Source organism: Aythya marila (assembly GCF_965140915.1).
Source record: "Aythya marila genome assembly, chromosome: 12".
Lineage (NCBI taxonomy): Eukaryota > Metazoa > Chordata > Aves > Anseriformes > Anatidae > Aythya > Aythya marila.
The window spans coordinates 18,834,677-18,903,010 of NC_139053.1; the positions used below are offsets into that span (position 1 = coordinate 18,834,677).

General features: G+C 50.6%; 4 protein-coding genes and 1 long non-coding RNA gene across 10 annotated transcripts in view; 2 read left to right on the top strand and 3 right to left on the bottom strand.

The window, feature by feature from the left end:
* Positions 1-6,978: 6,978 nt before the first annotated feature.
* On the bottom strand, positions 6,979-8,285 carry FOXL1 (forkhead box L1). The gene has a single exon (XM_082769661.1). It carries the CDS (start codon positions 8,125-8,127, stop codon positions 7,189-7,191), a length of 939 nt encoding a protein of 312 aa, XP_082625787.1. The 5' UTR covers positions 8,128-8,285; the 3' UTR covers positions 6,979-7,188.
* A 5,503-nt stretch (positions 8,286-13,788) lies between these two features.
* On the bottom strand, positions 13,789-16,930 carry FOXC2 (forkhead box C2). Its single transcript, XM_082770338.1, has one exon. It carries the CDS (start codon positions 16,387-16,389, stop codon positions 14,929-14,931), a length of 1,461 nt encoding a protein of 486 aa, XP_082626464.1. The 5' UTR covers positions 16,390-16,930; the 3' UTR covers positions 13,789-14,928.
* A 6,046-nt stretch (positions 16,931-22,976) lies between these two features.
* Positions 22,977-44,148, top strand: MTHFSD (methenyltetrahydrofolate synthetase domain containing). 6 transcript variants are annotated; one of them, XM_082769922.1, is made up of 10 exons: positions 22,977-23,013; positions 23,193-23,296; positions 24,351-24,464; positions 25,056-25,169; positions 27,238-27,328; positions 28,094-28,206; positions 28,369-28,494; positions 36,540-36,739; positions 39,228-39,267; positions 43,187-43,263. In XM_082769922.1, the coding sequence occupies exons 1-9, from the start codon at positions 22,986-22,988 to the stop codon at positions 39,241-39,243; spliced, it is 906 nt and encodes a 301-aa protein (XP_082626048.1). In that variant the 5' UTR covers positions 22,977-22,985; the 3' UTR covers positions 39,244-39,267; positions 43,187-43,263. The 6 variants fall into 6 exon arrangements, with proteins under 6 accessions (XP_082626048.1, XP_082626049.1, XP_082626046.1 ...); XM_082769923.1 differs by lacking the exon at positions 43,187-43,263 and adding an exon at positions 40,592-40,607; XM_082769920.1 differs by lacking the exon at positions 39,228-39,267 and having other exon boundaries at positions 43,187-44,148.
* Positions 44,149-48,068: 3,920 nt separating this feature from the next.
* On the bottom strand, positions 48,069-52,554 carry FOXF1 (forkhead box F1). Its single transcript, XM_082770269.1, has 2 exons — positions 51,441-52,554; positions 48,069-49,581 (listed from the first exon to the last, which is right to left on the bottom strand). The coding sequence occupies exons 1-2, from the start codon at positions 52,501-52,503 to the stop codon at positions 49,421-49,423; spliced, it is 1,224 nt and encodes a 407-aa protein (XP_082626395.1). The 5' UTR covers positions 52,504-52,554; the 3' UTR covers positions 48,069-49,420.
* Positions 52,555-53,180: 626 nt separating this feature from the next.
* The window catches only part of LOC309882586, a 19,841-nt gene continuing 4,687 nt past the window's right edge, over positions 53,181-68,334 (top strand). The window contains exon 1 of the long non-coding RNA XR_014318317.1: positions 53,181-54,037. This is a non-coding gene — a long non-coding RNA (uncharacterized lncRNA). The remainder of the gene's footprint in view (positions 54,038-68,334) is intronic.

Below are 68,334 nucleotides of genomic sequence, written 5' to 3' on the forward strand. Positions count from 1 at the left end.
AACCAAGGGGTGATTTCACCTCCCTAAAGCTTGGGCTTATGGTCATTGGAAGATCTGCTCTCTGAAGGTGTTTTGCTTTCCTGGAAAATTAGGGAGGTGGCCTGGATGGCCAGCTTAGATCAGGTGTTGAGCTGTCAGACAACTAGTGCTGATTGAGATGAAATCCACACAAACTGCCCTGCTTAGGTTTGCATGAGTAATGACAGAGGTAAAAAGATCTCTGGGAAATAGTATCCCCACCTCTGGGCTTTGATATTTGAGGATGTGACCACAACATTTTTATACAACTTGTGCCTGAGCCCCGTATTGCCTTTGGGGCTCAGATTGCTGTAGTGGGAACAAGCAAATCTCTGGCTGCTGAGCTCAGAAAGCACTGTTTGGGGATGCTCTTACCATGATGGGATCTGGCAGACCGCTGAGCTGGTGTTCCTACAAAAAAAGTGTAAGGAGTAAAACCTCACTCATGTGAAGCTCTTGGTGAGACAGGAGCAAAAAGGAGAAGAATATTGCTTCCCCAATGATGGGCAATTGCTATGATATAAATGACAAGCGTTGAGATTTGATGTGGCCCCAAACAGTCCTGAGAGAGATGTGAGCAGGGCTGGTACAGGCAGTGAAGCATGGCGCGAGACCCCTCATGCACCCAAGGACAAGCTCTGCCAGTGTTGTAGAACCGAATGCTGCACAGCTCACATGCACAGGAGATAAAGTAAGAATAAGGATGATGAAATCTACCTTTCCCTGTTCTGTGTATCCACCTCTAGGGAGGTAGGAGCTCTCCATTGCCAACCCAGCATCTCACTCATTAGCTCTCTGTGGTGCTGACAGACGGGTGGAAAAGCAGCTGAGACAAGTGGGAAGACAGCACCAGCTTTCGCAATAGGTGAAGAGCTCCTTACGCACTGCGAGATCACAAATCCATCACATGAAGCCTAATGAGGGGGCCGAGCCAGGACAAATACAACTGTTTAACAGTTTATTTTAACCGTCCAATGAAAATGAAGTAACTTAAAAGGATTCATGTTGCCAACAATCTTTTTTTTTTTTTTTTCTTCCTTGCATGGTATTTGTTAGAAATCAGGATTTTCCTTAACTAAATGTCTTGTGGTCTCCTTAGCTTTGTTTCTTAACGGGGTTGTCTTTATGTTAGTTTTCTTTGGCTTCCCAATAGAAGAGTAACAGATTTCTTTTGAAGTTTTTATTGATGAATGAGCTCCTATAAATAACTCTCTGTGGCAGCAGCTTGATCTCAGAGTTTACTCTGGAATAATAGTAGCAACGGGAATGGAGGAAATTTATGGCAGCATGACATGAAATAGTTTAATGGGCTTCATACTGTTTAACTTAATCTTTACAGATGTAAAAACAGAAATACAATTATTTTAACAACTATTATTACATATTGCTTTTGTAATGAAAACAGCGACTTAGTAAGCAGTTGAAGATAGGTAGTGAAGAATTAAGGGGTCCATCTCACTGCAGATCCAGGAATTAGTGCATAGGGCCCATGTGTTCCCAAGCCTTCACCTGCAGGGCTGAGGGAGCTCAACCAACCCTGTGACAGTTTCTTCAGGGAAATATGGAGGGAAAGGATGGAGATGCTGCTCCAGCCCCCGGATACTGACCTGGAAAAGGAGAATTTAATTCCTTACCATCACAAGTCTGCTCATCTTCCCTGCAACTGTTTGCCTCATTTCTCTAAGGCAAACTCCCATACCTTAAAGGTGGCCCAGATGTGCCTCTTGTCCCCAGGTGAACTCAGGAAGGTGATGCTGGAAGAAAGGAAAGGAAAAGCTTAAAATCATCTGTCTGCTGTCTAAATGGGCAGAAGGCTGTAATTTCCAGTAAGGCTGCCTTTTCTCCTGCTTCAATCACCGTCCAGCTGAATTAGCTCATGGTAATGTAAATGAGGCCATCGTAGAGCTCCGTGTCCTCTATTTTGCTGTGCAGGGAGTGTAAAAAAGGGCTCGTATAAATGAGCACACATCCAATCTGCTGCCTGAATCCAGTTCAGGTGAGTCCCATGCCCGCACAGCAGCTCTGGCATGGCTCAGCACCATCTGTGGGCAGGCTGGCATCAAAACCAGCAAGGACTTGGGCAAGGGGCAGGGGTCAGATCCAGTGTCCTAAGGACTGGGAGGAGCACAGGACCCAATTCCAACACAAGATTTCCTTTGCAAGGGTTTGGATCTGGCTTGAGGCCAACCGCAGCTCCACTGAGCTTTTCAGTGCTTTGCAAAGAGCTTGAGTAAATATTGAAACATGTTAATGCCCTGTGTAATTTTTATAACAATAGCTGACTGCTATTAGCGTTGTTTCCTCCTTGAGGGAGTGTTCCTTGAAATGAAATTACAATGAGAATTATTAGCATTGTGTTTTAAACTGTCTGCTTAGTGGGAAATTTGCATTATTCATAAGGCTTTCCAATCCACGGAAATTGCCCGTGCAAGAAATAACTTGCAAATTCTTACTCGATTTCCAAAAATGTGGGAAAGTTTATTTATTTCTCCATGCATTCCTGATTTGCAATGTGCTCTCTAAAAATGTCGCTAAGATTTAGGCTAACCAAGCTCATGCTAAATTTAGCAACTATATTTTAAATAAACATTCTTTACGCTTTACTGAACTGGCTTTGAAGCTGGCTTAAAACAAATTGCGTTCACATGAACATTAACAATGTTTTACTTTGGACTAAGGGAACATCTGAATAAGTAATAATGTATTATTCAGTATAATCTGAAAATGAGATTTAAGGGGTCTAATTCAGCCAATTTAGGAAAGATTCCTATAAGGAATACTGAATCAGATCAGTATTTATTTTTGGAAGGGCCAGTTCAGCTCTCCTTGACCACACAAAACTTTCTTCTGGTGTCTTATTAGACACTGCGAGCTACGAGCCTCTGTGAAATCAGCTGTGATTTAGCACGCATTGCATTTGAGGAATCTGGCCCATTTTAAAGCACTTAATGATTTGTCTGGATAAAGCACTAAAAATATACTGTAGGGAGCAATTATGCAATGTCCAGACTGATGAATTGCATAACCTCATAGACCTTTTCCATCTGTAACTTCTCTCATCCTGTGATCTTGTCTTCTTGGTCTTTCACTGAAAATCAAGTATGCGATCTGTTTAATATCCAAAATGCCGTCTCCCAGGAGACCTGTTTTCTGGGTGTGTGGGGCTATGAATCAAGCAACGGAGCAGATCCTCCTGCCCTCTTGTTTCTGGAATTGACAGCTCTTTACAACCGTCTGAAGAGCAATTAGCAGGAGGCCAGTGGGTTTTGGTGTGAAAAGGGATGTCCTCTCCAGTACGTGTCCTCCTTGGGAAAGGACGAAGGGAGAAGGAATTATTAAAAGGGACCAAAATGAAACAGAAGCAGCTACAAAGTCCCTTTGGGTTATGTCACCCTGAAATCAAGCATGTGCTTGAGTGACAAGTCCTGAAAGTGGCTTCTGCACATATGTAAATACTTGATGTTTTTTATATATATAAATACACGTGTATATATGCTATGGGACCAACTTTAAGAGGACATGCACAGTGTGAATATCAAGATTAGAAGCCCCACTTATGAGAAATAAAACTCCTGAACTGTTTTAATAGGCTGCTATGCAGTGTTTTCAGTTCCCCTCGTTGGAAACCTCTGTTCAGAGTAAGGCTGCTCCATGACCCAAAGAGGTCCGCCACAAACTTCTTCCAGCTCTTCTGTGCTCCAACGAGTTAAAATTGGCTGCAGAGCTCGGCGACGTGAAACCTTGCTCAGCTGGGAGAGGTCATTCCTCCCCGGAGGAACGGAAAGGCATATATATCGCCCACACAAGGAGTATGCTGTTTATACTGCATCATAGGCTATTTTCTCCTTTTTCTTCGCAGTATTGCAGACTTGTGTTTATAGCCAAGCCCAAGAGGTTGGGAAAGCAAAGTGGGGGGAGATTCCAGGGATGAGTTAAATACTGGGTGGCAGTTTTGTGTTTGGCAGCTGCTTTTTTTTTTTTTTTTGGTTATGGAACAGGTGTGAAACCATTGACATTGAATATTTGCAGCTTGTCAAGCCCTTTGTATTTGTAGGACACGGTGTCTGTTTTGTACGGCACAGCACCAAGGTTTGGGTGATGTGCAGAGGAATCGAGGACATTCAGCCCCACGCAGATGCCAGGTACTGGCATATTGATAGGCACACTTCTTTCTCAGCACCGAACTGCAGTTGTTTTTATTGTACCATTAGTTCTGCTCTTCTATATATAAACATATGACGTGCAAAAGCCTTGTGTAGTTAGTCATTCTGCGAGTTGGCAACAAGACCCTTTTTCTCAGTGTTCCTCTCCTGCAAGTTACACCGATGGCCTGATCCCAATTAATTCTGAGTTGCCACTCAGAGCTATTTACTTGGTTCTGAGTTCACGCAAGTTAGAGTCACCCTTGTGCAGAACACACCAAGCCTGTTAATTTTTCTCTCCCAAGTGAAACCAAACTCAGGCCTGGTGTAGCATTTAAATACTGCAGCTGGGCTCGGTCCCACTCCACTCTAACAAAACAGACATAAAAATAAATGTCACTGTGAGGAAAGCTTCAAGGAAACAAACTCCTATCACACAGAAAAGGTTAAATCTCCCCAAAACATGCCTGTGACAAAAACATACAAGTCAAGCTGCAGTCCAACTTCAGTCTTATTCCTTCAGATGTTTTTTATTTGTTTATTTATTTTGAGCAGGGTCTGCCATTGTACATAAAGAGCCTCAAGGTGGAGGCCATCAGTGAAGGAAATGGTCACAGTGGCTGCTGGTGGTTCCCCCGTGCACCTAGATACACCTATGTGAGCAGGGAAAGGGTAAAAACCCAGGCAGCAGGACCAAAAAGGTATTTTAGGAGCTGGAACAGGATCTGAGAGGTCCCAGGACTGGGGCACCACAGGTTGGGGGCCAAGTTAGGAGAAAGAGATCCAGCCAAGGCTGGAGACACAGGTAAAAACATGTGATGGGACTTCCTGGGGGGCTTTAGTGGATTTTTCTTTGCATGTGGCTGTCCCCACACTCTGTGCTCACAGAAGCAAATGGCCACCTGCCAGCATACCCTGGAGGTGTGCAGATTCCTCCGTGCATCAGGAGGGGCTTCACTCACAAAAAAAAAAAAAAAAAAAAAAAAAAAAAAAAAAAAAGATTTTCTGTCTGTAAACTGCCTTGTGACTGAGAGCACCAATAGCCACTTTCTGGGGACTAAACCCTTCTCCATATTAGGCTGAATGGAGATGAAAGATCCAGCATCTCTCCTGTGGGACCAAGGGAATTGATGAACCCTCCCAAGAAATGCCCAGCTCTGTAGGTGATGGTGGGGGCACAAGTGGCTTTGAGCGGGCAGTGACACCTTCACTATCACAAGATTTTCCTGATTTGGTGCCATAGCTTTAAAAAAATTGACTCAACGGTTATTTAAATAGAAATTGTCAGAAACAGGAAGCATATAGTGGATGTTATTTTGTCTATCTTGCAAATCTGTATAAATATTCCCCCTGTCCTTTTTTTTTTCTCCTTTTTTTTTTCATTGAGGTTGTTGGCACACTCCTGGGAAAAGCTGTAGCTGTGTCTGCCCAGGGATCCACCTGTGAGCATCTTCCTTTTGGGAAACTCCGCACCATTCCCACCTTTCAGAGATTTTCTGTACTTTCCCATGTGAGAGCTCTTTCCTTCGTGTTGATCTGAGCCCTGTTAAGCTCCTGGTCCAAACGTCAAGGCAGGCAGGCGAGGTGTTAGGTGCCTGCCATCCTCTGGAAAAGCTGACCCACAGCTCACCTGAGAAACCAGACTTCCATAGCCCAGGTAAGGCCATGAGAAGGGGTGGGATGGAGGGAGGAGAGAGGCAGAATCACTTCAGGAAACATGATCACAATCACGAGGAATGGGTCACTCCCCAAGCCCCTGTATTTCTCCTCCATCCCCTTTTACCTCCTCCTGGCAGCATCACCCCACCAGGCTGCACAAGGCAAGGGGAGTTTGACAACGCATCAGCCACAGTCCTGGACCAAATGCTTTTATTGGATATAGGTTGGTTTCATAATGAAAATTGAGAATATAGACTTTTTTTTTTTCCAAAAGGGCATTTATCCATTAATATACAGAAAGCCTCTATCATGGCAAAAAAAAAAAAAAAAAAAAAAAAAAAAAAGAAATATTCCTGATTGCTCCTAAAGAGTCTTGATTTTTCCTTCTTTAAGAAAAGAAGAAAACTTTGAGAAACGTAGTTGATGGCTTCTGTTGGTTTGTAGGTTTTTTTTCCTGGTAGTTGTCCGGGTTGTTAACACAGCTCCTCTGAAATGCCAAGACCAGCCTCCACAACCCGGTTTCAGTCTTTTTTGGTCAGAAGCAACCGATCCCAGCCACCCAGGGAAACGGGCTGCTTCTCCACGTTCAAAACGTGTTTGCTCATCCGTGCCCCCTCTCCAAGGCCAAATGAGCGAGACAGAAGTGAGACATCACTATCGCGATACTCGAGAAGCACAAGTGCTGGGCAGGAAAACATCTTGCATTAACGCCATGAGTTATATACAGTGCTGAGTCAAAGCAAGCAGGACTGCGCAGAATGAGCCTGGATTATTTTGTCTGCCCTTGTTTCAGCTCCGGTTACTCTTGGCTACCTGCCTTTTACCCACTCGGAGGGCTGAGCTGAGCTCAGGAGCGATGGTGTGCAGCAGGCACCCGTGGGTATGCATGGCAATGCAAATCTCAGCCCCCTTCCATCCTTCCATGAGAATAAAAGGGGTGGTTTGGGTTTTCAAAAGGAAAAAAAATAAAAAGAAAAAAGAAAAAAAAATAAAGAAGACTGGAGACCAGAGGGGGGTGGCAGAAAGCAGGTCTAAGAAACGTGATGGATGCAAAGGTGAAAGCCGCAGAGCAAAGCCGGTGGGGCGTGGAGGCCAGCGTGGGACCCCCCCAGTGCCCCCTCTCTGTGCCTCCGCCACCGAGGTGAAAAGAAAACCGCTTTACCTTGCGCAGTCGATCTGGTGGGGGGGGCTGGGGGGTGGGGAGAAGCAATCCCTAAGGAGCTCTCCGCAGCGAGACGTGCCTTGAAAATGCCCTGAAATCCTGAGTCACCTCTAAGAGCGTTTTTTGGTCTTTTACCCGCGTGGCGAGGTCCGAGTCCGGGCTCTCCCCCCCAGCGAGCAACGAGGGGGCTGAGGGGGTGGGGGGCACCTACTGGAAATTCAGTACGGCCTCGGAGAAGTGGAGAGGGAAGCAGGAGAGGAAGGGGATGCCGATGTGGTAGAGCCTGCCGTGCACTTGGGAGTCGAGCATGAGGGAGGCGTTGAGGGCCGGCCCGAAGCCCCCGCTGGCGACCAGGGAGCCGCCGAGGCAACCGACGGGGCTCTCCCGGGCCTTGGGGGCGGCCCCAGGGGGGGGCTGCCGCAACCCCTGGGCGAGGATGCTCTCGATGCTGAAGCTGCGACCCCGAGGACCGCTCTTGAGAGCCGGGGGAGCGGCGGGCGGCCCCCCGGAGGCGGCGGGAGCCCGGGGGGCGGCGGCGGAGGAGCAGCGGGGGGGTCCCCCGGGGGCAACCCCTTCTCCCCCACCACCACCAGCAGCCGGTCCCGGAGCCCCTTCGTCGCCCGAGTCCGCCGCCGGGCTGTGCCCCGCTCCGCTCCCCTTGGCCCGCTTGGGCTCGTCGGGGCGGCCGCCGTCGGGGGGCACGGCACCGCTCCGAGCCTCCGGGGGTCCCGCGGCTTTGGGCTTCCTCTTCCTCCGTCGGTAGTTGCCGTTCTCGAACATGTCCAAGCAGCGAGGGTCCAGGGTCCAGTAGCTGCCCTTGCCCGGCCTCCCCTTCTCCCTGGGCACCTTGACGAAGCAGTCGTTGAGGGAGAGGTTGTGGCGGATGCTGTTTTGCCAGCCCTGCTTGTTGTCGTGGTAGAAGGGGAAGCGGTCCATGATGAACTGGTAGATGCCGCTCAGGGTCACCTTCTGCTCCGGAGCCTCCTTGATGGCCATGGCGATGAGGGCGATGTAGCTGTAGGGGGGTTTCTGCGGGGGGTCCTGTCTGGAGAGAGCGCCGCTGGGGGCGAAGCCCAGCGCGGCCGGGAGGTAGAGCATGGACGGGCTGCCCATGGGGGAGAGGTGGCTGCCGTAGAGGTGGCTCATGGCCGGCGGGCGTGGAGCTCCGGCTCTTCCCCCTCGGAGCCCAGCGAAGGGCCAGGGCAGGGCAGGAACCTGGGGCGAGTCCGCCGGGGAGCTATTTGTGCGAGCTCAGATCCCAGCCCTGCCTCAACGAGCTCGCTCTGCCTCTGTCCCTGCTTCATAGCTCTTAAAAAAAAAAAAAAAAAAAAAAAAAGGAAAAAAAAAAAAAAAAGGAGGGGGGGGGAGAAGTTAAATAATTGTTGTAAGTTTGCTATTATATGTTGACTTAGCACTGGAAAATAAATTGTCTCTGATAAACAGTCGTTTGTGTTCTCAGCCCACCCACATTAATTAAAATTTCATTGCTACAAAACTCCAAGCTCTCTCCACGTGTCTTGCTGGTACCAGCCAATGGTCTCCGGGTTATTCCTTCATTTGTTTATAGAATTAGTCTGTTGATAAGTCTGCCCACCCAAGTCGAATCAAGCTGTGTTTATTTGGAAAAATTTCCGGGCACCCAATATATAAACGCACTGATCTGATGTTTGAAATATCACGTCCACCCTTTGACGCTGTAAGCACACACAGCAGAGCAGGATGTGCACTGCTGGAGCTCGGGGAGGAGCGGGCGAGGATCCCCGCAGGAAAACGGGGGCATTAAGCAAAAAAATAAAAATATATTTAAAAAAAAAAATGGAGAGAAAAGGAAGAAAACCGCATCGAGGAGAGGAGAAAGCAGAGCTGCGGAGGGGAGGAAGGAGCAGGGGACTCCCTGCCGGAGGAAGGGCTGTGTGCGGGGGCCAGGTGCGGAGCGGCTCCGGGCCGGAGGCCGCAGCCTCCCCGTCGAGGACCGGCTGGGGGCGGAGGTCGGGCCCGGCCCTGGCCCCCCCCGTGGCCGGCGAGCGCCGTGCGGGCAGGGGCTGAGCCGGGAGAGACGCCCGGGGGCTGCAGCGAGCTTCAGACAAGGGGAATTTGGCAGGCGCGGGGAGGAGGGTCAGTATTTGTGAATGCGGGCCTGTTGCTTTATATTATGTACTTTCCTGTTTATAACAAGGAGGGGGATTATAACAACTTTACAAGTGCACACAGCTGGCCGGTGCTTACATTAGGAATTTGTGATGCTCTTTTTCTGTATAAACGTCCAGGTTTGGGTCTGTGTTTTCTGTTGTTGGATTTTTATTTTTTTTTTTTAATTTACTGATGTAACAGCTTTAATCCGAAGCCCTGAGGTATTCCGATGCGGTTGGAGGTGTCGGCTCTTTCCCCAGGCCACCGTGGCTCAGACCTGCGTTGTAGCCGGCGGTGGAGCATCATTTCTCCGCGGGGGAGAAGAGGAGGCAGGGGATGGGGGGTGTACGGGTGTGTGTGTCCCCGTTATAGGGCCGCGGAAATAAAGGGAGGGTTTCAGGAGAGGGAACGTGTGCTCGGAAGATGTTCCCTCCCCGGTTATTTAAGGAGGGGAGCAAGATCTGACCCAGGGGATATCCCTTCCTTGGAGCCTCGTCCAGAGAGGAAAAAACCCGCTTGTAGCGACCTGGCAGGGGAGGAAGTGAAGGTCGGGCTCCGGGGTGCCCCCTGCACAGCCCGGCCCTGGCCGTGCCCCCCCTCTCCTCCCGTCGGGTTTCTCGCCCACCTCTGCCGTTTCCCCGAGCAATGCAGCGGGCGAGGGGCTTTCACGCCCGGGCAGAAAACTAACGGGATTTTTATGGGGCCGCAAATGATCCCAAAATCCATAAAGCACCATCAACATCCCGGGACGCGCAGCCCGACTGCCCAGGGAGGTGGCTTCTGACGGGGAGCGGGGCTGGGGGCTCTCCCCGCTCACTGGCTCGTCCCAGGCAGGTGGGGAAGGGGAAAAGGAGAAGGGGGAGATTAAACCCACCCCACTAACACCGCCCTTGCGGGAACGCCGCATCCCTCCCCCGCGCTGAGCACACCCGCCGGTCCCCGGCGCGCCATCCGGCGTGCCATAAATGCAATAAAAGCCCAAATAAATCAAAGCAGAAGGAGGGCTCGGAGGGAGGAGCGCCTCGACAGTGGGGACCAGCATTGCCGGGCAGTCTCCCCCCACCCCCTCTACCCCCCCAGTAGCATCCTCAGCGGGGAGGGATGGAGCAGAGCCCGACTGCTCTCACCTGCTCGCCTGGGCCGAGGGTCGTCGCCCCCCTGCTCCGCACTGCCCCACCTCCGGGAGTCGCCCCGCTCCTAAGCCACTCCAAACAAGGGTTATTAAAACAATAAATACTCGCGTGGACGGCAGGAGACGGGCACGCGGGCTCTCCCGAGCTCCCTCCCCCAGGAAAATTGTTGCTTCCTCCTTTTTTTTCGCCCCCCTCCTCTCCCCCTCTTTGCGGTAGGAAATCCTTGGAGGCGGAGATGCGGCTTTTCTGTCTGCTCCTTCTTCCCAGCCCATGTGCTGCCTGGTGTCTCTCCTGCCAGCGGCATCTCCGCGTTATCTGCCCGGGAGCAGCCCTCGGACGTGCCTGCAGCCGAGGCGGCTCTGACGGCTGCGGGTTGGCCGGGGAAGCGAGCGGACGAGAGCGAGCAACGCTGCGGAGAGGGATTTTTGTTGTTTTGTTGTTGTTGTTCTTCCCCCGAACGGAAGAAATGCGGAGCCGGCGACGGAGGCGCTCCTGGACGTGTTTCCCCTCCTCTCCAGCTGACAGGCCCCTTTTAAAGCAGCAGCGAGGAGCGCTCCCGCCCGGGGATCCCGGGGGAGTGGGGGATAAATCAGTGCTCCCCGCTCCCGCCTCAGCCCATAATAGCGGGGAACGGGGGATAAATAAATCAGTGCTCCCCACTCCCTCCACGGCCCATAACTGTGGGGAACGGGGATAAATCAGTGCTTTCCACTCCCTCCATGGCCCATACCGGTGGGGAACGGGGGATAAATCAGTGTTCCCCATACCCTCCGCGGCCCATAGAGGTGAGGAACAGGGATAAATCAGTGCTCCCTACTCCCTTCGCAGCCCGTACTGGTGGGGAACGGGGTATAAATAAACCAATGCTCCCCACTGCCTGCCTCGCAGCAGGGTCCGGGCCCGTCCAGCCCTTGGCAAAGAGGTTTCAGAAGGGGTTAAGCCCCGCAGATTTACCAGAGGCAGTGGCTTTCGGCTTGCCCCAGCCCCTTCCCCCTTCTGACAGATGCGAGCAGCCCCGAGCCGCAGCCAAGCGCCCACCCCTCACCCCGGGTGCTTGGCGCTGTACAGTTGCAAGGTCGCTTGAAATGGGCACAGTTTGGGGGTACGTTTCTTTATCTCCTGGCCTCTCACTGCCTGGTATGGACAGTCCGCAAAGTCCCCTGCGAAGTGACAAAAGACCTAGCGGCCTTGCCCCAAAAGCTCCTGTCCGACGCCTTCCCACGGCTCCCTGCCGAGCTCTAGGGGATTTAGGATGGCGTGGAGGGAAGGCAGACAGCTCCGTGCCCGGGCCTGTGCAGAGGTCGGGAACTTTCCTAAAGGCAGTGTGTTTTAACTGGGTCCTGCAGCTCTTGGGAAAGGCGCCCTCGGCCGGGACTCGGTGACCGCCGGCGTGGGGATATTCCCGGCAGAGCCGCGGGGACGAGCTGGGAAACCGCCGGCTCTTCCCCTCCCGAGCCCCGCAGCCGTCTGGGCTCTCAGACAGGTTTGCAAAAATGTAGGCTGATGGCAAAGCAGCAAGAAAAAACTATCCACCATCCTCATCCGCTGCCCGGAACCGCGCTGGGCCCCATCCCGGGGCATCCTTCAGCTTCAGGCGGTCCCGCTGGGGCTGAGCTTGGCCCCCAGACCTGCTTGGAGGGGTGCTCTGGGGGTGCTTCAGCTGCAAACGTTGTCCTAAGGACGTGGTGGGGGATTATTTGGGGTAGGAAAACACGCATCGGTGCCGTCACAAGGCCGTAGGCACTGCCCTGTGCCTTCCTCCCTCTTTCCTTCCTCCCTCTCTCTGAAGTCACCTGTCGCGACAAATTCCTATCGTGGCATTGAACCCCGTAGCTCAGCTTCTAAATGCAGCCACGGAAAGATCCCTGAGCCCCGCACTCCTCGCCTCGCCTGCAAAATGAGCCCCAAAAGCGTTTCCCTCGGAAAGGCGAAGGGCTCGGAGAAAGGGGCAGAGGAGGTCTGACCACCCCCCCTCCCAGGACACAAGGGGGGCACAGCAAAGGGTCCTGAGCCCCCAGCCTCCTCCGAGGGGGGAGCCAGGAGGCCGCCCTTCCCCGGATGCTCTTCCCGGCTGGGGGAAGGCCTGATCCTGAAGGAAGCAAGCTCCCGGGCTCCTTGCTCTCAGCACCTCCGAGAGGGCTTTTATTTTAACGCCAAGCTGCTAAAATCCTGCCACCCCAGGATGGCAGCACAGCGGGGAGGGGGAGAGGGCTTGGGAACACCGCACACCCCACCGGGCAGAGCCTTCTCTCCCTCTTTACATCCCTCCAGAGTTATTGCCGACATCGGCTGTTAGTGGAGGTGTAAAGACAGCTCGCCCTGAAAAACTCAGCCAGCCCCGGGGGGCACCGGGGACAGCTACGGGCTGGGCTGGGGGGGCTGCCCCTCTCTCTGCTGCTGCCGTCGGGGCTGCCCCTCGCCGGGACGGGACAGAGGCAGCAAAACCAAACCTGTCGGGGGTAAAAGGGGACCCCCAAACCCTGCTGCAGCCCCGCCGTGCCCCCCAGGAACTGTCCAGCAGCAGCACGGAAGGGAGGCACAGAGCAGGACAGGCCCCCGCCCCCCCCCCGCTGCTCCCCAGCCTGCGGGGAAAGACGGTTGAATCAGGGGAAGAAATCTTCCCCTCTTTATATTTTTTTATTATTTTTTTTTACCTTCTTCCTCTTTAAAATAGCTCTTTGGATTTTGTTGCACGAAAAAAAAAAAAAAAAAAAAAAAAAGAAAAAAGAAAAACTACCCTCTGAGAGCCAGGAAAAAGGGCAAGAGTTTTACAAGAATGTTCCTTAAAATACAGATCAAGTGAGTGTCGGACATTTTTTCTCATTTCGAACCGAGAGTTTCTGTGCCTTTTGCCAGTTTTCCAGCGCATGCGAAATGTACCCGATCAAACCCAATTTGTGTCATCGATTTTAACAGCCTTCCGCGAGCAGAAGGGCTCCGCGACCCGGCCACGGCGACACGGGACAGGGGGGTGGCGGGGGGGAAAGGGAAAAGGGGAGGCGGCCCCGGCAGCAGGGCAAAGAACCGGGCTTACAAACCCTGGGGAGGGAGTTTTTCCCCCCTCCGATGCCAGCAGCATGCCGTTAGCATCGCTGCCCCCGGCTGAAGTTGCTTTAACAGGTTGGGGGGGGCGGGGGAAATAATAATAATTAAAAAAAAGCCGGCCCTAAAAGCGGCTTAGGTAGATAAAGAGAAGGTCAAACCCATGCAAACCTTCAGACGGGAGGGGATTTAAAAACTGTAAAACGATTCCTAAGTGAACTTCCCGCATTATTTCTAGACTCCGCGGCGAGCTCGGGTTTAAGCGATAGCTCTTCCCACCCGCCCTTGCTCGCAGCCCTTGGGGTTTCCTTAAAATAGGGGAATTGGGGTTTTTCTTTATTTTTTTTCCCCCCCTCCCCCCGCGTGGAAGCAGCTGCAAAGCGGAGCCCGGGCCTAGGTTGCGGGGACAGGGCAAGAGGAAAGGCAGCGGCAGCAATCCGAAACTCCTGGGGGCCTGGGAGATGCCCCGCTGCAGGGGCTGGGGCGGGGGGAAAGCGGCCCCACAGCACCCAACAGCCCCCAGAATACTCGGAACGAACCCTCGTGCTGCAGGAAAAGGACTTGGTTTGGAAAAAAAAAAAAAGAAAAAAAAAAAGAAAAACACAACGAGTGCCACGTTTTTCCGCGTGAAGGAAAGGTGGAGGGAGAAAACTTGCAAAAAACACGTATATACACACACAAGCGCCAGACTTGGAGCAGAAAAAACAGCATGGATTTATTTTAAGGTAAGTACAACAATTAAGACCACATAAGACAAACGAACTTTGAAGCAGGTTAAAGCAAATAGTCCTTAGGAATGGTCAAGGTGAAATCTATTATACAAAACATCACACGTCGTAAATAATAATAAAAAAGTATCAGATACTTTGTCTTTTTCTTTCAAAAAATCCACCAGCAAAAAATAAATTATTTCCTCGTCTTGCGCAAAGAAGAGCTCTAAAACGAAAGAAACTCTATTGCATAATTGTACAGAGAAGAAGAAGAAATCACTTGTCATTAATTTGGAAGTTAGGAATCGTTGGGCGCGACAAAAATAATCCAGTGAACTCAACTTTAAATATTATATTAATGGCTCTGAAAATTAGCCTGATTAGAAATCCACACATTTTTTACAGCACAACAGAGAACTTAAAAAATACCCAGGACATATATTTATATATATATATTTATATACCTTTTTTCTTTAAAATCGTATAAATGGTCGTTGCGATATTGGTCCATAACTTATTTTCTGAGACCCCCTATACTTTAGCATATAAAATTTGCCACTTTGTTTAGATAGACATATATATATATAATTTGTTTTATTATTTTTTTTTTTTTAATTTTATGTTTTAGGAGAGATCCCCTTTTCAAGTAAAATTTACTTGCATTTCAGGAGGCCCGAAGAGGGGGGGGGAAGGAGCGGGGCTTGGGATCTCCCAACGCCGTGGCTCGCAGGTCCACAGAGAGGCTGTGAGGTCTGTCCTCAGTCTGAAGGGTTTGGTGTGTTTTTATTTCACCTGATTTTTGATTTTTTGGGGGGAAGCGTTATTATCGATTTTTTCCTTTTTTTTTTTTTTTTTTTTGTTTTCCTTTCTCTCATTTTTTGGGGTTTTGTTTTGAGGATTGCCCTAGAGGGGAGGGGGGGGTTGGTGGCTACTCAGTACTTAGTGCAGTCGTAGGAGTAGGGGGCGGCGTGGCGATATAGGGACGGCGCGGACCTGTAGGGGAGCTGACAGGCGGAGTTGCTGCTCACCTGGTGCTCGCTGAGCGAGGCGCTCTCCATGCCGAGCCGGTGCGACGTGAACATTTCCCGGACGTTGGGGAAAGTCTGCTGCTGGGTGCCGAAAGTGTGCCCGGGCAGGTGGCTCAGCTCGGCTCCGTGATTGAGGTACCACGAGGCTGCGGGCTGCGCCGCCCCCCCGCCGTGAGGATGCCCGGCTCCCAGCGCTCCCTCCTGCCCCGACGGCAGGCTCAGGGCGCCCAGGGGCGACGGGGCGCCCGTGGGGTGCTCGGCCAGGCCTTCCTCCAGCGGCGCTGGGGGCACGCACATGTGGCCCGGCCTCTCGCCGCTGTACAGGCTCATGGCCCTCATGCTGCAGTGGTAGCTCCCACTAGCGTCCAGCGCCTGGCTGCACGCCGCGCTGTAACCCGACGGCTGCCCCGACGGCGGGTAGCCCAGCGGCATTGCGGCCCCCGTCCGGCCCGAGGCGGCACTCACCGGGCTCAGATCCCCCGGGGGGGAAGTCCGCAGGGTCATGATGTTCTCCACGCTGAACCCCCCCGGCAGCCCGTTGCCGGCGGGGTGATGCTCGGGCAGGGAGCCCTCGGGGGAGGCGGCGGGAGGCGAGGCGGCGCTGCGGGGGCTGTCCCGCAGGGCCCCGCCGCTGGCCGGGCTCAGCGTCTCCACTTTGGTGATCACCGGCAGCTCCGGAGATGCCGTCTCGCTCTTGATCACCACCTTCTTCTCGGAGGCCGGAGCCGAGGCGGAGGAAGAGGAGGAGGAGGAGGCTTCCTTGGAGAGCTCGGAGCCGGGCAGCCCGGGGGGTTTGGGCTGCTCCTTCAGCAGCCTCTCGCGGGCCTCCTCCTTCTCCTTGGACACGTCCTTCTTCTTGAAGCGGCGCCGGCGGCGCAGGAAGCTGCCGTTCTCGAACATGTTGTAGGAGTCGGGGTCCAGGGTCCAGTAGCTGCCCTTGCCCGGCTTCTTGTCGTCGCGGGGCACCTTGACGAAGCACTCGTTGAGCGAGAGGTTGTGGCGGATGCTGTTCTGCCAGCCCTGCTTGTTCTCGCGGTAGAAGGGGAAGCGGTCCATGATGAACTGGTAAATCCCATTGAGCGTGATCTTCTTGTCGGGGGCGTTCTGGATGGCCATGGTGATGAGGGCGATGTAGCTGTAGGGCGGCTTCACCAGGTCCTTGGGGGCTGCGGGCTGATGCGGGTGGTAGGGCCCGTAGGAGCGCCCCATGCCCGCCGCGTACTGCTCGGCGTGGCCCGAATAGACGCTCATGGGGTTGCCCATGCCGCCGTACGTCCCCGCCGTCCGGTAGTAGTTCTGCTCGCTCAAATAGGGCACCACTCCCAGGGCGTTGGGGTCCGAGACGGAGTAGCGAGCCTGCATCATGGAGAGGGCTGCCCGCGGGGAGCGGAGCCGCGGGGGAGAGGAGGAGGAGGAGGAAGAGGGGCGCGGGTGCAAGGGCCTCACCCTCGGCAGGGACCCCTCTGCGGATCAAGGAAGAGGGGAGAGAGGGAGAGAGCGAGTCCCGGACACGAGCTGAATCCCAGCGTGTCCTCTAGCAGCGGCGCCGCAGCAGCATCCTTCGGGTCGCCGGGGGCAGGGTGGTCTCTGGCGGCCTCTCCCTCCCTCTTTATGACTGTGATTCTGACCTACACACCTAGCAGTACCCCGCGGCGGCGGCGGGCGCTGCTGCGGAGCGGGATGCCGGCGGGAGGGGAGGGGGAAATACGATATTCTCGCGGAAAAATAAGAAAAAAAATCGAATTAAAAAAAAAATAAAATTTAAAAAAAGGGGGAGAAAAAAATAAAAAAGAAGAAGAAAAAGCAGCCTTGCGGAAACCCAGTTCTGCTGACAACCAAACCGCCCGAACTCTTCCCGGAGCCAGCAGCAGGAGCAGCGGCGGCTCCCGGCGGGCGGCGAGGGGTGCGCGGAGCCGCCGAGCTCCCGGCCGCGCTGCGCAGCGTTCAAACCCCGGCCCGCCGCCGCCGCGCTTTTACTCCCCGCTCGCCCCGCCCCGCGCCGCCGCCGCCCGCCAATGGCGTGCCGCGCCGCCGCCGCCGCAGCCAATGGGAGGGCGGCCCCGGGATGCGGTGGCGCGCCGGGCATGGCGCGCGGGCGCGCGCCCCGACGCGCGCGGCCACCCTGGCCGTGCTGTAATCTATACATCCAACCCTATAGATATATTTTTTTTTCCTCCACTTTTGATGTCTTTTCTTTTGAATTTGTTTCTTATCAAAATGTCTTTATTCTTGTTAAAATGTTTTAATCTTATTGAAGTAGTTTATTCTTATTAAAATATGTTATTTATGTCTTAATCTTTTATTACTATTATTACTATTATTTATTATTATTTCATTAAAAGGGTCCCCGCTTTGCTCCCTGCTCGCCCTCCACCCGCATTCCACCAGCCCATTTTTTTAACTTTTAAGCTCATTTTCAGCCCCGTGGCTCCCCAGGACCGCGGTTGGGGATCCCACCTCGTCGCGCTCCGTGCCGGCCGGCTCTGCCCCTGCCTCGATAAATTTGTTTGCGGTGAAATAGCCCCGCGGCTCCCCGCCTCGGTCCGCCGTAGGCCGCCGGTTCCCTCCCCGGTGGCGGCGGAGAAAGGACCCGGCCCCTGGTTTGTCCCCGCTCTGTCCCCTCTTTGCCCCCCGTTCCGGGCCCGATGCCCCCCGGGCCCCGTTTTTGGGGGCTCAGAGGTTCCTCGGCCTCTCCGGGACACTTTGAGGGGGGCATTTAGTTTTTCCAGTGCTCTTAGGTGTTTTTTTTCGTTCCGGCCGTTGAGGCGGATTTTCTCGTGCATGTGAAATCCGCCCCTCTGCCTCTCTCTAATGATTTCATTAGAGGCAATCAGAGCGGGACAATTAGGGACGCATGGTGGCCAAGTGTAAACTCGGGTGCTTGGGGTTGCTGCTGCGAGGTGCCCCGGGCTGCCCGAGCGGAGACATGAAGGTGGGAAAGAGCCGGTTCCCCCCTCCCTGCTCGGCCACGAAAATAGTCACTGCAAAATCGATTCGAGCCCGGAGGGAGCAGATGAGACCGGAGTGAATTCGCTGTCACCTCGGTGGGGCTCCTTCCCTGTGCTTCCCCCAGCCCGGTTGCTCCTGAGCTGATTTCTGAGCTGGGATTTTTTTTTTTTTTTTTTTTTTTTGCTTTCTCACCCTATAATTCCGCCTTTCCCTCTTTGCGATTTGTGGGGCACCGTGAGGCTTTAAAAAAAAATAGATTTTTTATTTTTTTTTTCCCCAAAGCCAGAGAGGGATTTTGCTGGCTGAAATGTCCCTTCCCCGCTTCCAGCCACCGCGGACGGGGCGAGACCGCAGCCGGCTGCGGCCGTGGGAACGCGGCGGGGCCGCCGATTGTCGGTGATTTTTTTCGTACCAAAGGAAACGATTTTTTGCGATTGCCGAAAAAAGAAAATCAGGGGCAGCTCCCCTGCAAGGAGGTATCGCTAAAAATTATCTGCGATGGAAAAGTATTCGGGAAGTTTTCGTCGGACGCTTCGAAATTGTTATTCGATTTTGATGGAAATAAACGGAAATTTAGCCGGAGGGTTTCATCAACTGTGCAAACTTGCAGGATATTTTTGGGAGAAAAGAAATAGTAAACTCTGCGAGATCTGGTTATATATATATATATATTTTTTTTTGTTAATCTACGACTATTGAGAAAACTTTTTTTTTTTTTTCTGGAATAATTTGCGAACGACTTCATATTTTCATCTTCAGTTTTCAAAGAAGTCATATTTCTCATTAAAAAACTGGGGCGTTTTCTAAGCCTACATAAGCACACGGGATTTTTTAAACAATGCCACTTTTTAGAAGCCAGCAATTTTTAACTGCAAAAGCTTGACCAAAGCAACCCCGTCCTGCGGCGTCCTAGAGCTGTCCCTTCCTAGAAGCCTGCTCCGCTCTCGAGAAATAACCTGGGTTGAATCTTACCTCTCCTCAGCTGAAAACTTTACCGAGATGAATTGCTACAGAAAACCGAGGAGCGGCCGCGGGGCTTTGCTCGCTGCAGCTGGGAACTTTAGAGAGACTAACAACAAGCTCACAAAAGCCCGAACTTCAACCGCGGGGAGGAAAAAAAAAATAAAAAAAGAAAAATCAACGTTATGAAAAAAAAATGCTTCCGAAAGAGGGGAGAGCAGAGAGGAATCCCTGCAGGCACCAGGCAGGGGCAAGCATTCGCCCCCCGGGCATGGCCCTTTTTTCTTTTCTCCCCCCTCCGGGGCTCCGGTAGTGCCGTTTGCCCGAGTTCAGCGGCCCCCCGGTTTTGCTGCCGGTTTTTCTTTGCCTTTTTGTCCCGGAGCCGAGAGCCTCAGCCCCGTCGGTGCCTCCCGTCGGGGAATTTTCCCAGCCCGGCTCCCCCCCGTCCCGGCCCCGCCGCCCGGTGCCGGCGCTGCCCGGTGCCGGTGCTCGGCGCTGCCCGGTGCCGGCGGGCGCTCACCTGCCCGGCGGGAGCACTGCGCGGCGTGTGCTGCCCCCCAGGGGGCACCGGGGGCTCTGCACCGCCCGTCCAGCACCGCACCGGCACCGGCTGCCCGTGGGAGCCGGAGCTGTGCTGCGGGAGAGGAGCCGGAGGGTGAGGGATGGGGAGGAAGGAGAGGGGGAAAGGAGAAGCAGAGGGAGATGGGGGGAGAGAGGGAGAGAGAAAGAGGAAGGGAGTGTGAGAGGGAAAGGGAATGGAGAAGGAACAACGGGCAGATGTGGGACAGTGGCAGAGGGGAGAGAGAAAGATGAGAAAGGGAGGAAGAAAGGGAACAGGGAGAAAGAGAAAAAAGAAGGAAAAAAGGAAAGGAAGAAAGAAAGAGAGAAAGAGAGAAAAGGAAAGAGAGGAAGAAAAGAGAGAGAGATAAGGAAAAAGAAGGAAAGAAAGGAGAAAGAGAAAGAAAGAGAAAGAGAAAGAGAAAGAGAAAGAGAAAGAAAGGAAAAGGAAAAGGAAAAGGAAAAGGAAAAGGAAAAGGAAAAGGAAAAAAAAGAAAAAGGAAAGAAAAAGGAAAAGGAAAGAAAAAGAAAAAAGAAAGAAAAAGAAAAAGAAAAAGAAAAAGAAAAAGAAAAAGAAAAAGAAAAAGAAAAAGAAAAAGAAAAAGAAAAAGAAAAAGAAAAAGAAAAAGAAAAAGAAAAAGAAAAAGAAAAAGAAAAAGAAAGCTTTGCCTTGGCAATGCAAACAGTGGCACCACCCCGGAAAGCCCCACTGATCCTCCTGGCTGTACACTCACACCCCAGTGTCACCTCTGTACTGGGGACTGACCGCAGGTAGGGCACCAGGGCACTGACACAAACCCCACGGCTATTTGCAGCAGCGGGTAGGGATGCTGGGCTCAGGCAGGTTGGTCCAGGCCAAGACACCAGCCCCAACAACCCTGCTTTGGGGTGTTATTTAGTAAGTGCAGTGACTCGGTCACAGGCTGTTTATTCACATGTGGAAATCCATTTCACAGTGGTCAGAAATACAAATTGCCAATACCCCAGTTAATGCACCTGCAAGAATGAATTTATCATCAAAACAGCTTGCCTGAAAAACTTGCAGCTGATTTTTAATTTCAATATTGAAAGACAAACATACATAGATTAGCATTCATTTTGGGGTACATTTTGTCCATTTTCTGTGGCTGCCCTTACATGTTCAGTCTGTACTCCAGGCAAAGACTGCTGCAGCACAAGGAGTTTCTTTCTGCATTGTCTGCAGTGCACCCCAGGGTCTGTAATCCCAGCCTGCATGAGGCAGGCACTCCCTTTTTTAGGGTTTTCATAAATTGTGAGTGCTGCAAGCAAGAGCTTTGTCTTCCGTATGAAATGCTTGGATCAATTTATTACCTCTTTCTAGAGGTCAAACCAGAGTTTTTTATTCAGTTTTGCAAAATGAAGTCTAGAAGTGATGCAGTCACCTCGAGTGGACTAACTCCAGTAACACGGGGTGTTGGTGACCCTGCTACAAAGGGACTTCCCAGTGACATATGTGTGAGCCACGTGAGGCTGTGAGAGCTAATGGGAAAGGCTGCACAAAAAAAAAAAAAAAAAAAAAAAAAAAAAAAAAAAAAAAGATGCCCTGGAAATGCAATTTGGAGCACACAGGATTTCAGAGCCATGGAATCAAAGCGGAGAATTGAAGCAGTTGAAATAAATGTCACCCAGCAGCAGAGTCCTAGGGCAAAGTATCCTGATTGCTGCAGGAACAGCTCATTTTGGGAAGGCAAATCCACATGTGGGACTGAGCGGCCTGCAGGGAGGTTGGAGGGAGCTGTAGGTGGTTTGGAAGCCTCCCCTGACCACTAACGCATTAATTATCATGATGCAGTTGCTCTCATTTGCTTTCCCTTCCTCAGAGGAGAGGAGGAAGAGTGTGGCAGAGCCGCATCCACCCCGGGAGCTGCAGCACGGTGATTTTGGGGCAACAGTGGACAGTGCTGGCTCTTGCAGCCCTAATGGACATGAGGAGAGCTAAATTCCACCCCGTGTCCCAGCACGGTGAGCCCACGTGAGGTCCCTGTGCCCTCCCGGGATGGAGGACGACGCTTCCATTTCCTCTGCCGGCAGCGCAAATCGCGAGGCTGGCTTACAGAGAGGCCGTAAATGGCTCACCAAAGGCCCAATCCCGAACTCCCCGCTGAGATATCAAAGTCGCTGGGAGTTTTCCGTGAGTAGGAAGTGGAGGAATGAGCTTCAAACATTTAGGCCCAGCTCCACATGGGTGGTCTATTATGCCTGGACGGATTCCCACTGGCTCCAGCAGCACTCGGAGGTAGTGAAAAGGCTCCTCCTCAGCGCACCCCATTGCGGGACCAGGGCTCTGAGTTCTTTCTCCAAATGCTGACGAGGGGTTTCAGTGTGAAGGTGAAGCCCAAGGCACACCACAACGTTTAGCCGACATCCACAGTATCGGTCTAAGCTTGAAAAACACATCGTTGGAGGGGGAAAGGCTCCCAGGCCCAGCGGAGCCGTGGCCTTTGCTTTGCACTGTGAAAAAAACAGCTCAGCAACCGACAGCAGCCCCAGAAAGCAAATGCGCTTGCATCTGCCCGGCGATACATCTGCAACTATTCAGAGAAGAGCATCCTAATTTGTTCCGCTTTTTTGGCTGGCAGAGCAACAGTCAGCTCCAGCCGTGGACGTGTATCGGCAGCGCCCGAGCTGAGCAGAGCAGAAACCAAACCCCAAAGCCATGTCCCATCCTTTTCTGACAGGCTTTAAGACAAAGCTGCATCTCGTCGCTCCCACAGCCCTCCTGTCCCACTCTGCTCTGCTCGGGGTGGTTGGGGAATGCGTCCGTCCCGTAAATAATAAATCGGATGAATAAATCGTTTGCTGTCTCATTAAGTGTGGGAGCGAATTGTGCTTTGTGGGTGCTGGTGGGCCTGGAATGCCACGTAAAGGCTGGGTCGTGCTTCATGTATGACTGGGTGACTTCAAATGGAAATATAACTGATTCAATAATTGATTTGGGAGTTTATTGTATGAGAAGCATGCTTTTTTTCCAGGTATAACACATGACTGAAAAGAAGACTATAGGATCCTTGGGGGCTGTGCCGTGCTCTGTTTCCATACAGAAGCTCTCTCTGATTTCTGCTCTTAGTTTTACGTCAAGATGTGGCCTCTCAGGGGCTGGCAAGGCACGGGGACATGGCTGAGATTTTGAGGCACGTCCTGGGAAAAGGCCCCTGGGTTGGGGCTGGCATTTTCCTCACAGCACGTAGCACTGCAGAGGGGGCTATGGCAGGAGAGGGGGTTTGTTTTGGGGGCATTCCTATCCCTATCCCTATCCCTATCCCTATCCCTATCCCTATCCCTATCCCTATCCCTATCCCTATCCCTATCCCTATCCCTATCCCTATCCCTATCCCTATCCCTATCCCTATTCCCCCCCATTTCCCCTTCGCCCTCACATCATTTTGTCCCCTCCGCCCCACCGTAGCCTCCCGGAGCGGTGGGCGGAGCCAAGCCGGACCCGGAAGCCCCTCCTGTGGGCGGCTCTGGCCGCCATGCAGGGGGGCGCGGGGCCGCGCGTGGGTGAGCGGCGGGGGGCGGGGCGTGACGTCACGGCGTGAGGCGTGACGTCACGGGGGGGCGCGTTACGTCACGGGGGGACGCGAGGGTGACCGTTGGGGGGCGACGGTTGGGCTGAGGGGATGGGGTGGGAGAGGGGAGGGGGGCGGTGGGGGCTGAGCGCTGCCCCCCCGGCCCCTCAGGGACATCCAAGGGCGGCGTCCGGGAGCTGGTGTGGGGCTACCTGGAGAGCAGCGGCCTGGCGGACACACCGCGGCCCGTGCACGGCCGCATCCCCAACTTCAAGGTGAGGGGGGGTGAGTTTGGGGGTTTGGGGGGTGTGAGGAGGGGCTGGGGGTGTGCAGGCTGCCAAAGGGAAGCAGCCAGGGAGAGCTCGCTGCAGGGTTTCAGTGCTACAAGGGGTGAAAAAGAGGGTGGAAGGGGGCTCGGCTTGGGCAGGTAGTGATAGGATGAGGAGGAAGGGTCTTAAACTGAAAGAGAAAAGATTTATACTAGGTATTAGGAGGAAATTCTGCACTGTAAGGGTGGTGAGGCACAGGGTGCCCAGAGGATGTGGCTGCCCCATCCCTGCAGGTGCCCAAGGCCAGGCTGGGTGGGGCCCTGGCCAGCCTGATCCACTGGGGGGTGTCACTGCCTGTGGCAGGGGGTTGGACCTGGATGATCTTTGAGGTCCCTTCCCACGCGAGCCATTCCATCATCTCCCACAGACATGCCGTGGCAGGCGTGCGCTGCGTTTTGTTCATGCCTCACTGGGTTTTTGCACCTCACTCTAAGAACTTAACTTCTTGAGTTCAATATAGTCTCCGCAAAAAGCGACTCATACAGAAAGTGGTTCCTCCAAAACCAGCCTCTGTGTCTTGTGTTTAAAGGAACCTCTTTGTGTTTGTTGACTACGAAGGGAAATTGCCCTCCAGCTTTGAATCAGGTGTGAACGGGGCCGACTTAGGCAAAGTGAGCATACCCAAATCCCCTTTTTTTTCTGTGCCCTGCAAGATGTTAGTCAAGACTTCAGCCACTGTTGGTACGCATTTCCTTTGCATAGAGAAGATCACAAAATTAGCAGTGTGTCCCTCGTGTTTCAAATCTGGGGAAGTTAGCATCTCTACAGGATGAAAGAGTAAAAAATTTCCCCTCTCTGCTTTGAACTCCTTGGTGATGTACGGTTATTTTATGAAAACAGGGTGCCTCTCATGCTGCGACAAGGCTTCTGGCTTTACAGGAGTTCAAAGCTGCCAGTACTGTAAAAATAAATCCCGATGCTCCCCAGAAGAATGCTCGCTTTCTAACACTAGAAGTAAGTGAATGCATTCCCTTCTCTCCCAATTCCTTTCTTCACACAGGGGTCCCACCAGGCTTGCTGCTCTATTAAAGAGCTCGATGCATTCAGCAGAGCAAGTGTGATCAAAGTGGATCCTGATAAGCCTCTGGAAGGTGTTCGGCTAGCCGCACTGCAGGTAACTGAGCGCCTTGCACCCCTGAGGAGGAGAGTGGGACAACAGTGTGGTGCTTAGTAGCACCTCGTGGCCAACTCCTGCCATTTTTCCTGCAGGAGTTTTACCAGTCCTGAGCTCCACAGGGCTGATTATGTCATTGTGTCCTTGCCTTTTGGGCAAACTACAAAGGTGCACATAGAGTTTTGGTAAAGTAGTGCACTTCTGCAGACCGACAGCTGTTCCCATGGTTTTGTGGTGTAATTCCCAGAAACACGTCAGGTGGCCTTGCCTCAAATTGCCACACATTTATCACAGGACATACATGTATGTCAGACCTATGACTGTTTGCTAGCTTACTATCATGAGTAGCTTATTTGTGCACACATACTTTAGACCAACAGACGTGTCTTGCCCTGTATTTTTTAAATAGATCCTTGTAGCTGTACTGTAGTGTAGAGGATTCATCGACCACCACTACACAGTCACCGATGCTAACAACTCGTAGCAAATAAGATGACTGGCCACATGGAGATCTATGGGGCAGTAAAAATGTTTCTTTGGTGTAAAACAAGCCCGCCTCATTTTAATGTGGTAACTCCTTCTGTTTCACAGGCAAGGAAGACTTTGCTGGTTCCCACCCCGCGGCTGAGAAGTGGCCTGTTCAATAGGATTGTTCCACCTGCAGGTGCCACCAAGGAGATCCTGCGGATATGTTCTACGTCTCGAGTAGGGACACAAAATGGGCAAAGTCTGAATTAGCATGTGGGAGAGTGTTGTGTTATGACAGTCCAACTAGGAGTTGGAATACAAGCTGCTACCTGACAGCTTGTTCTGTTAGTGTGTTGTTCCTGGTGTTGTGTACACATCCACACATCTTTTGGCAGTATTTAAGTCATGATGCAACTTATTTTTTTCAGGTCTATTTAATTTATGAATAGAACAGTATATTTTGTGAATGCTTTTTGGAACATTATGAACAACTTTCATAGGTGGCTTGGATCTTTAAGCTTCATAAATATTATTCCTTTATTATTTCTGCAGTTTTAAGCTAGTAAAGCCTATAAGGAGTATTTTAGTGTTTATGGTTTTTGCCTGATCTGGTCAATAAAATATTAGGAGTTACTCAGTAGGAAAGATCGGTTCTTCCACAGTCTTAAGTTTAAAGAAACAGTAATTCTGTGTTTTGCCTCAACTGACAGTATAAAAATAATGTGTATGTAGTGGGTGCGTGGTGGTTTTCTTTGAAACGTGGTGTGTTGCTGCCCTCTGGTGTTAAAATGTCATACTGTACAGCTAAAGTCACTTGGCAGAGAAACCTATGTTGGTTTACATGCATCATCATTTGATGTCATAATTTAACTTTACAGAAGGAATAGTTTTGCTATATAGTTTTATTTTCTTCTTTATCTCCTGCTGAAGGCAATAAAGTTCTAGAGTAACCTAGAATATAACTGAGGTTTGTAAGTGGATGGTAATTAGTAGCAGCTTTCTTTGTCGGAAGTTCTATTAAGGTTATTAATTAAGCTTTTCAGGATTGAAGAGCACCTTTTTGAAAGGGACCTTTCTTTTGACCTGCTTCAGGCCTCATGCCTGATCTAGGATCTTACCACCACGTCTGTTTCTTCCCCAAACAGGCTTACTAATGAATAAATGCTATTAGCAGTTTATATTGACAAAGCACTGTGCAAACTGATCTTGGCACACTGCTGTGAAGTGGATGGTGAGCCTTATTACTTGGAGTCATCCAAAAATTACCAATTTTCTTGGTTTTATGCTTCATCCTGAAAATGTTTGGTTTTTATATTGTGAGGATTAATTTAGCACAGGGTTGAGTTGGCATGAAGAGGATTTTTTATGCTGTATACGTGTATTAAGAGTGAATTAATACCGAGATATCTTTAAGTTCTAAACGTCTGATGTTTGAAAACTAAATAAAGCTCTGTTTTTAATTTCTGCAACTCTGGACAGAATTTTATTAGGATGTGTCCTTTAGAGAGGATCCTGAAGGGGGCGAGGGGGCAAGAGGAATTAAAGAAGGTTGACAGGGCTATGTAAGGTGTTTTTTTTTCCTCGCTTGTCAGGAACAATGTGTTTTTCTGTTCATTGGTGTTGTAGTTAGGAAGTTTGGGTAAAGATAGCTTAGCTTGGCAGTGGTACATCCTGAATGGTGATCACACAGCAAAGCGTTGAGGAATACAGTCTCAGGGAACACACAGGCATCTTGAGAATGTGCTTTTAAAGATTTGGGTCTGGAGATGCTGGTAGTGCTATGTATACAGTGTGAAAAAGAGAGTAATCCAGCATCTGTACCTTGTTGTGCATTTTGGGTACAGTTTAACGTCTTCAGGCTGTAGCCGTCTGTCTAAATTAACCTTGTGATTTGTATGTGAGAGCTAATTTAAGAATTTGTACTGCTCTGGCGTTGCTCGTGAACATGAATCTATATCTTATGTGGGAGGGTAAGTTTCATTTGCCCTCATTTTCAGAAATAGATGCTGAATCAAGGGTTTCAAATGTAAGGTTTTGATCCTAAAAAAGCAGCCTTGTTTAGAAAATGGCCCACCTCCCTTAGCTCTGCCTGACGTGTGCCAGAATCCTTGTCACTGTAGTAGAAAATGTATTCTAGGATTCCCTAGAGGGAATCCCTTTCCAGACATTTACAACTTGGCTATACATGGAAGAAACACTTAGAAACATGGGGAGTCACTTGGATTTATCAAAGTACCGTGGATTTCAGCCTCACTGGTTGGAAGACTCTGCAGTGTGTGAACCTAAAGCTATGTTTTTCTTGCAGGGTATAAAAGAATACAGTGTGCCTGTAGGTCTTGATGGGAAAGTACGAGTGGACTTGGTTGTTGTAGGATCAGTGGCTGTCTCCGAAAAAGGTAAGATAAAGCCTTGTAAGCTTTCCAGGAGGAGGGTGTTAAGGTTGTGATTCGCAGTGTTACATCTTCATTTTGGCAGACCTGAAAATCTCCTTGGAGCTTAATTGTGGCCTTAAGTTCTGTCTTTTCTGTGTGTCAAATCACTGCTCCCAGTCCAAGCAGGAAGATTCAATGCCTGGTTTACAACAATGCTGCGGAGACTTGATGGGCAGGCAGCAGTGTGGTTTAGAGCATGCAGGCCACTGTTCTGGCCTTCAGGAGAATTACTCAGTTGCAGCTGTTGATTCAGTACCTATTTGGGGATCAGATTTTGCATTTTGTAGTCTTTTGAAGAACCGTTGGTGGTGAAAAACTGTTGACTTCACCCATTGCCTAAAAATAAAACGCACTTTGTATGTGACCCAGATTCCTCTTTACTTACATGAAGTTAAACTGTGCTTGATGTGAGTAGGTGGTTCTAATTACAGTGGGTAAATAGGTTGCTGTGTTAACCAAATTAGATTGGATTTGGTTTGTTCTCAGTGGAAGGATCCTGGCATCTTCCAAGTGTTTGTTGAAACTAATGTTTAACTTTAATTTCAGTTTTAATTCCAAGTAAAGTTGCATTTTGTGAAAGACATTGATCTGAATTCTTGCCAAGTTATAACTCTCTGCTTGGTTTATCTGTTGCAGGCTGCAGAGTTTAATCACATGCTTTTGACAGTTACCGTTCTTTCCACTGTGCTGTTTGTGTCTACCATCACCTTTTGCTCTTGTGTGTTTTAGGCTGGAGAATTGGAAAAGGTGAAGGCTATGCAGACATGGAATATGCAATGATGGTGTCAATGGGAGCAGTGAAGGAGGAGACACCTGTAGTTACTATTGTGCATGACTGCCAGGTAAGATAAAATATCTGCTCTGAAGTGACAACTTGGAATGATTTTGGGGTAGCACCTTTACTTTGTTTCCAGGGTCACTACTAGATTTGCACGTTACATGACATCAGGAATTATACACAATTTTAATGAATTTGTTTTTAACCAATCTCTTGCTTCTTGTAGGTGCTTGACATAGCAGAAGAGCTTCTTGATGATCATGATTTAACCGTTGATTATATACTCACACCAACAAGAACTATCAAGACTAATTGCAAACGACCGAAACCACAGGGAATAATATGGCATAAGGCAAGTTACCTCTCTTAACAATGGCTTACTGGTACCAGCATTCTGTTGATAATTTCTCCATTTTTAATCCCGTAGGGAAAATTACATATAAACACATTTGTTACTTTGGAAATACTTGGAAGAGGAGCAAATGTGTTTGTTAAATGAAACAAAAATACAGTGTAAATGTTCAGTGGTTTGTAGATGGTGATAGTGATGAAGTATATTATTGAAGCTGAAGTTATGGTATCAAATGAATTATAGGGTGAGAGTTGCCAAAACCATCGTTCATGGAGTTTTAAGAGAGGCATCATTTCTTGTAGTTGTTTGCAATATAACAGCTTATGTAAGACGAGGGACTTCTCCATTTTGTTTTATATCTAATTCTTGAGTGCTTAATAAAACTGCCTGCCTTCAATTTATGAAGGCAGTACTTTGGAGACAACTTTATGGCATTAGATTGTGCGGAATGGGTGGAATACTTGCTGCTCCAGTTCTAAAAGAAAAGCATGACTTAGTGGCTCATACATTGCTGTTTACATAGCGAATGTATGGGGTTGGCTTCCAGAGGACAGAGCTCGTTTTCAGGTGGAGGAACAGTGACTTAATACTGCTTTAAATCACGTATCATTATTTATTGACAATGATTGTATTATGCATTTGGAGTTCTTTGTGTTTTGTTGGTTTTTTTTTCTTCTGGTAATTGTCAGAAACTTCAGTGGTTTCAAAAATGGTTTTGGAAAAGCATTTAGGAAATTATTCTACTGGAATTGCATTCTGGGAAAACGTTTTCTTTGTCATTAGATTTTCATTCCAAAAAGCCATCCGGTTAGGGAGAAGACCTAATCCTGCATGACTGGGTAGCAGTATAAATGTTAAAACGAGGCATAGCGTACCCTTTCTCTGCAGAAAGCTCTGGAGAAATACCGCTGAATACTTCTAGGGAAATCAGTTGTTTGGCAAGTGGTGAACAAAGTAAAAAGTTGCATTTGTTAAGGTAATGTATCTACAACAAACAATTCTAGCCAGTACTATTTTTATTCCGATGGTGAGAGAGTGATTTACCCTGACTGTGGTTGAGGATTTGAGGTTAAAATTAAATAAATAAAAGCTTTCTCTGTTCTAGTGCATTTTTTCCATTGAATTATTTTTGAATTATAATTTTTAGGGTATTATTGAATGTAATTGTTTTGAAGGCCTATTCCTTGTGCTCCATCCATCTTGCCAACATACTTTTGATTATAGTCTGTCTCTCTTAGTGTCAGACCAGTCTCAGTAAGCAGCCTTGCTAATGCTTCCCCCCCACCTCCTGTCTCCTTCCTTTTGCTAGCAACATTATTTAAGGGTCTGGGGCACAGTCTATTCCAGGGGCCCTTGACTTTCTACCAGTGGCAAAAAACACGCGGAAGATTCAAGTCAATCCCCAAGCAATTTATCAAATTCAATGTTTCTTTTGCATTTCTTTGCTTTGCAAAGAAAAAGTCAAGATTTGTGTTACAGAATGTTGCTCAAAAGCTTACAAAGTATTTGTCTCAACCCCTTGTTTCTAAAGCTTGAGGAGATGCTTAGTAGAGTTTTATCTAAAGCCTGCACCACATTGACTTCAGCTAGTTTGTGTCTCGTAGTGAAACTTTTTTTCTGTAGTAATCCCTGCATTAGTGGTGGTGTCTGAAAAATGCAGCTCTCACTGAACTTTTTACAGCTTTCACTGAGAACAGAGCTCTTTACATGACCAAGCTTTAAGTGTTTGAGTGTTAATTTAACATATAAAACAGCTTTTGGCTGTTCTTCAGAGCTTGTGTTGACTAGATAATGTTGGAGAACACTAGTCAATGGCGATAATTATGTTTCTGTTATTTCAGGACAACAACAAAGTGTTTTCTGTATGAAGAAGAAAGAATTTAGCATTATTCTTGCACAGGGAACTGAGCAACTTGTATACATGTTGTTTGTGGCTGTGGAGGTAACTGTGATCGACTCCTGCACAGAGGGTCTTGGAGGTGGGAGGTCTAGTTAATTGTCAGGTTGTTAAAAAGGTAGGATTTGGTTGGGGCTATTTAAGTGTTTGTCCATCAGCTTTACCTGGATGCTACTACATTATTTTCTCATCCTTTTCTTCTTCAAATCCTGGCTTTGCTGTTGTATTCCTGTTCCTCTCTGCAAAACTAAACGAATCAAGAGGTAGTCAGTAAATAAATACCCCACTTCTGAATATGGTGTTTTGTCAACAGAAAGTAGCTTAACTGCTTTAAGGTGGGTGATGTGTAAAGTACATTGCAAAAAAAAAATCATCCTTCACTGGATCAAGCCGAGACAATGACTTACAAAATGAATTAAAGGTGTTTGCAAACACGGGATTACTGCTAAGAATTGCTGCAAAGGATGTGCTTTCCTAAAGCTGTTAGGATAAATAGCCATTAATAGGTACCCTCTGTTTTCAGCTCATAATGAGGTAAAAGGGTACCTGCAGAGTAAACAAAATGCGTATCTCCAGGCTAGGTTTCTGTGCTCAAAGAGGCACTGTGTTTTCTTGGAGTGTTTGTGGTCCTTACATGCTGTGTAGGAAGGAAGTAGTGAGTCAAGTATGGGAACAGGTGCAAATAATTACATACTGTGATTTTTGTCATAGAAATGCTGATTTTTAAAGACTTCAAAGGAAGTATAAGAGCTACAGTGTTAGTACCAAGGAAGCATTATCAAAATAAGTGCTAGGCACTCTAGAAACACGTCTAAATTACGAAGGTGATACTGGAACTTGTATACAGGTAAGCTTTCTGCACTGGAGTTGAGGGGTTTGAAAAATGTGTAAGTGCTCTTGGAGGGCAGCAAGAGCCGCTAAGAGCTGAGCACTCTGGAAAACTTTATTTGGATACCAGTGGAGAGTTATTTGGCTTCATCTGCCTAGAAAATCCAACCCATTGTTTCTGGGAACTCTAAATTCATGAACCAACTTACTTTCTCATTTAGCATTTTGTATGGGTAGCTGTGATCTTTATCTGCGATGCTGTCAATTATGTGTGTCACAATTGTGAAGTTATTTGTGCTGTGCTTATTTTAAATTGAAACTGTACAGACCAATTAAAATACTTGGGGGTATGAAGAGGGAAATGAGAATGGTTGGTAGAAAAATCACTAGATTCTAGCAAGCATTTCCTTCTGTTTTTTTTTGTTGTGTTTTTTTCAATCACTCTTTTGCTGAGAATTTTATAGAAGTAGGAAAAAATTTTCCCAAAATGAAATGAACTAGGAGCATCCCTGGGTCTGATGTTGGAAGAGTTTAATATGCAGTGGCAGAGAGGCACTGACAACAAACAGCTTTTGATTTGGGTCTGCGATAGAATGTTTGGAAAGTAAAATAATGCTGGTTCAGAGCTCAAAAAATTCACGCAATCAAGCTGGCAAAACCTTTAGCAGGGACACATTGCCATCAGAAAAAAATTACTGTTGGTTTAGCTCGGGCTTTTTGTTTTGTTTTTGGGGTGGGCTTGTTTTGAGGGATGGCGTGAGCAGGGCAGGCTTCCACGCATGGTTAAACATCTCGACACCTTTGCAAATCTGACCCTTGCTGCAGAGTCCAGGGACTCGGTTTTTGCTGATGGATTCCAAATGTGGGTTGCATAAGTTTCTCCTGAGGGACGCTCGCAGACTTCATGGGCTGCCAGCTCCCAGAAATATGCCCTCGGATTGCGTGCACATATTTGGACATTTTATCATTCATTTGCACAAAATGTTCGACTGTGCTGGCCTGTCCTAGCTGTCTTGGCTTTGTGCTTTAAACCCCTGTGAGCAGTGCACTCCTTGAAACAAGCAACTGATGAAGGAGACAACATGAGAAGTGGGCTCTGTTCTGGAGGCCTTTATGAGGAGTCTTAGGTCAGGCATCCCCCAGCGTGGGCAGAAATGAATCTTGTAAACATTTTTGGCCTTCCAGCCTTGGTACTTGGAAGGGTTGGTAGATCTGCTCTACTAAAGATTGTTTGGTCTTGCCCTCGGCCTTGCAGGGCAGGGCAGCAACACCTGTATCCATTGGGAGCCACGTGTTCCTCTATCATTTGGTGTGCCCAGATGGGTTGCTATGAGAAGCAGAATTAAATAACAGACTAAGCATCCTCTGCGATCTATAACTGTCCTTGCTTTATGGGCCCTACATCAGAACTGCACTGCCTTTGCTGCCAGGGAAATCAAAGTGGTGTTTGGCTTGGCCTGCACTGTATCAGGGGTCAGCATTACTCATTCTGTCGGAGGACAAACACATCTTTCATTTTCTCCAGCAAAATATTGAAAGTGGCTACATTCGCTCTTCTGGAATAACAGTGGCTGAGGAGAGCCCCGACGTTCCAGCAGAGGCTTTCCAGAAGTCCATCTGCCACTACGTTGTTTTGGGACCAAACCAGGTGTCGTAAGAGTGGATGCTCAGGGTTAAGTGCTGGGAGATTTTTATTGGCAGGCAGCATCCCAGAGTCTGTTTGCTTCAGGTTTCTGTCAGAGAGGGGCCACATTTCCCTTCTCAGCTCCTTTCCCATAGCCCGGTAATTGTGTGCCAGAAGAATTCATCTACCCTGCTGTCCTCTTTCCCCAAGGCTCTCCCAGCCATGGCAGGGAGTAGGCAGGATTGTTAAATGATTAATTGCCTTTGGTGGAGTTATTTTTAACCTGAATCACTTCAGTTACTGAGTTCATAGCACAGCCCCAGAAGCACTTCTGGTGTCCGACCCCAGAAGGCTGAAGCGTGGAAGCGGCCTGGGAATTGGTGGTCAAGGGATAATAGGAAACTTCTTCAGCTGGCTTCGCTGCCAAAGCCAATCATCTAAATCCCAACACTCAATACGAAGTTTACAAACATCAATAAATGGCTTGGCTCTGACTTTATAGGGAAAGGGGGAGCGAGGGAAGGAGCTTCCGCCACTGGGGTTGCCCAGGTCTGCATAATGGGATCAACAAAACACGGGGCAGAGCCCGAGTCCCTTGTGTCCTGGCTTAGCTCTAAGTGCTAAGCAAGGCTAGGGAGGAGTGACCAGCCGGCACAGGACCAAGAAACGTGCAGCTTGTTTGAAAGAGAGGAGGAATATCTTTGGACTCTCTCCACATGGAAATAAATCATTGCAATCCTCCCCAGCTCACAAGACAAAAGAAACTTTTTTTCGTGATCGTAATTAGCAACACATTGTACTACCACAAAGGAGTTCTTTTGTTTGGTATTTTGCAACAGAGCAGAGCAAGTTTTTTCCCCTCCTGTGCCACCCACTGCCCCTTTTGCCCTTTTGTCTCTCACCCCCTGCGCCCCAAAAAAGGTGGTGAAACGATATTCTGAATTCCCAAACTGAGTTTTTCTGCCATTCTTTGACATAAAAGGAGCGAAAAATAGGGAAGGATTTGAAAGCTTTGGCCCAGATGAAAATTTCTCCTAGACTCCAGGGAAAATAGTCTTAAAGGTAAATTCTGTGTCACTCTGTGACAGAAGGATGTCAGTTGACAGTATTAGAACTAGTTTAATGTATTTTTTTGATTGGTTGGTTGGTGGGTTTTTTTATTTGTTTGTTTTTTTGCAAACAAATCTAAGTGCCAAATCAACTGTCTTTGCTGCTTAGAGGTTTCTCACTAGTATGCCTACCCAGGGCTGCATTTCAGGTAATGATAGGCTCATTTTGTGGTGTTTTTTGATGATCAGAACTTCAGCTCTTATAGAAAATCAGTTCATAGTCCTTCTGAAGACATACATGCTATTGCAAGTAGATCTACCTGAAGCTGCAGGGATCCTGAACCAGGAGCTCCAGTCAGATACCAAAAACTGCTGGTCACTCCAGTGAGAAGAGAGACTGTACTGCAGCCTGGCCAGTTGAACTCTCCTTTAGAAAGTATGCTGACCCTGGATTATCTAAATCTTCTCTTCAGTTTGTCCTTCATAGACTGGGAGTTCCAACTCCATCCTCTGAATGGCCCTGCTCAACGATTCCCTTAATCTGCTAAGTGGGTGAGGACTTGCTCTTGGTAGTATTGCTCTTTCTTGCTAAACTCCCCATCCATGCCTTAGGAGCTGAATTTAATTTCAGGGCGAAAGGAACTGTGCACACACTTGGTAATAGGTTAAGGTTGTTCTTTGGGTCCAGGAGTGATTAGTTGCATGAGAATAGAAAAATGTTTTTCCTGTTTGGTTTAATTAGCATAGAGCTTACGTTTCACATATAAATTTGACAGAGGACAACAAATGTTCCTAATTGTTGGCCAGTAAAAACAAAGTAAGATGGCTTCAGCCATTGGTTTGATGTTGTATTGCCCAGGGAAGGGGAGTTTGCCGTCAAACCCAGCAGTCTGAATTCCTGGCTGAGAAAAACAAATTAGTCCAGGAATCCACAGAGCAATAAGTCTTCAAAATCTGAAAATGGCATGTACCTTTCAGAGTGCTGAGGCTCCCAGAACCCCAGAGGAAGTCCTTGCCTCTCTGTACTGGCTGCCAGATCAGGCCAGATTTGTACAGAAATTATTCTCAGCCGTAAAGTTTGCTTGTTTAAAGGGCCTGATCCCAAACACCTTGACTCTGGGTCTGCAGTGTGGCAGAATGGAGGTTGCCTCTGCTTGTGATGGTTAGCTCTGTTCTGCTGTTTGATATTATATTAACGAGGCGGAGCTGGGCTGTATGGAAATGTATGTATTTAATTTCAGCCTGAAGTCAAGCTTACTTGTTTGCTCCTCAGAAGAGGAGTCCTGCCTGGAAACATTTAAGGAACTCCTGCTGACTGCCTTTCCTGTTACCTAAGCCTAGCATTGCCCCCACCCTGTCTTCAATTTTACTCCAGTCACGTCAAAGTTGGGTTCCTTTCCCTAGAGATCTGTGAATTTTAGACCTCTTGTGGTGCAGTCAGATCGAAGCTCCCCTGGACAGCGTTGTAGAACCGGGAGTTCAGGGGCTCTGAGCTGAGCCCTGTAGGTATATTCTGGCCAGGGTACACTGGTGCTGGTCCAGGACAGCCTGCCGAGGTCGTGGCTCATACTCTTGAGCACAACACCCTGCGAGAGTGGCTTGCTCGCACTGTGTGGGCTACTAGCTTGGGACTCTGCTAGCTCAGGCATCACTTCCCCAGGCTCTGTTTTGCTCCCTAAATTTAAGAATTGGATCTTGTGTTGATGGATGTTCTGCTTGTCCAGCAGCCAAGTACGAATTACTGCTGCTTCCAACTGCAGTCTGCAAGCCAAGAGCTAGACCACATTAGCTAGGGAACCACTGCGTTTCCTGCCAGTCACTGAGTGCAGCCTGGGGCATCTCATGCCTGAGATGGATAGGGTTCAGCTGTTGAGAGGAAGAGCCCTTCCAGAAAAGCTGCTTATGAACTGGGGCTGGATGGAGGGACAGAGAGTTCACAGTTTTGAAGTAAGTGTTTGGACACTCTTCCGTTCTGTGATCCAGCCCAGCAGAGTGGTGTGGGATCTGATGAGTAGCTGCGGGTGGTGTGTGAGGTCAAATGGCAAGAGAGGGGCTGTGGTGATGTGCCACAACCAGAGAACGTGCCTCCAGCTGGGCCCACACTCGTAGGAGCCCCGCTACAAGGCACGCTCCCCAGCTGCAAGCTAACACCATGGTCCCTCCCCATTGTATGACCCAGCCTACGGGATATCCTGTTTTGGGGGGAAAAGAAAGCAAGGAGGTCTGCAGAATGAAAGTGCCTGATGGTCTGATGAATTGTAGGCATGTAAGATTCTGCCAGAGCAGGAGCACAGGCCCTTGGTCAAAGCAAATATTAAGGGATAACAATGAGAATGCAAATCTGAAAACGCCCTGATAAATAAATGTCAAAATCACATAGCTCTGGGTTTGGTTTTGATTTTCCTGCTGGATCTACATTGTACTGCTCGCTTAAAGAGTAACTAATGTTTATTTTTGTCCTGCAGTGTGTATTTAGGGAGCATCTTCAGAATCCAGCCAACAATTAGTAACATTGTGAATGCTCTGGCACTTCAAATGGCAGCAATATAATAAAGTTCCGCTCTTTTTATGGTACAAATGGGCCCTGATGGTCATCTTTTTCTGGAAGAAAAATCTCATAATTGTATCTGTCTTCCTCCTTTTTTAGGTCAGCTATGAGATGCTGGCAAAAATCCCCATCCTAAAGAGTCTTCGATACAAAGAGAAACAGACAGGCAAGGATGTTACCCTCCAAGACGAACATCCAGACTTGGCAAACACCAACAAGTCAGCAGCGTTAAATGAGAAGGCAATGCCTGGAAATACAAGACCACAGGCTGCAATGGGCTCGGCTCAACTGGGACAACAGTATGTTGAAAGTGATTCTTTAAGTCCCAGATTAGAGGGATCTGGCACGATTACTACTGTGTATGTGGGGAACATACCTCCCAACGTAAGAGTGAGCGAGCTGAAATATGCTTTAAGGGAATTCCATGCAACTCCTTTAAAAGTGAATTGGCAGGGAGCACAGCACAGGGCTTTTCTCGATTACAAGGATAAAGCAGCTGCAGAGAGTGCTGTATCCTCTTTGAAAGGCTTGAGCCTTGGGGGTAATACTTTGCGAGTTGAGCTGGCCAAGAATCAGAGAAACAAAGGGCAAGTAGAAATCAATAGTCAGAAATTAATTTGAATGGAGAAAAAAAAAAAGGCGTGTTTTTATTGTTTTGCAAGAAGCTGACCTAAGTTTTCAAGGTTATTAGTATATGCGCTGATCTCTGCAGGCCAAACAACAAAGGCAAAGCCAGCTTTTCAAACAAACGAGGCATACATCTCACAGCTGACTTGCCTGCCCCATTCCTGCAGTTGTACATGCAAAGTGCGTTTGTCAAGATGGATGACAGAGGAGCCTTTTCTCTAAATGGTTGTCCACAAACTACCCACGTTGCGTATATTTGTTTTTCATTGGCCCTGGTTTGATTTGCTGTTCAGAGTGTACATCTGTTAGGCCTGGATCAAAAACCTGCCCTTTGGTAGCTGTGCGCAGCCACATGGAGCGAGGTGGTTATGTTCTGTCATCTACAGATTGTACCTGCAGATTTGTACTTGCGAGCTTTAAAGCCAGCTGCAGAAAATCTGTCTTAAAGGTTACAGTTATGTTTACTAAGAAACGGTGTTTGCCTGATGCGAGTTTTCAGCATATTTTTCGTAAAAATGGGGGAAGGGACCTTGGCCTATTTGTGCTCTTGAAGAACTGCTGTAAAAACACTGGCTCAGCCCCCACGTTCTAGTAATAACTATTAACATCAGGTGGAAGAGAAGGTAGCCCCCTTCTCAGGTTTATTTTGTTAATTCAGCCCTCTCTAAACTTTGTATGTTTTATTTCAGTCTGGGAGAGGAAACTTTTTTCTCCCCTACTTCTCCCCCAAAACACTTCAGGTGCCTTTTTGATGGATGTAGATAATTATAAAACAGATTCTTTTCCTGATTGTCTTGTCTCTTATAATGTGGTGTGATTCCATTGCCTCTGTGAAATTACATTAATAGATGCTCATTGTAGTGGAAATGAAAAGCAGACAAACCACAGTCAAAACTTGTTGATGATTAGTCCTAGTTCTTTGAAAAGTTGCTGGAGATAGCAGCAAAGCCCGTTCTTGCTGTGTTTTTGTCACCACCAGTGTGGTCTTCCTGCACCCACAGCAGCAGACAGTGATGAGCATTAGGGAGCAGCACTGACAAATTTTATTTGCAGAAGTGCTATCAACTACTAGCTTAAAGTAAGTTTTTAGACACACATGAACACTTCCAGTGTAGAGGAGAATGATGATTTATGTGGTATGGCTTTTATTATAATTTTTGTTCAGTTCTTCATTCCTGAAAAACAAGCTGAATTTTGGCTGAACCATCCTTTCTAAACAGAAGCAGTTTTGCCATTGATGCTGGGCACATAGTCAAAGTAAGCATCCAAATGGATTTTTTTTTTTTTTTAATGTATAAGTTGGAAACTCTTTTTAGCCAGAGGGTACTGTTAAGTATATTTTAAGTACATTATTATGCCTCAAGGGTCAGACATTTCATACAGTTAAATAAAAAACTCTGTTATCATGTGCTCTGCACAGGAGGGACTCAAGGAAAGCATTGCTTCAACTTCCTGGAAGGTCAACGTAGGATAGGTTTCTGAAGAAGTAGTGCTGTGCTTTGCTGAGCTCTCTTTTCCTCCAGCTCAAAATTATTTTCAGTGTCACTTTGTATGAATTCAGACATGAGCACTTCGGGGGCCTCTGCATCTTGTTTCAGTAGTTGCATGCTTCAAGGATAGGAGTCAGGGGTTATGCTACTGCTGAAACATACTCATTACATCATTGGCTTAGAAAGCGGAGGAAAGAAAAACAAAAAATAATTGCACATCACTGCCTTCCCCTTCCAAATGATGGCGAATTAAGTAACATGATCATGTGATGTTCTTTTTGACTCTTGCAATACTGCTTGTGTTGGTGATGACGCCCAGGTGACCTCAGCAGTTAAAAAGCATTATTCTGCCAGAGAAAACTTCAGTTGTCTTGAACTTCCCCTGTTATATTGCAGGTTGAACCAGCCTTCTATGGTCTGTGAGAATTTCATCCTCCGATTTCTTCTTTTTTTTTTTAATCTCTGAAGTTTCAGTGCAGATAAGAATGACCACTTAGGGTTTTTTGGGAGGAAAATAATGTGTTTTTTTTGCTTTTCACTGAGGCAGAATGAGTCAAAAGAAATTTATAAGTGATAAATGATTTGTATTCATGTGTAAATAAATACTTGAAGGTATTCCTAAGATATTTTTTTTATGCTAACCTTGGTCATCTGTTTTTTTGATCGCCAGAAACCACAACATATAGTTCCAGGTCAGCTGACCTCCAAAGGTAATGAAAAAAAGGCATTCATACCAGTTTTCTCTGTCTTCTGCTAGTAAAATCTTACATTATGCCAGGGGATTTATGTTTGTGGTTCTTTAGCATGAGCTGTGCTAGATCTATATCCATGTAGCCAATCTTTGTAGTTATCTTCCAGCCTGTCACTTTTTTCAGTCTTATGCTTTGTGAGGCCACATTTCACAGCAATACATAATAACTTGTTACTTTCCCAAAAGGCAATTAACAGTCCAAACCACACTACTGTGAAGATATTAACTAGACAGAGATATGTAACTGCAGTTAGGCTCTGAGAAGAAAAATAATTATTATACGCTTAAGATAATGGACCATTCATTAGCAGTTTGAATGAACTGGAATAATGTTGATGCTATGATAATATCCAATTTAAATAGTCAGTTTTGATCCAGGTTGTTAATAAATGGCAAGGTCCTTTGGGCCTTGGCATCATAAAGTCATTAAAACTTGTTTTTAATTCAAGGTAGCAGCTGCTCCAGGTCAGAGTTTGGCAGCCCACTGCAAACCCATCTGTATCAGCAGCTTCAGCAAATCAGTAGTAGCTAGCGTGGGTACAAGCTCTTAATGCAGAGATGACAAACGAACAACATCATGCAGGAACAAATTAGTACAGGCAGCTGCTGAAAACAGAACCTGCTGCTACAGAAAGCTCACCAGGGTTCAGAGCCTCTGTGGAGGGTTTAGTAGTAAGAGGTTGTTATATGAAGGCAGAGCAGCAGTCATCAGAACTCAAGTGTGGTCTCCACAGTCCTGCAGGCTTAGGGTGGGTGCTTTACTTTCACCAGGGTTTTCTGTTGGCAAATATGACTCAAGAACATAACCTCGCCCTTTTAGAAATGAAAAATTGTAATGAGTCCTAGCACATCTACGGATTGACATAGGATTCCCACAGTGAGAACCAGAAGTGATGTTGTAGGAACTTAAGTATTTACATTTTGAAAAGGAAAAAAAAAAAAAGCAGCATGACTTGCAGCAAAGCTGTTCTACAAGCTAACCTGTGAGGTACACCACGGTATACAATGCATTCCAGACAGTATGAGCTATATTAACATCTTCAGTAGGAGTTTGACCTTGCACATGCTGAAGTCACTGTGATTTCTGTCTTGGCCAGCAAGAGAAGCAGTGACAAGGATGGTACCCTTACTGCCGCTTGGGAAGTTGCTCATCTTTAGCTAAGAGACATTTCAATGCAAGATGCTAAATTGCTGTTTAATTAAGTAATGTAAGACTGCCCAAGGCACAAGCCTACATGGCTTTCTGGCATCTCTAGCTGTATGATGTGGATTTTTTCTTGCAGGCTGACCAAAATTCTACTTGGGGAGACAGCAGATTTTGAAGAAAAAGTGAATGGGGTAGTTTGCATCTCTTAGATCTATTGTTTCAGGCTCTCTGCACGCTCAGGAAGACATCAGTTATACATGAGTCACTTCTGACTTTTCTCTGAATCCACAAAACTGAAATGTAATGCTTTTTAGTGAATCCTTAGACTCTGATCTCATAATGAAACTCGAGGAACTGAAGCCTGCTTATGTTTCACTTTGGCCAGATCAGGACTACGCAAGATATTTTAGCAACAATCAAACCACAAAGTCCATGCCCTGAAGAATTTACAGTCTGAATTAACAAGCTTTAAAGATGAGAACCCTTACTAAAGTAATAACTCTTCATTTTCTGCTGGTTATATTTGTGGCCCTGCTGCTAGCACCTAGGATGAACTTGGCTGCGTATACATGGATAGGGTTTGTGCCTAATCTCAGGTGGATATTGGCCCCTACAGTCCCTTGTTATTGCTGTGACTGAAGCACTCGTCTAGGGCTGCAGAAGCCTCAGTGCTTCAACCCTGTTCTCTGTAATTGCATTTGGTGACCGCTCATGCCCAGAACAATGGAGGGAATGTACTTCTAGGCACTTAACCCCCAGCCTCCTTCTGTATGAATGGTGGGATATCCTTGCTTTTTATGACTCTCATGATAAAAACATTTACAATGAGAAAGAACTGCCAGGGTGCTGAAGAAAAAGAAGTCTAAAATGCCTGTGATAGATGTGCAGTCTGCATTTAATAGGAAATGAAGTGATCCCTAACACAGACTTGATTTTAGTTCACTTGCAGCAGCAGAAGAGCCTGTGTTTCACTGCTGTGCGATGAGAAGAAAAGTTCAGCAGTACAATGGGAAATACTTTACTGAGCCAACTTTGTTCAGAAGTAATTAAAAATGAGGTCTTTCTATTCTCTGTGCAGCCTGATGTCCTCGCTTGTCATGTGGTTCGATGCATTCTTTCCAGCTCCTTTCATGGCACAAACAAGTTAGGATGTTGTTATTGCATGCCCCTCTTTTTAAGGGTTCAATGGGGAAAGATGCTGAACAGCTCCAGAGGCTGGTCAGCGTGAGCAAACCCAGCTCAACTTCCATGGCAGCTGAGAGGGTGCAGAGTCCGGCAGCGACCACCCTAGGTGTTACAGCGTGTGTATGAGCTTCCCAGAGCGATTCTGCCCCCTCTGCTCCTCCTCTATCCCCACTTGTGGGAGAGATGCAAAGAGAAAACAGTATCGGATGAATGGAGCCTCCACCAGCTCCACTAGGCTCGAGAACATGGTCACTTTGGAGGGCTTTTTCTTTTGTTGAATGATATTAGTCACAGCATGGTGTGTGGCACAGAGCAGTGAGGCGGCATTGTGATCTGCTAACAATAAAAACGAGGTGGCTAAATGCCACTCGGCACTGAAAACTATACAATCATGAGGGTTTTCCTTCAGACAGCTATGTCCATGCATTTCCTGGAACAAGGACAAGGCCACACAGCTTCAATCCACCAAAGACAACAGCGAGTAAACAAGCCATCTTGCTGTGGAGTCTCCTCTGAGTGACAAGAGTCAGAGATTGTTTGTTTCCATGGAGAGAAAAGGAAGAAAAAGTCTCAACATCAGGGTGGGAAGACAGCAAATCCTGCTCCTGTGTCACAGCCAGGTCCCCATCCAGCCCTCCAGCGCCTCCATTCACATTTGTCCCTGGTTCCCTCACAGAAAGCAGTTTTTAAGGACAGAGGACTTAGCTCATTATCATTGGAGACCAATAAAATATCTGGGGAAAGGGATGGTTAAATACTGGCTTCAAGTCATGTCTTTTTTTTGTTTTAAATTTAATCATCTTATAGTGCTCCAAAGGGAGAAACAAACATTTTTAGGAAAATGCTTCCATTGAAAATCTAGCACTGGCTCTGCATTTTTCTCTACAACTGCAGCAAGGGTTGAGGAGGGGGAGGAAAAGCATGCGCTGGGATTTCTCTCATTCCGGTTCCTTAGAAGGAACAGCCCCATGCAGCAGTTCTGGCTCTGGAGGAAACATCTGTGGCTGTGACCACGTTAGTCAGGGAAACGTACCCCTCTGTGAGGTAGGCTTTTGTGTATGAATGCCTCTATTTCCTCATTGCCATCTATTAAAGATTATCTCTATACAAGAAAAGTGCGCCATTTCCCATGTTTTCATGTATAATGTCTGCAGTGTCTGCTGTAAACATCATGAAAAGTTTCTCTGCCCCTCCACTGACATAGGTAGAAAAGTCACTGCTTTTCATCTTTCAAAGCACTGCAGAAATGTTTAGGGTCGTGTATCCTGCCATTGTTCTGGGCTGGGCATCTCACTGAAGTCACTGGGAGAAATGACTTCAGGATACGGACCTATCTAGTCAATCTTTATGGTGGCCCCAGTAACATCCACGTTTTACAGATGGAAAAACGAGGAAGGCAGAGCTGGCTCCTGCTAGACCAGATGCGACTGGTAATTCCCAGCACTTGGGGAAACAACTGGCGGGACAGGTTAGAAACTCATCAGAAGCTCTCTCCCTCAAAAAAGAAAAACAGCGTGGTGACCTTTTGGCTTCTTCTACATGACAGGTGGGCATCTTGTATCTTCCCAACGGAGCAGCAGCTTCGCAGACACTCTGCTTCCACACAGCCCTGCTGTGGTTGGGGATCCTGTGATCCTTTGGATCCTCCTGCTCCAGAAGAGCCTTCTGGTCAGTCAAGGCACTCAACTGCAAGCCTGTCTCCAGTCCAGGGACATAAATCACTGCGCTCTCACCCCATGAGACAAGATGGGGAACAGAATCTGAGCTCCTTTCCCTGAGACGTGCCTCCTCCAGAGGTCTAGCAGATCAACTATGTTGTGGTCCACCCTTCCCATGCAGAAACATGCGGGGCTAAAGCAGGGCAATTTTTTTCTTTAAGAAATAAGGCAAACATTCGGGACTGTTAGATGAGAGGAAAAAAGGGGCAGGGAAGGAAGTGAAACATTCATGAAAGGTTGCAAAAACCTCTACATTTCTAGGCATTAGTGTATCCACTCCTGCCACTCCTTAGTATCTTTGAGCAATCTGTTAGAATAAAGTTAATCATTCAGACAAGAGTAATACTTACAGTTTTTCCAGGGGGATATCATGTTTTCAGAGTCTTTCCAGGCACTTGCACTGCTCAGATTCCAAAGTCTGGTGTTTCCACCTCTCTGAAGGAAGCGATTACTCAGGTAGTTGATCTGCAGCGTCTTTTCTTTACCACCATATAGGAACACAATCGCTGTAATAAGTCCAGCTCCAAGTGAACTCTTGGTACTCTAAGTCCCTGCAAAACTTTCCAGGCTCTGACATACTGCTTTCTCAGGTGTGTTTGCTTATTTTTTCAGTAATTAGCCTGAAGCTGAGCTGAGCCACAGAACTGCACTTTCTGTACCATTCTGGGTGTTTCAACTCCCGCTGCCTCAAATAAAGAAATGACTATGTCCAGCCTCTAGTAATTATGTCACTGTAAGAAACACTGAAGTGAGGTGGCACTGCCAATATCCACCCATCTCAGTCCTTGATCAAGCAGATCTGATCTCTAGGACTGACATTTGCTCTGATATATGTGCCTGTGACCATGAATTTCAACCTCTGACCTGCAGGCTTCTGGGGATCTCTCAGAGATCCTGCAGGAAGTGTCTGAGAAGAGGAGATTCATGTTTGCCTCAGATAACGGGGAATTGGTCTCAAAGAACCTCTTATAAGCCTGTGCAAATAGACAGCTGTCCATCCTGGAAGATCAGTAACAATGAGTTTTATTCCTTCTTTTATCGTTCCTTACTAATATTCTGATTTTAGTTACTTACTGGGCAGGAGGAGTACTGGCAATGAAAGTTTTTTTAAAAAACAACTGAGCTGCATACCTCTCCTCACTTCTTGAGCCAATCTGATAATTGTGGCTATGAATAACATCAGCTCACGATTGCAGAGCTGCTGCTAGCACTCTGGGCATCTCCTGCTCATCATGGGGGTCTCTGTCAGCCAGACACACTCTCCCCTGCATCATTTATGTCCCTGAGATTGACTGCCAGTGCCAAAGATTTTTTGGCACAAACATACAAATGCCAAGCCAGCAGGAACAGCCCTAGCACTGTCTTCCTGCAGAAATTGGTATCAGGCAGGAATTAGGGGTGTAAGCATGCATGGAAAGTGAACAAATGTCCAGCTTAGGTCTTCTGAAAGCATGTGGTCTTCCAAAATAAGTCAAAGTCCCCTTTTGAAAAGTGAAAATTACTGTCACTGATGTCCACTGATGCATGTAGGTTCCAAATTTATTGGATTCAATATAGAAGTCAGGCACCCAATTATCCTGATGGATCTGAGCCTTCACCTGCTAAAAAGTACAGACAAAACTTAGAACTTGGCCTTCTAAATACCCGTTAAAGATTCAAAGGATCTGTTTCCACCAGCAAAGTCTCCAAAGTGCCTGGTTTTCTGCTAGTCTGCATAACCACCCCCAACCAAGAGCATCACGTGCTGAGTATACATGGGATTCTCCATGCCATGTATCCCCATCTGCCCCACCTGGGGGTAGAACAGGCCTGACCCAGGAGCATCCCATAAAGATGGTTTGTCCGATGTGCTGAAGCACCAAAGTTTCGATGGTAAATTTGAAGATGCAGGAAAAGGGACGTTCTCTTTTGGACCTCCAGCTACCAGAAAGCAGAAGGAGAAAATAAAATAAAATAAAATAAAATAAAATAAAATAAAATAAAATAAAATAAAATAAAATAAAATAAAATAAAATAAAATAAAATAAAATAAAATAAAATAAAATAAAATAAAATAAAATAGAAAGGAAAGGAAAAGGAAAAGAAAGGAAAAGAAAAGAAACCCCCAAGCCTGCAGCACCCACCCCAGCAGGGCGCACGGAGGGTTGGGCAGACGCCTCCCGGAGCGGTGCGCGGTGCGCGGCACCAGGTGGCGCTGCCGCCAAGGGAACGGCTCCGCGCCGCCCCCGGGCCCGCTCCCCCTCCCCAGGTGCCGCCCCCCGACCAAAGGAGCCCAGCATCGCCCCCCGACACCCCCTCCCCGGCGGGGACCTCAGACTCGCACCGCCTCTCGTGGGGTTCCCAAGTGCAGCTCTCGCACCCTGGGGGCTTTCTGCGCCCTGCCCGTGCGGGACCGCTGTGTGTCCCCCCCCCACCCTCGTGCGCACACGAGCGTGCAAGGAACAGGGCAGTAAGCGTGCACATCCAGCTCCGTGGCAGGGGAAGGAAACACCCAGGAAGCATCGGGGCCTCCAAGGCCTCTTGCCACCCAAACGCTCTGCAGTGGCACCACCTGGCCCTGGTGCCTGGGGATTTCTGGGTTCCCCTGTGCCACATCTGGTCGGAGGCACCAGGCCTGTTTCTTGCTGCGCGCCGAATTTCAGCACAACAGCTTTGTATAAAGCTCACGGACCACTGCAGGGTATTAGCAGTGAGAAACTCTCCTATAGTAGAAACACCAAAACCAAAGAAAACCAGGTAGTTTTATCACCTATGGATGGGGCAGAGGGTGATGGGGAATTTTGAGCAGATCCCCGATGCTCAGTGGAGCCACATCATCTGACCACAGCTTAGAGCTGGGCAGGGGGAGGCCGTTACGTGAGCAAATACCATATTTCTGAGCAAGCCTATTTCTCCTCTCCTCTTACAAGGCTCCACCAGTGTTTCTGAACAAGCTTATTTCTCCTCGCCTCCCAGCAGAGCCCACCCGACCACAAAGACATACACGCAGAGCTGCTGCTACAAAGGGACCGGTTGTGATAGCAGCTAGGTTTTTTGCCATCCCCTGGGACACCACGTGCAGGGAAAAAGCGGGTTTGTCTCGTGCAGAACAAGGGCTAGGGACAGGAGCCTGTAGGGTTTCATCCTCTCCTCCCCGGTGGAGGTGTCTGAGATGGAGAGCTGCCTGTTTAGACTGCGCTCACTGGCTTGAGGAGTATGTGGCGTCCACGGTATGCGGTGGTTCTGTTTTTCCAGGTTTGGCGGCATGGGGCAGGGGAACTGATGGGAGGGAGAAAAATGAATCATGAGAACCTTTGTTGGGGACCAGATAGCAAACCTTGCTCGGCCTGGACCCACGGATTGCAAGGTGTTTGTCTGCCCTTTCCATCCCCTGCGTGCACCAAGCTGTGAGCAGATCGATAGTACACGTAGAGGAGCAAGTTCAACATGAATCTGAAGGATGAAACAAATCTTAGGAGTGATAGTGAGATTTCAAGGAAGGAAAAACCACTTGGCAGAGACTGAACTCCTCACCCTGAGCCTCTATCTCAACCACACCTAGCACAGATATGTGCATCAGGAGCGAAACCTCAGCCTTCAGCTTGTACATTAAAAAGATGGTAACAGCACGGCTCACCTCCAGCAGGGACGGTCAACAGTGCAGGGAACAGAGGGAAGGATCTGTCCAGAAAGGCGTAAAAACAGTGGAACCCCAGTAAATGTTGCACGTTGATCACCACTAACCTACCCAGACCTACCCTTGAAAAAGAAACACCCAAAAACAATAACAAGAAGAAAAAATCTGGGAGAGAGGCCTCCACCAGCTCTGAAAAAGCCTTTCCCACCTGCCTTAATTAGAAGAACAATTAGATATTTTGTTGGTTTGTTACCGGCTGAGTTTCCTTTTAATTAAGCTCATTACATAAAGCTGGGCTAATTAGCACACCATAACCTAATTTGCCTGTAAAAAGAAAGAAATACCCGACGAAGGGATCAGATTTAGCCGTATGCATCTCGGTTTTTATTGTTTTTGCTCTATGGATGGCTTCGTAGTGTAAGCTGATGTGGGCGCGTTGGCCTCCGGGTATCGTAAAAGGGGAATTGCCTTGGGAGAGCGGGTAACAAACCCCCCCTCCGCAGCCACCAGCCTGTCCCCATCCTTGTCCCTATCCCCAGCCACCCGCTGTCCCACAGGCGCTGAGGGTGCGGGTCTGTCCCTGCCGAGCGCAGCGCGGTGACCTCTCGGGAGTCGCTCCAGCCCCCTGTTCACCCGCTTGAATTTCTTATTTTGATTTTTAAATTATTTTTAATTTTTCCCATGGTGAGGGAAAAGCCTGGGGGCGCCTCCACGGCGCTGCCCCAGCTGACGCGGCTTTGCCGAGCCGGCCCGCGGCCGCTCTCCCCTTGCCGCGGAGGTTCCGCGGGTGCCCGAAGCCGCCGGGGTCCCGGCCGGCCCCGAGGAGGAGAAGGAGGATGAGGAGGAAGAGAAGGAGGAAGAAGGAGCCGAGATCTGGGGCTCCGCAACGACCCGCCACGTCCCCGAGCAAGAAGCAAATTGCTGTCGGGCACCGCGTTTCGCTTTCTCCTTGGGCAAGGCGATAACTCCAGCAAAAAAAATAAAATAAAAATAAAAATCGCCTCCGATTTGCCTCCCTCCTCTCTTTATTCTTCTCGGGGTTTCTTGCCCCAAACACCCGAAAGTTTCCGCGGCCGGGCGGCCCCTCCGCGCCCCGCGGAGCCCCCAGACTCCTCAGATATAATTACGCGTCTTACACCGCATGCTCGTTTATTTGCTGCTCATACAGTCGTGAAGCCCATGTACAAATAACATACATGTTTTATTTCGGTTCGATTTTTTTTTTTTTTATCCTTAGGGACGAAACGTACACAAAAGGGCAGGGTGAAAAAAAAAAATAAACCAACAAAAACAAAACCAACCACATAATTACAATTTTATACAGTGCAGAAAGAAATTAAAATAGGTGACACCGAACTGTACAAAGGAAAAAAAGAAAAAAAAAAAAAAAAAGAGGGGGGACGGAGGGGAATAATCCTTCATTATATATATATTTCTATAAAAACATATGGAAGATTGTCTTTACACAAAGACCATGATCGGTTTAAAATTTACAAAGGTTAACTAAAAAAAAAAAAAAAAAATCTATATGGCAAATATTGCCAACAGAGCTCCACCGCTTTAATACTGATCAACTGAGACTACTCGTGTCTCGATTATTAGCAACAACAACAAAAAAAATGTAGAATAAATAACAGAATGAGCATGGCTGTCTCTTTTCAAAGTGCCTTATTCTCTCTGCATAGGGTCTGATCCTGCAGTCTTTATGCAGGCAAAAAAAAAAAAAAAAAAAAAAAAATTATATATATAGTTAAAAAAAAATCCCTCTGAGAGATTTTTGCCCGCTGTGTGTTTGCCGGCAAAGAAACAAAACTAAGAAGATATTTCTCGGAAGTAGGGGCTCGAAGTGAGACGGGACCGAAGGGCCGGGCCGGGAAGCCCGGAGGTGACCGGGGGGACAGCGCGGAGCGGCTGCGGGCACCGGGGGGGTCCCTGGAGCCCCCGGCCCGAGGCGGCTCTGCCCCTACCCACCGTGGTGGTGGCATCGCTCAATGCACTGACTTAGAAAACATGGTTAGCAAATTCTTTTTCTTCTTTCTTTCTTTTCTTTTTCTTTCTTTCATTCTTTCTTTCTTTCTTTCTTTTTTTTTTTTTTTTTAAGGAAATAATCAAAACCTCATTTGTCAAACTCTTAACCCAAACTCGCAGTCGGGGATTTCGGGTGAGGAGGCGACAGCGGTGGCTGTTTTCGGGGGGCTGCTTTTGCTTTTCCTCTCACCCCAAGCCGACCCAAGCGGAGAAGCAGAAGAAGGCAGAGACCGTCTCTGATTGAAGACACGTGTTGGGGCCGGGGCCGGTGCTCAGCCGCCGCGCACGGCGGTCCCCGGGGCTCCCGGCCCTTCCTCCCGGCCCGGAGAGACCCCCCTGCGCCCCCAGGGTCCGGGGGGGGGGCTCGGTGCCCGGGTCAGGCCTCGGCGGCCCCGGGAGGTGGCTTTTCCGCCCCGTATCACATAACGCACGGCTTGATGTCCTGGTATGTCACTTGTTGGTGGTAATAGGAGCCGCTGCCCGCCGAATGCATGGAGGAGGAGGCCATGGCGTTGAAAGAGAAGACGAATTCCTTTCTGTCGCACATGCTCGGAGACTGGGAGTGATACCGCGGGATGCCTGCGGGACAGGGGGAAAAAGAAGTGTCAGCCGTCGTGGGTACAGTCAGTAAAAGAGGTTGAGCACGGCGGAGAAGCCGCCGTCCACGCCTCGCACAGCACGGTTGGGAATTTGGGGTTTTTGCCCCTCAATATTAGGGCAGGTGGCGCCGAAGAAACCTCCGCGGCCTCGGCTCTCTCTTAGCCGGCCCGAGGAGACTTCAAGGAGATGGTCTGGGTTTTGTCTCGGGTTGCTTTGCTTTGATTTTATTTTTTCCCACCAACTTTTTGCACCCTGAATGGTGCCGGGCGCTCCCCGCGGGGTGCGGAGCGGGGCAATGCGGCCGCTCTCAGCCCAGCCCCGACGGGCCGGCCCCAGAAAGCGGCCGGAGAGGCCGAGGGCGAAAAGCAGCCGAGGGCGGAATTTTTCCTGCCTTTTCTGCAGCCGCCTGGGGACGTAAAAAGGCCCCGAAGTCTTGGGGTGCGCTCGGAAGGAGCCGCGGACCCCGGGACGGCGCTGGGAACCCGGGCGATTTTTGGGAGCCGCTGGCCTGACGCCGCGGGCGGCCCCGGCGCCTTCTCCGGGCGGCTTTTTGCTCCTTTTTCCAGCCATCTGGGGTTCGTTCAAGGTCTTTCCCAGCGAGCTGTGTACGGCAGATAACCACCGGCTCGGTGGCGGAGCGGGGAGCGAAGCTGGAGCCCGGCGGGACCCCGCAGACGGCCGCTGTCCCCGGCACGGCCCGGCTCGGCTCGGCTCGGCTTTGCTCGGCGCTGTGCCCGGGCCAGGCCTCACTGTCCTCCCTCCAGCGCCTTTCCGCCTTTCCCTCGGCGCTCCTGCCCCGCTGCCTCTGTTTTACAGCCTGCCCGCGGGGCTTTTCTCGCTCCCCCGAAGGCGCGGGGATGCTGCGCAGCCCCCAGCCCCGCTCCCCGCACCCCGACAGCCTCCCCGAGGGGACTTTGGGCCTCGGCACGAAGGCCAGCCCCGGCCTCCACGGCCCTCCACAAGGCCTCCGTGGTCCAGCAGAGGCCGTAAAAAACGACATCTCCTCTTCGGGCCAAGGCAAAGCCTCCTCCGGGCAGCAGCAGCGGGGCTGCGGGGGGGGCGAGGCCGGGCCGAAGTTGCGGGGCGCGGGGAGCCCCAGCCTCCGACTTCCGTATGGGCGGAGGAGCGGAGACCGGAGGGAGGCGGCGGGCCTGGAAAATACAGCCCCGAGGAAAACACAACCCCGGGAGGAGCGGATCGTGGGGGCGGCGGGGGCCGGGGCCGGGAGGAACAGAGTGGTAGGCACCCCAAGGGGGAAATGCCCCCCATTTCTCCCTCCGACGTTGCTGGGAGCCTCCGGAGCCCTCGATAACCCTAACCCTAAGGCCTCGATAGAGGTCGAAAACAGGAGCTGAGCTCCCCGTCAGTCTCTGTGGGGCTGCCGGCACCCTTTCGTCCTCCCCCCTCGCCCCTTCCCTGCTCCGTCCCCACCGCTCTGCACTCTCCTACCTATTCGCTCCGAGCCCCGGCACCCCTGACACCCATCCCTGGCCTCGCCTTCCCGCAGCCCCCGCTCCTTCCCGAGCCCACCAGCCCTAGGCCCGGGGCAGCTCCGGCCGCAGAGCAGCCCCGGGGGAGCGGAGCCCGGGCTCGGCGGCTCCCGGCCCCGCAGCAGCAACGGGGCGAGCCCCGACGGCACGAACCGCCTCGGGCAGCACCGCCGTGGGGCCGTCCGCTTCCCCCGGGAAAGAAAGAGAGGAGCGAGGGCACGGCGGCCTCTCCCGGGGCGGGGGGGTGCCTAAAATCTGTCCCCGATCCCCCTCTCAGCTCCGCCGGCAGCCCCCGGCCGAGCCGTCGCGGCGGGCTCGGGGCTCTCCCCACGCGTGTCCGCGCCTCACCTTGCAGCTCGGCGGTGTTGTGGCTGTTCTGGTGCAGGTAGGACTGGTCGAGGGAGTGCGTGGAAAGGCTGGAGGAGAGCGGGTTGGCCGTGGGGTTGCAGGGCGACAGCGGCTGCTGCTTGATGTAGGAAGCTCCCGTGTTCAAGGCGGCCGAAGCGGAGGGAGCCCACGCCGAGGCCGAGCTGGAGTAGACCGAGTGCGGCTCCATCACGCCGCCGCCGGCGAGCAGCGGGGAGGCGGGCACGGAGCCGTCGTGGTGCGGGTAGTCCCCCGCCGAGGAGCCGGTGCAGCCGCCCATGTAGGAGTGCCCGCCGTTAGCGGGCAGGTGGGGCACGGAGTGGCCGGCCAGCCCCATCCCGTCCACGTTGCCGGCCAAGTGGCCGTTCATCATGCCCAAGCCCCCCTCGAGGGAGAGGCTGTTGGGGGGGCACGAGAGCCCTCCTGCCGAGCCCTGGAAGCTGTAGCTGTCGGGGAGGTGGTTGAAGCTGAGCCCGTTCATCATGCTGTACATGGGTTTCAGCGCCTGGCATTTCCTCCTGAAGCCTCGGGGCCGGCGGCGGAACGAGCCCTCCTCGAACATGAACTCGCTGGCGGGGTCGATGGTCCAGTAGTGGCCCTTGCCCGGGCGGCCCAGCCCTTTGGGCAGCTTGATGAAGCACTCGTTGAGCGAGAGGTTGTGGCGCACCGAGTTTTTCCAGCCCTGGTAGGAGCCGCGGAAGAAAGGGAAGCGGCTCTGCAAGAACTGGTAGATCTCGCTCAGGGTCAGCCGCTTGGAGGGCGAGCTCTGGATGGCCATGACGATCAGGGCGATGTAGGAATAGGGCGGCTTCTCCGGCCGCCGGATCCCCGCGTTCGTTTTCTTCGCTTTAGGGCCGCCGCCGCCGCCCGCCGCTCCGCCGCTGCCCGCAGCGCTGCCGGCCGGTCCGGGGGGGGCCCCGGGGGCGGCGTCCATGGCCGAGCTCTGCGGCTGCTTCTCGGCCACGGAGGACATGGGGCCGTAGCTGCTGTGCGCCGGAGGAGGAGGGGGCTGAGAGGACAGAGCCTGCTGCGCTTCTGCAGTCATCTACGGCCAGGTCCGCGGCGGCCAGCCCCGGCCCTCCTCCGCCACCCCCCCCCGCGCACCCCCCCAAAAGGCCACGCTGCTGGGGGCTCGCCGCGACGGCCCCCCCCTCCCTGTGCCCCCCTTCCTCCTTCTCCTCCTCCTCCTCCTCCCGGCGGGGTTTGTTTCCACCGGGAGACTTCACCCCTCGGCGGCTAAACAAATGGCAGCGACCCCCCCCACCCCCCCTTTTCCCTCCTCCTCCCACTTTATCCCTAAATCCGAGCCCGGCGAGCGAGAGGCGGAGGGCTGGGGGGGAGGCTGCCGGGGCCGGGGGGGGGAGAAAGAAAGAAGCCGGGCTCGGTGCTCGGAGGAAGAAGCCGCCCCCTCCGCTGCCCCCCGGGCTGCCGCCGCCGCCGTCCGCGTCCCGCCGGGCCCCCCCCCCGTTTAGCTGGGCCGGTGCCTCGGGGAGCTGCTTCCCATCGCCGTGCCTGCCGAGTCTGCCCCCGGCCCCGCCGCTCGCCTTTTACTTTTTATCTCTCGCCGCGGCCGTCTGCCGCTCCTTGACAGACGTAAGAGCGCCCCAGCATCTCCCCGCCCCGAGCGGCTCCCCCACGCCCTCCCGGGCGGCCCCCTCGGCCCTGTCCCGGCCCCCCTCCGCCGCCCGCTCCCCGCCGGGGGGCAGCTTTTAAAGAGCCCTTTCCGCGCCGCCCCTGCCGCATCCCCGCCTGCACAGCGAGGGGGGGGGGGCTTTGCCACGCGTGACCGTGGCCGCGCGTGGGGGGCTCTCCCTTTACAGCCCCTTGCCCTGCCCCATTCTCCCCCCTTCCCCCGGTTTCCCACCATCACCATCACCCCCCCCAGAGCCTCCTCTGCTGGAAACCACGGGGGGGTGGGGGGAGAGTGGGAAGGGCCCCACGCGTGTCGCGGGGAAAGGGGCCGGGACGCGGCAGGCCGGGCCCGCGGGGCAGCGCGCAACTTCCGCGGGGCGCGCAGGGAAGCGGCGGCCGTTCCCCGGGGGGGGCTCGGCGCAGCGCGGAGCTTCACCCACTTTAAACCCCCTCTTCGTGCGCTCTTTTAAGCTCGGCGGGCCCGGGCAGGATGTTTATACTGCGCAATGTAAACACGGGCTCGGGGGTGCTTTAATAAAAAGAAATCGGCGAAAAGTCCCCGCTGCCGCGCGAAATGCCCTTCTCTGCCTCCGCCGCCGGTCCCGGGATGGGAACGGGCTTCGGCCCCCTCGCCCTCTCCGAGGTTTCTTTAGGGCTGGGTTGTTTTGGGTTGTTTTTCTCTCTCTTTTTTTTTTTTTTTTTTTTGGAGGGGGGGTGTTGTATATAAATCTGTGCTGAACGTTTGCTGTTGAATGCCAGGAGCCTGATGCTCAGCTCCGTCGGATGCCCCAGGCACACACACACACATGCGAGGGGTGTGGGGGGGAAGGAGAATGGGAAGGAATAGTCCTCAGCCCCCCTTTTCTCCTCCTACCCCTTCCAAAAAAAAAAAAAAATAGCCCCTGTGAGCATCTTCCCATCGGGAGAGCTGTCACTCGCTCATCAAGGTAAGTCCCTTTAAAGCTTTGTCACCTTCTTGCTCGTGGAAATCTGCGCTCCGGGGGGGTGCCGGGAGGGTGGGGGGCACGGCTGCAGGAATCTGGGCTTTGCCGGCTGCTGGCTAGGAGCGGAGCAGATGTGCTGGCTGCTGCGGCGTGCTCGCTCTCAAGATTGGGGAAAGGAAGAGAGAAAGGAAGGAAAAAAAAAAAAAAAAGAAAAAAGAAAAAAAAAGAAAAAAAAAAAAAAAGAAAAAAACTGCCCCCCCCCTTGCAGGCCGCACCGCAGGGCTGTGGGTCTGCCCCGCTGCAGCCTGCGCAGGGAGAGAGGGGATCCCCCCAAACCCCCCGTCCTCCAGATTCGCTTTTAACGTTTTTTTATGATAATTTAATACCTTTTAAAAGAAAGATAGATACCGATCGGGTTTCCAAACTCCCTTCGCGTTATTCGCGGGCAGTTGTTAGCAGCCTCCAGGGCGCCTGTCACATCTGTGATATAATCAAGAGGGATTTAACATCAGGGGCTTTTTTTTTTTTTTAAGAAAAAAAAAAAAGCCTCTCTCCTTCCCCTTCTCATCGTCTGCCCCCTCTCCGCCAAATAAATCCTCCTGTTCCCGGGGCAAACGAGGAGCTCTGGGGATGGAGAGGAGCAGGGCGAGCCCGCAGCGCCGTGCGGGGCAAACCCCGAGCCTGGGGGGGGGGGGAGAAGAAGGGATGACCGGGGGGGGTGAGGGTTAAGGGGGGGCTGCTGTTGCTGGAGCTTTTCGCTGCAGGCAGAGGAGAGGAGGTTGCTCCGGCTGCCCGGCCCGGCCGTGGCCGCTGCTCCCTTCCCGGCCGGGGCTCGGAGCTCGGCGGCTGCCCGGGGGGGGCTCTGTGGGGAGTTTTGGGGCACAGCACTGACTCTGAGCTTCGCTCCGCATCGAATGCCGCCCCCCAGGCCTCCCAAAAAGGGGCTTCTTTGCTATACGAAGCTCTGCGACTGAATTCCCCCCCATCCGCCCCCCAAAACACCTGGGGATGGAGGTCGGAAAACGGCACAAAGAGCTCGCGTAAAGCCCAGCACCGCCGCAGGCAGCGGTTCCACTCGGAAATAAACATCTCCGAGCAAGAATCTCCCCGTGGAAATCAAACCACCCCCTTCCAGACAACCCCAGACCCCGCACAAACGCCCTTTCCCCCCTCGCCCCGTCTTTTCGGAGTGTGAAGATTTGATTTCCGATGTATTTATTGTGGCCAGCAAGCATTAAAATGGAAATATATTGCTCCCGGTTTTATAGGCCTCGCAGTGGGAATAGCAGAAAATTTCGGAGCGTTTTATAAGGTAAACCGAGCCCGTGCATTGGGGAAAGGAGAAATTTGGGGAGGAGAAGCCGGGCCGCGCTCTGCCTGGGGGCTGAACGACCCTCGGCAGCGCTTGGGGGCATAACGGGGACAGGAACACGCCGCGGGGGGGGGGCCGACGGTGACACTTTATTGCTTATAAACCCCCCCGCAGGTCCCAGCGGCACTTTCAGATTCCGGATCTGCCTCGGACGGCCTTTTCGGAGCCGCAGAGCGCGGACTGGGGCCAGTCCCGCAGCAAAACGGGACGCGCTTTTGCTCTTGTTTGCTCTTCTTTCGGGGGTTTTAATCGGGCCCGCCCCCAGCCCTCACCGCTGGGGGGGGAGGAGAGCAGGAAAAAAAAAAAAAAAAAAAAAAAAAAAAGGCTCATCAGGAGCAATTAGCCCTGCGCTAATCCCGGCACCGTTTGGGGCCCGTTTTGCCCAGCACGGCCCCGCCATCCCCCCCCCCACCGGCCCGGCCCCGTTGCGCTTCCCAAACGGCCCCATCCCTCCCCCGGGCCGCAAGTCGGCCGTGTTTTGTGTAAAAATAGACAAATCCGAGCTTTCTTCCTTTTCCTGCGCCGAAGGTATTTTTACTAGCTAATTGCTTAAGTGAAGTCAACTTTGCGAGCAGGCCGTGTGTAATCCGAGGCTGGAAATGTATATAGGTGGTATTGTTAGAGGCGGGCTGGGTGCTGCTCCGAGAGGGGCCGGGGTGTTCCTGCGAGCCCGGACCACCCAGGGCGAGGGGAGTGACTGGCCCGTGTCCCCCTCCCCGCTGCCCCTGCTTTGCATTTCCCCCTCCCGGAGGACCCCCACCCCTTTCCCCGGCACCGGCCCTTTCCCTCGGCTGCTTTTTCAGCCATCCATCCCCGTGGCCGCCGGCCCCGAGCCGGCTGCAAATTGATCCCTAAACGTTTATTTAAGGCCGAAGGGGTGCGTCCGAGAGCGGGGCCGGTGGCAGGGCAGGGGGCCGGGGAGCGGAGCCCGGCTGCGGAGTCACTGCGGAGTCACTGCGGAGCCGCCCGCAGGCATCGGAGCGGCTTTCCCCGGCCCCAGGGGCTGCTGCGAGCTGGTTGGCAGCACGGGGGGGCGAAACAGGTTTATTCATCCCTCTACAGGGTGGGTAGTAGGGCCCCAGCCTGGTGAAACCCCCCTTTCCTTAAAATCGAGCCAAGTGCCCCCTTTGTCCGCTTTCCTCCTGTTTCCACCTGGGTGCAAAACGCCCCCTCCCCAGCCGTTCCTGCGGGGTAGGGGGCCCGACACACGGTAACATTTCGCCCCACGCGTGTCCGTGTACGCAGCTCGTGCCCCGATCCCGAGAACCCCCAGCCCGGCCTCCGGGACCTGGAAGAGTTTTTGGGAAGGAAAAAGCCGAAATCGGGAGCGGGTGCAAAGCGGAGCTGCCGGAGCGCCTAAGCCGGCTGCGGGGAGGTGCGGGCTGTCTGTCAGCCGCCGTGTGACGGGCAGAAGTTCAGGCTTTGGTCAGAAAGGAAAAAAAAAAAAAAAAAAAAAAAAGAAAAAGAAAAACCTCACACTTTTCTCCCCCCTCTTTGTCTCTCTTTCCCCCCCTCTCTGCCCCGTCCTCAGCCTGCCCCCCACCCTCCCCAAAAGAGCCCACATTTTCCATGACGTCCTTCGATGAAATATTGCAGCGCAGGAATTTACAGCCCTCTTCAGCGCAGGATTTTTTAGTTTTCTGGCAGCACCCACTCCCCGCGATACAAATCGGTTCCAGCGATAATAAGCTCCGAGCGCTACCACTTAGACACAATCGCTTCCCACAGAGATCTTTAAAATATCTCCGGGTATTTATATCCCTGCGCAGGGACGGATAGCTAGAATACTTTCCCGGAGGGATGCTTTGTGGCTGGCTGGGACTCAGAGCCGAGGACCAGGGCAACCAGCGGGGCTGAGCCGAGCTGAGCTGGGACCAGGCTCGCTGCAGCGGGTGATGCTCCCGGCCATCCCTATTAAAAAGATTTCGCCCTAAAGGGGGCCCGAAGTGTAAATCCAGGTGTAAATCCGGGCTGGCGTTATCGTTGGGGCTTTCTCTCACACAGTTTCCCTGCAGGGTTTTCTTCCAGTGCCTCCGATGGGAGCTGAACTGGAGGTCCAGGAGGTGCGGCGGGGGCTCAGTGTGGGTCTTTAGGGAGGAGAGGTGGGGACATCAACCACCCCCGACAGAAACTGGACTGCTCTGAGCGATGGGCTGCAGCAGAAAATGCTCGAGAATTATCCCCCCTCGCAGCCTTTCCCGGGCACCCAGTCGCATTATGGCCGACAGCTCCCCGGGGGACAGATAAACAGGGACCCCCCGCAGCCCCCTCCATGCCAACGCTTCTCCAGCTCGCCCCGAGACCCGGGAGCCCGGAGCAGGGGTCGGATACAAAGGGGTCGGGGATTAAAAGGACCTAAACAACCCCCCCGACGGGAAGGCATCCCGCTTCTCCCAGCTCCTGCTCGGAGCGGTGTGGCACGCAGATAAAACGCAGCTCCTGGGTAGCCATTTCCAGCTTTTCTAGCCCCAAACTTCGGAGGGTGAGAGGCAAAATGGGGACGTCGATGCCTGCTAAACATTTCGTTCCTCCGAGCCGTTCTTTTAGGTCAGGGAATCGCCTCCGCTCCCCCCGTCCCGACGTGTCCCGGAGCGAAACGCGCGGCCGGGTGAAATTGGGGAAGCCCCCTCGGACCGGGGACATGGAGGGGCTTCCCTGGGGCCGGCCACCCCGTAAGCCTCAGCCTTGTTTCCAGGCTTATTCACCTCGATTCGTTGTTTTCTTCCCGTCCCGAAAGTAAAATCCCCGTCGAAACGGCCCGTCGAGCCACAGCCCCTTCTAGCACAGGGCAGGCGAGGGCCAACGGCCCCCTCGACGGACTCGTTTCGGGGTTTCCTACAAAATTCGTCTGCGTGGGGTCACAAAGGAATAGCCAAAATAGAAGAGAAAAGAGATTTTTTTATTGCATGGGTGCGAAACGCCCCGGGGACGGTGTAATGCCAGCCTAAAAAGCACCCAAGCGGGCGGCTTCGTGTCTTCCTAAACAGCACCGGGAGAGGAGGAAAATAAATGGGATATGGGAGGGGGTGGCTTTGCTGTCCCTCGGTGCTCGGTGCCAGGGGACAGCGAGGACACCGGGCTCCGAGGGAGGAAAAAAAACGGGGGGGACCCGCACGGTGCCGGGGCCGTGCAGCCTCCCCGGTGCTGCGGGAGGGGTCCTCGGGGGGAGAACGGCTTTTTGGGGAAGCATCACCCGGCTGCGGGGGGACAGCGGGTAACAACCCCAGGACAAGTGTCCCCAGCATAGGGGTGGAAAATAAAACCCACGCTGAACCCTGTAAATCAGGCGGTGTCCCCTCCTGGGGAGAGGGGTGAGGGCTCAGGGCTGTCGCCGCGTGCTAGGCACCGTGTCACCTGTCGTGACGAGAGGGGCGACACGGGTATAGGGATCCGCGAGACCACCCGGCAAAGTGACCCACGCAGGACACGGAGGTCCCCCGTGGGGGATGCGGCAAGAAAAGCGGCTTCCAGGGAAGGATGCTGAAGGCGAGGCGAGCCCGGTGCCAGGCTCCCCGGGGACTTGGTCCTTTGGGGAAAGCCACCGGTGGGGCTCGGCGTTCCGGTGCACCAAAGAGGCTTCGTCCCTTTACCCCCTGCCCGTGGGGTCCTGCCCTGCCCTGCGCGGGGACCGGCCAGACCCGCCGCCACCTGCCAAAACTAAAGTCGGGGCATCCCTGGGTATTTCAGGGGAAACAACAATGCCCTCGGGCCAGAGAGAGGTTTAAGGTTAGGGTTAGAGTTAGGGTTAGGGTTAGGAGCCCCAGGGCATGGGGACGCAGAGGGCGGGCGGGGGTGCCCCGGGCAGGCAGAGGCCGGCGGGGCTTTGTCGGGCTACAGCCTGTGTCCGAGGGGGGGATCCGCCAGGGGTTTTTAACCTCGCTCCTATAATAAATCTCGCACCTCAACCCGTTTTCATCCCCCCCCCGCTCCAGAGCCCCAAAGGGGAATGTGTTTTCGGGACTGTTGTTCATAAATAAGGAAGAAAAACCCCGCTGGGGCTTTTCTTTATTGCGGCTCCCTGCTCGCTTGGCCCCTCTTTGCGGAGAGGTGCGGAGGGCTTTCCTTGGGAAAAAAAATAAAATCTATTTTCCAGTATTCTTCTTTCAACTATTTAATTCCCAATTAACGATGTATTGCTTAATTGAGGGACCCCGGCAGCTTTGTAATGCACCAGCAGGCTCTGGAGCCATGTTACTTGATGCTGCAGGTTCTTGCCCCCTTCTTTGCTTTACGGTTATCAGCGCGGAGTTAAAAAACACTAAAAATTTGTTAATCACCTTTGCCACTTTATTAGAAAAACAGAAGAACAAGTCGTAAAATAATCCCTTTTGCACGACTGGTCCCTAAGCTAAATATTATCAGCGATTTTTTTTATCGGAGGGGTAGGAGGGAGGATTTCAAAAATATTCTGCAGGGAGCAGCGAGCTCGGTTGGCATCCTCGGGAAAGGTGCTCGGTAAATGCCTGAAGCACCCGACCCAAGGTGGGAAGGCTTTCCGGAGCAGAGGATTATGCCCTGCAGTTACAGGGCTTCTGCAGCAAAGCAGCTGCTTTTGAGTGAATCAGGCTGATAATGGGGACGGGGGCATCCATCGTCTGCTTTTTGGAGAAGGGGGTGTACGTGTGTGAAAGTCGGGGAAGAAAAGGGGAAGAAATCTCTGAAAAAAAATAATCAAAAAAACAAAACCAAAAAAACAATACCAATGCGCAGATCTTTCTAAAACTTCGAACAACGAACCCATGCATTATTTTGTTTTTCCTGTTTTCAAAATCGCTCGCTGAACCATAAAACGTCGCAGCACGTTTTGCAGAACACCCTCAGCTCCGCGCTCTTACTCTCCTTTAAATTCCAGTTCTTAAAACCATTTTGCATCTAACCCCGGTAAAATCCGTGAAAGAGGGAGCTTCTGCCTTTTTTTTCCAGAAAGGGGCGTCCAGCGCCTTTCTCCAGCAGATTTTGGGGGGCTACCTGCGAGGAAAGATGCTGTCCCAGGGCCAGCTTACCGTGTAAAAATTCTCCTTACAGAATTATTCGTTTCCCCTCTGGAAACGACCTAACTGGGAAGCTCAGAGCCCCGCGGGGACTTCTCCCAAGCAGAGACCCCCGGGCTCAGGGATTTTGCTCCGAACCCAGCGAGGGGCGCGGAGCTCCTGCGGGTGGGGGCCGGGGGAGACCCGGGTGCCCTGGCCAGGAGCAGCCCCGGGCCCCCCGTGTTCCTCCACGCGTGGGACGGGGAGAGCAGCCAGGGGGGCCGTCGGGGCACGGTGCTGAGCCCTTAATTCGCATCGAAATCTGGCGTCCGTCATGCCCTGATTTGGGGAGATGGAGAAGGTCCGACCCGCGGGGGCGTCCAAACGCCCCCATTGATGCTAAGCCGCGGGGACGAGCAGAGGTGCGGGTGTGCGGGGGAATTAGCGCTCGCACCTCGGGAGCGCCTTTCCCTGCCTTTCCCTGCCCTTATTTTCCTTTCCCTTCCCGGGAACAGGGAACCGAGCTGCAGGCGGAGGGGGTCAGGGGCCAAATTGGTCATAGGTGGGGAGAGAAAGGGTACTGGGGAAGAGGAGAGGGGGAGAGGGGGAAATAAGGGAAAGGCAGAGAGACATATGGAAAGGGCTAGGGCAAGGCAGGGAAAGGGAGAGAAAGGGAATGAAAGAGAGAGAGACAGAAAGGCGAACAAAGAGAAAGAAAGAGGGAAAGAGAGAAAGAGAAACAGAAAAGAAAGGAAGAGAGAAAGAGAGAGAGAAAGAGAGAAAGAGAGAGAAGAGAGAGAGAGAGAGAGAAAGAAAGAAAGAAAGAAAGAAAGAAAGAAAGAAAGAAAGAAAGAAAGAAAGAAAGAAAGAAAGAAAGAAAGAAAGAAAGAAAGAAAGAAAGAAAGAAAAAGAAAGAAAGAAAGAAAGAAAGAAAGAAAGAAAGAAAGAAAGAAAGAAAGAAAAAGAAAGAAAGAAAGAAAGAAAGAAAGAAAGAAAGAAAGAAAGAAAGAAAGAAAGAAAGAAAGAAAGAAAGAAAGAAAGAAAGAAAGAAAGAAAGAAAGAAAGAAATAGAAATGGAAAGAGAGAAATGGAAAGAGAGAAATGGAAAGAAAGAAATGGAAAGAAAGAGAGAAAAAATAAAAGAAAGGGAGAGGGAGAAAAAAGACAGACAGAAAGAAAGAAAGAAAGAAAGAAGGAAAGAAAGAAAGAAAGAAAAGAAAGAAAGAAGATAGAGGGGAAAATAAAGAGAAAAAGAAAATAAGAGAAAATAAGAAAGAAATAAGGAAAGAAATAAAATACAGAGAGGGAAAGCAGAGAGCAAGATAAAGAAATAACAACCACTGTAAAGAAAGTAGAGAGAATAAGGAAAATAAACAAAGAAAACAGAACAAGAAATTAAGACAGGGAAATGAAGAGAAACAGAACGAGAAAAAGAGATGGTGAAAGAAAGAAACGGAAACGGGGAAAAAAAAAAAAAAAAGGAAAAACAAACAAATAAGAATAATAACGAGAAAGGAAAATAAATAGAGTCAAAGAACGAAAATGGGAAGAAGGAAGGAAAAAAGAAAAGAGTAAGAAAACGGGAAACTGAGAGAAAAAAAAAATAAATGGAGAAAAGGAGATAGAGGAAGACAGAAAAAGAAAGCGAAATGTAAAACAAGAGAAGGAAAGAGGGGAAGGGACAAGGGTGTCCCGCCGGGCACGCACACGGCGGCGTTTCCCTGGCCCGGGGGGGACAGAACAACCCCGGCCTCGGGGCTTCGGCTGTTTGGTTTTTTTTTTAGCTGCTCGGAGCTTTTTGGCCTCGCTCATCTCCTCCCGGAGCGGGGACGCGAAGGGGACCCCGGCCCCAGCCCCGCTCCGCGCAAGTTGCGCGCCCCGCGCAGCGCCCGCTCCGCGCCGCCGGTGCCCGCGCCGAGAGCGGCGGGAGCGGCTCCTCGTTTACTTCCCCGGCTTAGTAGGTGGCCGTGTATATTTTTGTTGAAGTAGTGTTTATGTTAATGAAAAAGGCTGAGATTACAAACAGACCACTGAATGCCCGGGATGTTGCTGCCGGATTGGTCTAAGCTGTGTACTTTAAACCTAATCAGTTTCTGGGAGCAAATATGATTTTTTTTTTTTTTACTTTTTTTTTTTTTTTTTTTTTCTTTTTTAGTAGAAACACATTTGGGATGTTTGGGGAGCCCCGTGCCACCCCTGCCCCTTCCCCTCCAGTTTCGGAGCTGCGTTTCCCGGCGCGGCGGAGACGGAGCAGGGCTGCAGGGAGAAGCATCAAAGCAGCTCGCCGAGAATTAGCCGTAAAAACAACGAAAACGAGCCCTCGGCTCCTGGAGGCGGGCAGGGGAAGGGGGGGCTCATCTCATCCTCCCCGAGCCCCCCCTGAGCCCGCAGAGGGGTTTCTGCGTCCTGGTGCGCATCCCTAAAACCTCGGCTGTGCGGGCTGGGGCATTGCCGGGGGTTTTCCTTACCGGGTGGAGCTCATAAAAACCTGAAATCTGCTTCAAAAAATCCCCGGTAATTTACCATTTAGAATGGCTAAAATATATATAAATTTAAAAATATAATGTAATATGTAATGCAATACAGTACAACGCAATACAATACAGTACAATACATATGATACATATATATATAATCCCAGTCCTTTTTTTTTGTGCTAACTGAGCAGTAATCAATTAATCAATTACATAAAAAGAAAATAAATTTTATTTTTTTAACGTTTTTTAGGGTTGGAAAGAGCAGTGACTTTGATTTCAGAGGCTGAATTTCGGAGTCAATTCGATTCTGCTTTTCTTAATAAAAAGATTTCTCCAAAATTACCCCTGGCACCCCCTCATCCGTTTCTACCCCGCCTGTATTTTTGTGCGCTTGAGCTCTTGCTAGCGATAGTTAAAAAATCGGATTTTGACAGCCTTTCATCTCCCGGTCGATAATTTGCCAGCTTGCAGGGATGCACCCTGGGTCCCAGCGAGAGGGTTTCTTTCCCCCCCCCCTCGCCCCGGGAGCTCGGCGAGCAAACGTGCGCGCAGCTTTGGCATCTCCCTCCTTTTCAACACTTTCCTTTTGTGGGCAAAAGCTCTCGGCGGAGGAGCCTCTCCGGCAGAGCCAGGCAGACCTGGAGGATTTGTACGCTCGGATGTTTTACTACTGTTATGATTCCTCATTGACCGAGGTACAAAGACAATCGCAGCGTAAACAAGTTGCCCTCTGAAGGAGGACGTGAACAAAATTTGGGGCGAGTGAAACTTTAGTAGGGAAGCGATGTAAGGAAACAAGAGAAACCGTGAAAACCCTGCCCCAAGGTTTTGCCACGCAATGGCAGCTTCACTTCAGAGCTGCAGGGGGGAGATTTTTCTCCTTGTTTTGGACAGCAGAGGAGAGTCCCCAAAACAACTTTTTCTCCCTCAAAATATCTGTGGGGGAATCAAACCATCTCCCGGTGGAAAGGGGAGATTCCCAGCACAGGGCTTAGCACCGAGCCAGGGGGGTTTCTTTGTTCTCTCCTGGCACCTGGAATTAACCTTTTTTTTCATGATGCTTTTCTTCTTTTTCTGGGGGGAGGGGAGAAATAGTTTTTCCCTGGCGACATTAAGCAATGCCGTGGAGGGCTTATCAATGCAAATAAATAAATAAAAGAATACAGCAGATGGCTTTGGAAAAAACATCGCAGTTAGGGCCAGGTAGGCCCTGTGGAGGTGCCTGGGGTGGGGGCAGCAGGGTGGGGGGCTCAGGTTTCCCAAGGCACTGGGTGCTGTGCTGGCCCCTGTGCCCCTTGGTGCACGTAGCCCCTGCGTGGGGACCAGCCACAGGATGTCCCCTGCCCCTGCACACCCATGTGCAGACGTTCTCAGGGATGCACGCACATGTGCACACACGTACCCACACACACACGTATCCATAACACACACACAACCCCCCCCCCAAACCCCGCAGCCGAGCGCGCCGCTCTCCTGCAGCCCTAATGATGCTGCAGAGCAGCTATGCGGTGTGAGGCGAAAGCAGATGAAAGTGATGTCACATTAATGTCAGCTCACAACTCGAGCCCACACAGCCTTGATTGCTCTTATTAATCTTGCCAATTTGTCTGTCAGCACTTGGCTAATCCCTAAATAGCCTCCCAACAGGTGCTTTATGCTTCCGCCACATCCCTGCTCCCCGGCACCCCCCCGGGAGCCCCGCTCACCCTCCCCGGTGACACCGGCTTTCTCCTGTCCATCTGGGAGCGGTTCCTTCCCCCGGGAGGGCTGGAGGGGAGAGAGGCGACTTTGCAGATGTTGTTTAGTCTGTCCAGAGGGCTCAGAGCTGTGGGCTTCCCAAAAGGAAGGGAGGAGATCCTGGAGAAGCCAGAGGGTGCCGGGGGGGCATTACCTGGTGGTAACTGGGGGTGAACCAGCCCCTGGCATGGGGTCAGCCCTGTGTTGCTGTCAGAAAATACATTTTCGGCACCCACTGCCACAATTGCTCCATGATAACAAGTTGTGTTGCTTTCGTTTGTCGCGGCTTTGGTGGTTTTATTGAGAAGGGAGTGAAGATTAAAATGAAAGGTCCAAACTGGAGCTGCAGTGGAAAAGTCACATTACACCCGAAGAGTTTTATCCTGCAATTAAGCGGAGGGTCAAGCATTTTATTTCCTACAGTATCAGAAAATCCACTGGCTTATTACAGTGTAAATTTAGCCAGAAGTACCCACAGAGTATTGAGAGGAAGACTGAAATTATTGTGCTGCAAGGCTCAATCTTCCTTGCACTGCTATTTAGCACAGTAGCCTTAAACACAGGTTTTGTGTGCAGGAAACCCTACTGACTACTAGAGCGGAGCCTGAGCCGCTTTCCTCTCTCCACATTAAAAACAAAAAAAAAACAAAAAAACTTTTATTTTTGTTTGGCAGCTCAGCTGCATGAGAGGGTTCGCACGCAGCCTGCAAGCCCTGCGCACCGCTGCGCTCTCCTCCCCATTTCACCTGGGAGATGCTCTCCACTGGAGGAAGTGCTGCCAGAGCCGGCGGAGCAGGCTCCCCTCTCACATCCGAAGTTGGCTCAGGTTATTTCCAACCCCACTCTCCGCACAGCAGGAAGGAAGAGCTCTCGGGAGCATCTTCAGTCATTTCTCCAAGAGCCTGGTCCAAAGTGGTCACCAAGGGAAGTAGATCCACTAATTGAGCTCGGGGCCGGTCGCTGTTAACCCTTGGGTGCTTCAGATCCGATCCTAAAAGCTCTCTAAATGTCCCATACATGACTGCAAGCTGTTTCGCTCCCTCCTGACCTGGATTTATTATCGGCAGACAGATAGATTTTTTGTTTCTTTCCCCCCAAGCCATTTATTTCCACCAATAAGACTATCCATCACGGGGCGCTGGAACCGACCTACAATCCGAGGATATTCTTAGATACGCAGCATGTCAGGAAACGGCTAGCAGCCCCACTTGATGCAAATATTTGGACGACCGAGAGGTAGGAAGGATTGTCCAAATGTTTACTGAAGGCTGTTGATAGCCTAAGGATTTATAACTGGCGTATAATGTCTGCCCCCACACAGCTCCTCTAGCAGGTGCATCCAGTTTCAGCATGACACATGGTATGTGTGCGCTCTGGGAAAGGGGATGCAGGAGAAAGCAGCTTCGCAGCTCTCGCCTCCCTTTTCCCATCTCCATTAAGGTTTGGAGGCCAGGGAGAGGCAAGATGGGAGCCCAGGATCAACCCCAGTGGTGCAGAGCCCTGACAGCTATTCAAACTGCCACTATCATTTAAAGACAAAACGCAAGCATTGAGTGTGTTTAGTTAGAATTTCCTCAGTGAAACCAAGGCTCTGAATTATCGGGGCCCATTGGTATGTTCCCTGTCGCAATCCTTCAGTGCTGTGGTGCGGGGAATTCATGACATCGTTCTGCTAATTGTTCTTGCCATTTCACTTCCTAATTTCCACCACCTGGACTGGATCTCTTTTGTTTCACAATAAGCCCTAATTATGGCACCTCAGAGTGCTAACACATTGTCTTTAACTGCTGCTGGTGTCCAAGTAGCTACAGCTTTTCGGTGGCTTTCAGGACTCTGCTGGAAAAGCCCCAGTGCCTGCAGCCCCGTAACCTCACTGCCCTTCCCTCCCAGCCCAAAAAGCCCATCAGAGACAGACCAGGCTGTCTGCCTAGAGCTGGAAATATAGCCAAGGAAAGTTTTAGTGTCTTGCCCAAGGCCATCAGGTTATTTGATGGCAGAGAGGGAAAGGTCAGCCCTGTTGCCTTGATACCCCATCCTATATAACCTATAGCCTGTATAATACCACCACCTCGGCGTTGATCCACGGGATCCAGAGAGACCTCATGGTGCTCCCAACCAACCCCTGCTCACAGCAGATCCATTGCCAACGTGAGGTCGGGTCAGACGTGGCTTTGTTTAGCTGAGCCTGGAAAACCTCCAAGGACAGAGACCGAGAAGCACAAATACAGGGAGCCCAGGCAGCAGAAGCTGTCGGTGCCCCCGTGTCCATCCCACCAGGCTCTCCAGCTCTGCCGTCAGAGCGGCCGCTCCAGCTGCAAGCATTCCTGCTACCACATTATTGGGAATCCTATGAAACAGGAGAAATGAGCACAGAGCTGAGTCACTCAAGTCTGCTAATCGCCTTTCCCTCAACTATTTAGTAAATTTGACTATGCTAGGAACATGAACGCATGCATTTAGCATGCTGCAGATGCCCAGACAAAGTGCTTTTCTTAGTAACGAGCAGCAATTGTATCTGCTGCAGAAAAGCCTTTAATTCATTACAGCCCCGGACCAGCAGAGTTTGCTGACTGCTCAGACGGGGAGCACAATGGCCCTATTGTTTCGCCAAGGGGAAGATTTCCTAGTTGTACGCTGCTGCGTAAACTACATGTTTGCTATTTGTTACCTGATTCATTTCAGTGGGTTTCCTTAGGTAGGTTTAAGACCATTTGCAGCAGCGAGGGGAACTCTCGGGAGCTGTGGCCTGGTTATCAGCGTTACCTCTGCTGGGCTTGTTGGGATAGAAGGAAGAGGACTTGGTGTTCTCCAGGGGAGCAGAAATTGTGTAATAAGATATTTGGGGAAAAAAAAAGTTGAAAGTGCTCAAATTCCAAAGTCATCTGCTGTGCTTGACGAAGGATTTTTTTTTTTAATGTAGTGAAAGAATTCAGCCCTGGTTTTGATGTCACATTCCCAGTGTGACCTTGAATGTGGAGTCGTAACTCAGACTAATCCAGACTCTTCCCTCCTTGAACCTATTTCTCAACGATGACCCAATGGGGTGGAAATGTGTTTCCTAGACAAAGATCTTGAGCCATCAACTGGCTTCAGGCCCAAGGAAAGAACCAGCCACATCTGGGAAAGTGCCTGGCTGGTGGCTCCACTTTCTCACTGGGGCTGGTGGCACCTGGACCAGGTTTCCCAGGGACCTGCACCAAAGGGAGGTAATTGCAACCTCAAACCTCTCCAGCAGAACAGAGGACCTGCTGCAGGTCTTATTCTCCAGCCTGTGTCCAGCAGTTTTAGGAGAGGAGGGCCATGGATTTTATTTTAGAGGGAGTCTGCTCTTCCCTTTTTGCATTCACTGCACTCCTCTCAGCTGGCCCTAGGCAGCTCCTCTTGGTGTTCACTGACTTTAGGTAGGTGTCTGTTCTTCGTGGCGGGGTGATTAATCCATTTTTTGAAGCTCTGACTTTCCCCAGGCCCCAAACAGGGACTTTAAGCATCCCAGAAGGGTTCTTCTCACTCGGAAGTGCTGCTGCTGCTTTTTGTCTCACCTTTTCTGCTGAAGCCCAACCAGGAGGAGGTTGCAAAACCAGGGGGATTTGAGCCAGGCTTAACCGAAGCAGAAATAAATTAGCTCAATCCCTGGTATGTTCCAGTGCGTTCGGGCTTGGATGTTGTGAGCGATGGCTTGTGGTCCAGACCAGCATGGTGCTTTTAGCTATATATAATTAGATGTTTTTCTAAAGCAAACCATTA

What these genes read in the sequence shown, in the direction of transcription:
- FOXL1 (XM_082769661.1), bottom strand. Translation starts at nt 8,127, where the DNA reads ATGAGCCACCTCTACGGCAGCCACCTCTCCCCCATGGGCAGCCCGTCC.
- FOXC2 (XM_082770338.1), bottom strand. Translation starts at nt 16,389, where the DNA reads ATGATGCAGGCTCGCTACTCCGTCTCGGACCCCAACGCCCTGGGAGTG.
- MTHFSD (XM_082769919.1), top strand. Translation starts at nt 22,986, where the DNA reads ATGCAGGGGGGCGCGGGGCCGCGCGTGG. An exon ending in GCCGCATCCCCAACTTCAAG is followed by an intron (nt 23,297 to 24,190) that starts GTGAGGGGGGGT and finishes TTATGAAAACAG; the next exon opens with GGTGCCTCTCATGCTGCGAC. An exon ending in CTCGCTTTCTAACACTAGAA is followed by an intron (nt 24,305 to 25,055) that starts GTAAGTGAATGC and finishes TCTGTTTCACAG; the next exon opens with GCAAGGAAGACTTTGCTGGT.
- FOXF1 (XM_082770269.1), bottom strand. Translation starts at nt 52,503, where the DNA reads ATGACTGCAGAAGCGCAGCAGGCTCTGTCCTCTCAGCCCCCTCCTCCT. An exon ending in CAACACCGCCGAGCTGCAAG is followed by an intron (nt 49,582 to 51,440) that starts GTGAGGCGCGGA and finishes CCTGTCCCGCAG; the next exon opens with GCATCCCGCGGTATCACTCC.